This window comes from Manis pentadactyla, chromosome X, assembly GCF_030020395.1.
Source record: "Manis pentadactyla isolate mManPen7 chromosome X, mManPen7.hap1, whole genome shotgun sequence".
Taxonomy (NCBI): Eukaryota; Metazoa; Chordata; class Mammalia; order Pholidota; family Manidae; genus Manis; species Manis pentadactyla.
Window position 1 is genome coordinate 56625671 of NC_080038.1, and position 72089 is coordinate 56697759.

The 72089-nt window shown below is 39.8% G+C and overlaps 1 protein-coding gene across 2 annotated transcripts; it reads right to left on the reverse strand.

Moving 5' to 3' along the window:
- Window positions 1-6005: 6005 nt before the first annotated feature.
- ZC4H2 (zinc finger C4H2-type containing) lies at window positions 6006-46762 on the reverse strand. Of its 2 annotated transcripts, XM_036892748.2 has the most exons (5): window positions 46606-46762; window positions 11236-11407; window positions 9541-9713; window positions 8568-8730; window positions 6006-7449 (listed from the first exon to the last, which is right to left on the reverse strand). In XM_036892748.2, exons 1-5 carry the CDS (start codon window positions 46656-46658, stop codon window positions 7336-7338), a joined length of 675 nt encoding a protein of 224 aa, XP_036748643.1. In that variant the 5' UTR covers window positions 46659-46762; the 3' UTR covers window positions 6006-7335. The 2 variants fall into 2 exon arrangements, with proteins under 2 accessions (XP_036748643.1, XP_036748644.1); XM_036892749.2 differs by lacking the exon at window positions 8568-8730 and having other exon boundaries at window positions 7317-7449.
- Window positions 46763-72089: the final 25327 nt, after the last annotated feature.

Here is a 72089-nt window from a genome sequence, read left to right on the forward strand (position 1 = left end):
CATGGGGTGTCTGGTTTGTGCATTTTTCCAGTTGACTTAAATGGCCAAAGCAAATATGGAGTTCCCTATCTTGAATATATACATACTATTCCCTGGTAGGGGCTGACCCTGGACTTTCCCAGATTTATTTGAAGGAATCTAATAGATTTTAGGGTACTCTTGAAATTGAAAATATCTCTTCACAAACTCTGAACTGGCCCCTAACCCTTTACTGCACTAGAAATTGGGGCTGACTGTGGTACTAGTGGAAGTTCAGACTTTTCCCATTGTTTCCTCCAGTTTTTCATCTCAATGATCTGGGGGTAGACACAAGGCTAGAAGATGGGGGATGTGCTCTAGGCAAGTCAGATGGACAAGTAGCTTTATCAGATAAGTGAATATTTATAGATATTGGCAGCTGGAAACAGAATGCCATGGGTTTTTTTCCTTCGTAATTGTTTCCAGGTTTTTTTTGCAGGGCTGAGGTTGATAAATATGGTCTCTGTAGGGAGATTATCCTCTTTGGTCATCAGGGATGAGTGTTGGTTTTAGGCTATTCCTCTGTAATCTCCACTGGGTCCTATAGGAATTTTTGAGGCTATACTACTCATGCCAGTACTGGTAGGCTGCTAGTGGTGTGCTGTGAGGTGTGGTCATAGCAGGGATTAATGCCACCAGTGGGGCAGAATGAAGAACAATGGACAGTTATACTTACAGATTCAGCAAAGGTGAGGTAGGTATACTATACTTCTTGCCACACCAGTAAGAGTTGAAGTACTCTTTTTCTAGGCTTTGACTATTCCTAGGTTGTGGTTGGATAAGCTAGAAGATAGAGTTGGGAGGGCACTGGACAATTCTCTCCATTATATTATCGATGTCCAATCCTGCTATGACTTTAGGAGGACACTTAAGTCTGTTATGAAGCTCATGGTGATAGTGTCCAGGAGCACTTTCATGGAAAATCAGGTGTGGATGTCTTTGGGAGACTAGTTCTGCATTTGAGCTTTGGTGTCTGTTTTCTTTGGTTCGAGTCAGCTTTGCAACTTACTGTATGACTTTGGGCAAGAAACACATTTGCAAAATGGGGTTAATAATAACATATCTTTTTGGACTGCTATGAGGGTTTAATGTGAATATTACACAAAGTACATAGTTCAGTGCCATAGTAAATGCTCAGTAAAGGGAAGCTATTGTACTTTGCCTCTTTTAAATCTGTTTTCACCCTAGTTCATGTGTCACAGAAGGAAATACATTAGAAGGTATCAGGGTAAATTTCAGAGTCATTAAAATTCCTGGCAATTCATAGTTCTTTAAGGGATATGGTGTCTTGCCAGAACAGCATTAGACAGAAAAAGTGCACTTCTTTGTAGGCTTCTTTCTTGGAAACAGACAAGCCTCCATTTGTTTCTTTGGGGACCCCTAGGCTGGCCCTTCACTTTTTCCAGGTGCTGCCATGTATAGGCATCTTTTCCTTGCTCATTTTGGATTAATATAACCACCTGCCTGCTGTGGAGGAATCCCTTCTGCCTTCTGAGTAGAGCCCAAACACTTCCTGGTAGGCACTGTGGTTACTTGGCCAGGATGTGGAAGAATGTCTGGAATCATTGTTGAAAGTAGGATCCAGAGATCAAGTGCAGTGTCTCAGTGCCTTTGGAGATTTCTGGGTTATAGGGTTTCAAGCTGAAAAGGCTAGGGCTGTGGTGATGTATGGAGGAGAAAGGAACAAGCATAACTGTCACTGCACTGCATGTGCACAGCAATGTGGAGGGGGTGTTCTGTAACAGATATACCCCATTATCAGCAGAAAGCAGCATCTGCCCAGATGGTAGAGTGAGTGGGTCAGGGCCAGATCCAAAACTTTCTGTTCAGGGCTCCTGAGTATGCTATGACATGAATAATAGGTGACAGCTGCCCTAGAACTACCAGGAAAAAAAAGAAGGCTCACAGCATAGCTGGGTGCAAAGGTACAGCAGGTTGTTGTACAGGTATAATAATCTCAGTTTGCCTAGGACCTAAGGGTTTCCCAGGATATAAAATGTTCAATTTTAAATCCATAATGAACCTGGATAAACTGGAACGATTTGGACACCCTGTGAGGGCAGACCTGTCACTCTGTCTCTATTATCATTTATTCCCCCGGTGATCTGTAAATTCTGCTGGGGTCAGTAAAAGGCATGAAAGGTCAAATTATAAAGTGGGAATGCAGGGCAACAAACCAAGGCTTTTAGGCAAAGGAGTAACATTGCCAAATAGATCTTTTATCTCCCCAATATTTTATTATGAAGAAATTTAAATACACAGTAAATTTTATAGCTAACACCCATATGCCCCCACCTAGAGCCTACAATTAGTATTTTACTGGATTTATTACATATCTCTCCTATCCATCAATCCACGTAAATTTTGATGCATTTCAAGATAAACTTCAGACATCAGTACACTGTTCATTTTTGTGGTTTAGTGGAGTAAGACCCAAATTTGAAGGCACTTGACTAGTACCAGCCTCAATTTTCTCATCTCTAGGTTGATATCAACTATCACGAGGAAGATTTATTTACTTTATCAAACACTCAAATAATGTTTTCTACACTCACTTTATACATGTCATCTCATTTAATACTCATAGCAATTCAATGAGGTAAATTCTATTATTATCCCTATTGCATAGATGAAGTTTCAAGAAGTTAATAAGCTCACCAAAGGTCACAGAGCTAACAAATGGTATTGCTGAGAACTGAATCCAGATTCTGTGACTTTCGTATCCATGTTTTAGGCACTACACTATGCTGCCTCCCATATGTGATAAAGTATGTGAAAGTACTTATCACAGTGCCCACCACACACTGTGGGCATTCAGTGAATGGTGATCCTCCCCTTATTCATTTAAAAATTTTCACTGCAACCCCACACAGCAGGCATTATCTCCAGGAAAGGGAAAAGTGGAGGTCATAGAAGTTTGGTAACTTGCTCAAGAATGCACTACTAATAAATAAAGGATTTGGGATTTGAACCCAGGGGTAACTGTCTCCTGGGTCAGTGTCATTTCCCTGTGTTGTGCAGTGTAGGAACTACTGAAGTGCCTGTGAGCCTAGACCACCTAAGGTGAATTCTTGTTTAGAGATGGTCTTTCTTCCACGGCCACAGCAGAAAAGAATGTGTGAAAAGAGGCTTCTGCCTAGTTCCCAGGAGAAGCCTATGTCTTTTACAACCATTAAACAGACTCAATGGTAGGTGGCAGCAGAACCTCAGCATCTCATCAAACTCCAGGAAAGGAACCAGGACTTTCTCTCTGTGGAAGGCCCTACATGAAGGCAATCCCCTCCCTCTTCCTCTTCCTCCTTCTCCTCCTTCTCCTCATCATCTTTGGCCTCTCAGAAAGCCAGTCATAATCATTACCATTTTCTTCTCATAGCTACCATTTACCGAATGCTTCTCAGGTGTTGTTTTAGGCACTTTGCATTTATCAGCTCATTTAATCTTCACAATGCTATGAGGAGAGGACTACTACTTTCTTTGCTCACATATGGCAAAACAGAGGCCCAGAGAGGTTAAGTAAATAACCTAATGGCACCTGGACCTGAGTTAACAGCTTTCCTAGAGTTCACCATGGGAGATGTTGATCATTGCAGATGTTGATAGTTGCTATGGGGAAGTTGAGAGCTTAATAGTAATGGGGAACTGGAGTTTAAGAGCACAACTGCTAATATAGCCTGGCCTTCTCCTGTGGAGTGAGCTCCTATCCTCAGTGTAAAAGCAAAATCTGACCCAAAACATACATATAATTCATCCCCACTGTTTCAAACATGGAAAGAGGGCCCCATATTGGGTTATTCCCAGATTGTAAAGTCTGGGTTCTTGTCATGGCTTTGCTCTTAAACTGATATGTGACCTTGGGTAAGTCAGTTGCCCTCTCTAGATCTCATCTATAAAATGTGGATGATAATAATACATGCTCTACAGGGTTACTAATGAGAGCATCAAATGAGAATACTGAAGGTGCTTTAAGTGTGAAACATTTTACTAATAGAACAAATACTCTCTTCCTTCTTCTCTTCCTCCTTCCCTCTTTTCCATCCTCCCTTGTCTTCTTCTTTCACTCTGTTTTTATTCAATTTCTTCCCTCTTTATTATCCCTTAACCAAGTCTTGAACTTACCTTCAGCACTCCTAGGCAGAACGAACATAGGTTTTAGAGGCAGACAGACCCAGGTCTGACCCCTGGCTTTGACCCTTCCTATTTGTTGGACAAGTACTTTATCCTTTTTGAGCCGCAGTTTTACCACTTTAAAAAAATGGACACATAATAACACCTTCCTTGCAAGGTTATTCTTGAAAGATGTGATAGATTGTCTGCAAATATGGCTAACATTTATCCTCCCATCCTTAACATACATGCAGCTTCTCTGACCAAGTAGACCCTCCTTTCCCCACTCCTTAAGTCTGGGCTGGCTCTGTGACTTGCTTTGACCAATAGAGTACAATAGCAATATGGCTGTATGACTTCTGGTATTACAGTACAAAAGGGCTTGTTGCTTTGGTTTTCAACTTCTTGGAAACCTGCTGTCAGGTAAAAAAAAATTCTGATTACTCTACTTAGGGAGACAGGCCAAATAGAGAGAGTACTGGAGGATAAAATAATGCAAAGGTTGGTTGGGGGTGGTGTTCCCAGAAGGCACTGCTCAAATTGCAGAACTATGAGCAAATAAATGGTGGTTGTTTTAAGCCACTAAGTTTTTAGGTGGCTTGTTTCAGTTAATGAACCAGAAAAACTAAACGAGACTGTAGCACTCCAGCAAGTGGCTGGCAGGTGTAGGTGCTCATGATTGTTCCCTTACAGTTCAAAAGCGTCCCTGATAATGCCTGACCTGGCTAGTTGTGCTGCAACCAAATTGACAGATCTGACCTCCTGTGTGCCAAGGATGCAGAGCAATGACTATGCCTATACTTTACAGGGACTTACTACGGCCTATACAGGTTAAGATATGCTCCCAGTCACACAGCTGAGTTTCCTCCCTTTGCCCAGAGTAAACCCGGGCCACCTCAAAAACAGGCTTGTAGCTGAACAAAATCTGGGGTGATGTCAGGTAAGACAAATAGTATTTCTTTTAACTGGTCATCCAATCTAATGGATACCAGAGGCACAGGGGAAGGAAATTATAATTTGAGTGCTTATTATGTGTCTGGCATAGCTCACAACAGCTCCAGAAGTAGATACTATTATTTTTCCCATTTTCCAGGTGAGGACACTGAGGCACAGAGAAGTTTTTATCACCTGTTGGGTTTCTGGGAAACATTGGGACAGTTTAATGTGTAGGATATTAATTAGGGAACCTTTGGAATTAAAACTTGTAGAAGAGACAGAAGAGGAGGCACGACTGGACAGAAGGAGCTGTTTAACTGCAATGCAATCTTAATGGTAACCTCAGTACACCCTATGGAGAGCTGAAACTTGGATGGCCCTTCAGAGTTCTTCCCTATTGCATCCCTATAGGGGATCAAGCCTTTATGTATCTGCATTACTCACTGGATTCCTAGTTGCTGAATTCTAGTTCAGTTACTTCAACTACTCCTATCATCCCAAGAAGGAAAAAAGCCTAAAGAAAAAAAAAATGATCATAGAGAAAAAGTAGAAAAAAATAGGCTCTGGAACCAGACAAATTTGGATTCAAATCCTGAAACTTCTCTAATTAGCTCTTTGTTTAACTCTAGACAATTTATCTAACTTCTCTGAGATTCAGTTCACTTTTTTTGGAAAATGACAATAAGAATACTTAGCTTGGAAGAATGCTTTGAAAATTAAATATTTATATAAAGCATCTTACATCTTGCATAGAGAGAGACCTGACACAGAGTAGGTAATGAATAAATGGAAATTATTATAAAAATAGGATAAATTATTGTGCAGTGGTGTACCTGGATTCCTCACTTGTAGAGCACAGTAAGAGTGGTGAAGAGCTACCCAGAAAGGAAAAAGATATTACACCTTTTCTATTACCTGATACCTGTAGGCACTGAGTCATCATTCACTCCAATGAACAAATGTTTATTTAAAAGGATTTGTACATATATAATACTCTTACTTTCAAAGAGCAGAGGAAACTTTTATATTATGAACACACAGACACTGTGGCAATTTAAAACTACAGTTAAGAAAAGAAGGAAAAAATATCTACCCCTCCCCAACCAGGAACTGAAACCTGGAGTAAAACTTTTTCAGTCAGCCAACCACCATCCTCATCCCTTAAGTCCAAGAGTGACTTGACTAGAGATCTAACATTGGTAGAAAGGAGAAGAATAGGACTTGGGGAGCCCAGTGCCTTTTCTTTCGGGAGGGAAGGCCACCTGCACAATCTATAGGAAAGAGGGTGGCCAGCAAGTGAACTGAGCTGAGCCTACCTTACAGAAGAGGGGAAGGGATGAGTGGAGGTAAGTCCCACTCACTTGCATGGGTAAAGTAACTGGCACTCACTTGAATCTCAACCCATTCCTCTGACCCTTAAGATATACCACTGCGTAAGAGCCAGAATAATGTTTTTGAATAAAAGGCAACACAGATGTCTGCCTGGGCCCCTCTCAGCATAAGGCTGAGCCCTCAGCTCAATGACTTAGGCAATGAGTTAGGCAGGACTAGTGGAGTGGGTCTGGCTGCCAGATTTCACTGTAGGGAACTTCTATTAACTGATTTGCAAAAACTGGTGTTATAGGAAGAAGATCTGCAAATCTCAGGATTCCGAGACACACAGCCTGGTACCTGAGAATTCTAGTATATCTAGAAGACTGGATTGGGGAAGTTGGTCAACTCTATCATGACAGCCAGGCCTCCTGAATGACTATGAAAAGGAGGGGTTGTCCAAGCTACCTCTGAGCCTTGTGGATGAGATCAAGGTGGGTGTGGGGGTATATGCACCAAGCCTGTTGAAAAGTCCAGCAAGAAGATTATTGCCCCTTCAGAACCTAAGGCAAAAGTACAGGGATTGGATATACTGGAGCTTTCACCTCAAACAGATATGGGCCTCTCTTATCCCTTAGATCTTAGGCCCCAGGCCTCAGACACAAGAGACAGAGAATCACATCTATGCCTTCTGTCCTTCCCTCAGCTTCAAACAAGGGGTTAAAGTATAGGTGAGAGAGAGGGGATCATCAGACATACTGTCATTAGCACCTGAACCACATCTCTTCCTAACCCTGAAACTCCAAGAGCAGAAAGAAGAGCAAAGTGAGAGAGGGGGTTGTGCTTCCATCACATTAAATAGGAGACTTGGTAAAGGTGAGGAAGGGTTGTTTCACATCAGGACATCAAGCACTCTGGCCAGGGGGACAGGTTATGAGTAGCAGAGCTCATGTGTTCTCCATCTTTTCATTCATCCTGCTTCCGTTTTGGCTTTTTGGGGTTCCGGGACCGACTCTTGGCTTTGCACAGAGGGCATATAGGTGCATTCCGGTGAATTTGCTGATGACATGACAAGCAGGCCTGGTGGGGGACACAGGACAAAGAAAGTTTGTGATCAGATTAGTCTAGGCCATGATTCGGCCTTCTGATCCCCAGGGGCCTACAAACCAGTTGTGATTTTCCAATAGGAGGAAGGAGTAATCAGAGAGTGAGACCAAAGTAGAGAGATTAGTGCTGGATGTAAGAGATGTAAAGGATTTAAGGGAGGGAGGATCAAAGAGGGGTACTCAGGAAAAATATCCAAATGTTGGAAATAAGGCAAAATGAGAATTGCATATCTATTTAGCATTTTACTACATATGGTCTAATAGTGCCACTCAAAGAATATTTAATTCCCTAGGATGGACATCAGTAACTTTTTCTGTAAAGGCCAAGACAGTAAATATTTTAGACTTTTCAGGTCACATGGTTTTAGTTGCAACTACTCAACTGTATGTACATGAAAGAAGCTGTAGATAATACATAAACAAATGGGCATGTGTGTGGACCAACAAAACTTTATTTACAAAAACAGGGAGCAGGTCAGACTTGGCCTGTGTACTCTAGTTTGTTGACCTCTGCTCTCAGAGAATGTCCCCTTTGACTAATACTATTGATCAGGGCCCAGACTCTGTAATTTATGCTAATAAACTGTGAATGGTTTTTGCTTCGTAGAGATGTAGATTACTTCTGTTTTGAGGAAAAGATAATCACAAAGGTTAGAGTTGTGTTGCCCTGCAGGACATTAACCAGTTCTGTATTTAACTTTGTAATCTTATTTCAGCATTCCCTTCTTTTCCTGACTATATAACTGTCTGTTCCTTAAATGCTCTTGGAACCAGCTTTGTAATCCTGCTGGCTCCCTCACTAATAATATACGCTCACTATATATTTGTATGAGGCACATTTCTAACTTTTTGAAAATTATACTTTAGCAGAGTCTGCCAGTCTCCCACATTCTAAGTCCTCTGGGAATGTGAAGCAACAAAACCAGCAGGTCCACTGCATCATACATACATACCAGTCCTTCCTTTATGTCCCAAGCATAGGTTATCTAAGGAAGGTCCCAAACAAGTAAGGCCAAATTCCCATACCCAGCCTTCCATAGGGCTGCTTGAGGATACTTAACTTCCTCCACATTCCCTGTCCAGCTCACTCACCTTCATAGGTGGGGGTTGTTGCCTGAAGGTAGCTGTTTGCCGAGTGTCCTGCTTCCTAGCCACCTGGAGTTGTTGGGCAGCCGCAGCTGCAGCGGCCAGGGACTCGGGGATGGGGGGCTCCTGAGGCTCCGTCTGCCATTCAGCTTTCTGCTTCTCAAAGTAACTTTAGAGATGAGAGACATTAGCTGGATCATTCTTAAAGCAAAGAGAGAACCTTGACCCTCTTAAGGATTCCATGCCACAGAACCAAAGGGTTGTAGTTCACCACAGAAATTTTCTGCACCATCCCAAGCACAAGTTTCTTCTCCCTGGGTACCAGGCCCATTGTCTACTAGGAAGGGTAATCCTCCTGCCCCTTGGCTCTGACAGGCCCAGAAAATCAAGAAATTTCAGGGCTAGCAAAATCCTCAAAGGGCATTCATCTACCCTCCATCCCATGTCCCTTTACAGTATTCCATTAAGTATCCTTAGTCCTCTGGTGACAAAACTTTAGGCATAAGAAGCTCACCATTTCCACAAGGAGCTTGTTCTACCTTAAGGAAGTATGCTTTCTTTGACTTTGTCTCTGTAAGGTGAAACTAGTTCTCAGCTCTGGGTCTTAAAATGAAGTCCCAGACTAGAAGCTGAGGCTTCTCTGCTTTCAAATGTTTCTGGACACCCCTTCTAGAACTTGACTTGGGAAGTGACTGCTTAAGCATCATAGACATAGACTTGTATTATTAAAATTACACAAAGAATTTCAAAAACCACCTAGCAATTCTAGTCTAATAGTTCTTTTTGTGGTATAACAGCCCAGCACAGAGACTTGCCCAATGCCATGCAATGAGTCAGCCACTGAAAGACCTGTGGGACAACTAGGTACTGTGACTTTTAGAACAGGCTTTATGTGTGTATATATGCCTCTGTGTGTGTGTGTGTGTGTGTGTGTGTGTGTGTGTGTGTGTGTATTTCAGGAAGGGGGAAGGTAGCTTACTCCAAAGAGAGCTTTTCTTCCTCTTCACATAGGTCAGGGAGCCTCTGCAGGCCCAGAGTCATGCGCAGGGCATCCACATGTTCCTTCAGTGGCTTATACTCATCATGTAGCCGGCGGGTAGATTCTAGCAACTTGTTTAAGTCATTTTCAGACTGTTTGATGGTGTTTTCCATCTGGAAACAGGTAGATATAGAGAAAACATGGCAAGCTGAGTGGATAACAGCACAGGCTTCAGAGCAGACCAATCTATGGTCAGGTCCTCAATCTGACATATGGCTCCTGTTAAGCCTCAGTTTCTTCATCTGTATAATGGTGATAATAATAGTATCTACTTCATATAATCTTGTGATGATTCAATGAACAAATTCATGTAAAGATCTTAGTGCAGGGGCTAATACAGAGTAAATACTCAATAAGTGGTAGTTATAATTCAAATATAGCGTCTTCACTAAATGGCCCTTAGAGCTCTTTTAGTCCACCCAACCACCATTTTACACAGCAGAGAATTAAGACTCAGAAGAAGGAACTTCCTCAGAGAAATATTTATTAGGGGTAAAGCCTAGATAAAGACTCAAGGCTACTGCCTCCCAGACTAGTGGCCTTTCTCCTAGATCAATGGTTCTCAAAAGGTAGTCATCAGATCAGTAGCATCAGCATCACCTAGGAATACATTAGGAGGGAAAATTCTCAGGCTGCACCCAAAATATATGTAATCAGAAATTCTGGAGTGGAGTCCAATAATCTGTGTTTCGACAGGCCCTCCAGGTGACTCTGATGCACATCTGAGATCCACTGGCCTAGATTCTCAGCTCCTCTGTGGCTAATAATCCTGTTCATTTCATTGGCTCTGTACCCTTCATTACCTGGTAGCAGAACTGCCAACTCCTCGTGAGACCCGGGAATCCTGTATTCTTGTGATGCAAAATCCCAAGTACCTACTACCCAAATTGCATTCATATTTCCTTTAAGATCCTAAGCCCAGCAATATCAAGAAATACGTCTTGCCACAGAAATGAATTTCCCAGGTATAGAAATTTAAGTCCTTCAAATGTACTTAAAAAAAATACTTCTCATTGTCATAGGCTCTAAGGGTTGGAAAAAGTACCTTACAAATCAGCACCTTCAACTTCCCTCCTGGTGAAGGAATCATAAATACTGCAGCCCAGACAGGTTAACATTCAAACTCTGCTTGAATAACTCCAAAAAGTGGGGAACTTATCACCTTAGCAAGCAGTTCATTACCCATGTTCCAAGAATCTCCAGAAGAGAGACTCTAATAAGGAAACCCCACTTTGGTAGGCTGGCAGAGATGATTTGTTTGGCCTACTTGGAAGCTTTGGAGCACCTTAAGCTAGACCCCAGGGGCACCTGCCTGCTCTATTTTTTCCCAAGGCTAGCTCTCAACTTCTAGATTCTCAGAATGAGAGCACATCAGAGATAAAAGACACATTAGAGTCTCTCATTGTACAGGGAGGAAAAATGAGGCCCAGAGAGAAGGGAATTATCCAGTCATACATAATTAGTAACAGAGCCAGGGCTGGATATCAGAACTCCTGGATTCTTCCACTCTACCACAGCCTGATGCCTATTCCTGCAAGTTGGCCACATCTACATCTCAAGGAGATGCCAACAGCACTTACTTCAACCTATTCTTCAAAGGGTCTGGAGGTAGGCTTCAGGTAGCCAGCCACATACCACATTGATGTCAGCATGGATCAGTCGGAGTTCCTCTACATGGGCCATCTTCTCCTGTAGTAGGAGGTCCATCTCCTGCTTGTATTCTTTCAGGTGCCTCTCCTCTGATTCAAGGGCCTCAAACTCAACCTTCAAACGGGCCTTGATCTTCTCCATCTGCAGGGTCTTGTTCCTGCGATTACCAAAACACAGAAAACAGACCAGCAGGAGAAGGGCATAAAATGGGAATGGAGTAGTTAGACCCTGAGCCCGAGCTTTCTTTCTAAGCCATCTTTCTAAGCTTCCCTCTCTATAGGCAGAGCCAACCTGAAGCCATCCCCAAAAAGTTAGGAGATCCTTTCTTCTAAAATGGAAGTGCAGTGTTTATATAATGGGGAGTTTCGTTCTCTTATGGGGCACTTACAAACATGAGGCAGGTTTTAGCTGTTAGATCAGCTGAAGAGAGAGTACTACTGGCATTTAGTGGACATGGGCCAGAGATGCTAAACAGCCTCTCTCAATGCACAGGAAAAGTCCCACACTACAAAATAACTCCTACCCAAGATGCCAATTATGACCTCTTGAGAAACACTAGAGCAGCACTGTACAATAAATTTTCTATAATGATGGAATGTTTTGTATCTATGCTTTGCAATACAGTAGCTACAAGGCTCATGTAGTCACTTAGCACTTGAAATGTGGCTAGTGCTATTGAGGAACTGATTTTAAGTTTTATTTTAATTAATAAAACTTTACATTTAAACAGCCCCATGTGGTTAATGGCTCTCATACTAGACAGCACAGCTCTATAGGGTCCACTCATCCATTCCAGAAGAGGAAGGGGAAGGGGAAGGGAAGAACTGTAGCTCATTTCTCTTCCTGGTTGTTAAATTCCAATTGCATACCTTTTGATCAGTAATCCCGTATCTTGGAATTTACTCTAAGGAAATAATTCAAGGAAGCAAAAAGTTATTATATAGGAATGTGCTTTCTGGGCTATGGGCAAAATTGGAATATTTAGCAGCCACTTAAAGAAATCGTGAAGACTTGTGACATGGAAAATGTTGAAGATGTGACACTAAATGAAAAAGTATATTCACTAAGACTGCAATTTCAAAGTGTACATGCATGTGACTAAACAAGAAATGGAACTGGCAGGGGTATACTTTCAAGGATCTTTAAGACCATTTGAAGCCTGCGTAAGTAAAAGAGTCACAAAATTTTTGGAAGAAGGTTCCTCTAGGGCACATTGTTGTCATTCCACTGACTCTCTATTCTCTGCTTCTCAGGTCTTGCCTAGCCATAACCCATTACTCAGATTTGGAGTCTCCTTTCTTCTGCCTCAGTAACTGGCTTTTTTCTCTGACACAGCAGAACTGTATTGTGAAAGGAATATGGGCTAATTTAGATTCAGACCTGATTATAAATCCAGGTTCTGTCCTGACTATTTGCTCTTGGACAATATTAATAACTATATTTACAGTTTAATTATATTTTTTAGCACCAATTATGTATAAATTATAGAGGGTTTAAATAGACATTCATTCAACAAATATTTAAGGAACATCTATCATGTGCCAGGCGCTGTACAAGATGCTAGGGAATAGCAGAGAACAGGGCAGTCTTTGTACAGGAAGCTTCATCTAAAGAGGAAAATAGACCATGAACACAATACACTGCTACATGTAAAATATGTCATAAGCAGTAGGGATGAGATGCAGAATGTACTGGAAGGACACAATAAAGAGATTTAATATAATCTTAGGAGCATTGTAAAGTCAAGGGGACAGTCAGAGGAAGCTTCCCTGAGAAACTGAGGATGTGACATCTAAGCTAAGACCTGGAGAATGAGTAAAAGAGGTAGCTGGTGAGTACAGGTAGCTGGTGAGTACAGGTAGCTGGTGAGTACAGGTAGCTGCAAAGGAGAGCAGTCCTGGCAGAGAGAATAACATGAGCCATGAATGTACCAGGGAGCAGAAAAGAATATCATACATTAGAGGAACTGAACAAAGATCTGTGTGGCTGCAGCACCTACTGCAAGAGGGAGAGGGCCTAAGATGAAATTTAGGAGCTTGCCAGAACACAGCCAGGAGATTGGGATGAAGAATTAGGACTTTTATCCTTAGGGGAAGGGGGAATAATTGTAGAATTTTAAGCAGTAGGAGAATTACAGAGTCTGATTATCTTATTTTACTTCTTTCAACCTTGGCTTCATCAGTATCACAGGAATAATAATAGCACTTACTTTACAGATTACGTAGAGGGTTAAATGAGGTAAGACATGTAAAGTCCCCAAACACAGTATGTGGTACATGGTAGGCAGTCAACAAATGATAGTACTCTTCCCTCCCCAGTCTGCCCAATTTATCTTTGTTTATGTATGTATGTATGTTCACAAGGCTCTCCCCTACCCCAAGTCCCCCCCACAAACCCCATTACAGTCACTGTCCATCAGCATAGTAAGACGTTGTAGAATCACTACTTGTCTTCTCTGAGTTGCAAAGCCCTCCCCTTTCCCCCACCCCCCACACTATACATGCTAATCATAATAACCCCTTTCTTCTTCCCTGCCCTTATCCCTCCCTACCCTCCCATTCTCCCCAGTCCCTTTCCCTCTGGTACCTGTTAGTACATTCTTGGGCCCTGTGATTCTGCTGCTGTTTTGTTCCTTCAGTTTTTCTTTTGTTCTTATACTCCACATATGAGTGAAATCATTTGGTACTTGTCTTTCTCCACTTGGCTTATTTCACTGAGCATAATACCCTCTAGTTACATCCATGTTGTAAATGGTAGGACTTGTTTTCTTCTCATGGCTGAATAATATTCCATTGTGTATATATACCACATCTTCTTTAGTCATTCATCTACTGATGGACATTTAGGTTGCTTCCATTTCTTGGCTATTGTAAATAGTGCTGCGATAAACATAGGGGTGCATCTGTCTTTTTCAAACTGGAGTGCTGCACCCTTAGGGTAAATTCCTAGAAGTGGAATTCCTGGGTCAAATGGTAAGTCTATTTTGAGCATTTTGAGGAACCTCCATATTGCTTTCCACAATGGTTGAACTACTTTACATTCCCACCAGCAGTGTAGGAGGGTTCCCCTTTCTCCACAACCTCACCAACATTTGTTGTTGTTTGTCTTTTGGATGGTGCCATCCTTACTGGTGTGAGGTGATATCTCACTGTGGTTTTAATTTGCATTTCTCTGATAACTAGTGATGAGGAGCATCTTTTCATGTGTCTGTTGGCCATCTGAATTTCTTCTTTGGAGAATTGTCTGTTCAGCTCCTCTGCCCACTTTTTAATTGGATTATTTGCTTTTTGTTTGCTGAAGTGCGTGAGCTCTTTATATATTTTGGATGTCAAGCCTCTATTGGATCTGTCATTTATAAAAATATTCTCCCATACTGTAGGGTACCCTTTTGTTCTATTGATGGTGTCCTTTGCTGTACAGAAGCTTTTCAGCTTGATATAGTCCCACTTGTTCATTTCTGCTTTTGTTTTCCTTGCCCAGGGAGATATATTCATGAAGAATTTGCTAAAGAACACATCCAAGAGATTTTTGCCTAGTTTTTTTCAAAGAGTTTTATGGTTTCATGACTTACATTCAGGTCTTTGATCCATTTTGAATTTACATTTGTGTATGGGGTTAGACAGTGATCCAGTTTCATTCTCTTACATGTAGCTGTCCAGTTCTGCCAGCACCATCTGTTGAAGAGACTGTCATTTCCCCATTGTATGTCCATGGCTCCTTTATCGAATATTAATTGACCATATATATTTGGGTTAATGTCTGGAGTCTCTAATCTGTTCCACTGGTCTGTGGCTCTGTTCTTGTGCCAGTACCAAATTGTCTTGATTACTATGGCTTTGTAGTAGAGCTTGAAATTGGGGAGAGAGATCCCTGCCACTTTATTCTTCTTTCTCAAGATTGCTTTGGCTATTCGGGGTCTTTGGTGTTTCCATATGAATTTTTGAACTATTTGTTCCAGTTCGTTGAAGAATGTTGTTGGTAATTTGATAGGGATTGCATCAAATCTGTATATTGCTTTGGGCAGGTTGGCCAATTTGATGATATTAATTCTTCCTAGCCAAGAGCATGGGATGAGTTTCCATTTGTTAGTGTCCTCTTTAACTTCTATTAAGAGTGTCTTATAGTTTTCAGGGTATTGGTCTTTCATTTCTTTGGTTAGGTTTATTCCTAGATATTTTATTCTTTTTGATGCAATTGTGAATGGAATTGTTTTCCTGATTTCTCTTTCTATTGGCTCATTGTTAGTGTATAGGAAAGCCACAGATTTCTGTGTAATTTTGTATCCTGCAATTTTGCTGTTTTCCGATATCAGTTCTAGTAGTTTTGGAGTGGAGTCCTTAGGGATCTTTATGTACAATATCATGTCATCTGCAAATAGTGACAGTTTGACTTCTTCTTTACCAATCTGAATTCCTTGTATTTCTTTGTTTTGTTTGATTGCCGTGGCTAGGACCTCCAGTACCATGTTGAATAACAGTGGGGAAAGTCTGCATCCCAGTCTTGTTCCCGATCTCAGAGGAAAAGCTTTCAGCCTCTCAGTGTTCAGTATGATATTATCTGTGGGTTTATCATATATGGCCTTTATTATGTTGAGGTACTTGCCCTCTATACCCATTTTGTTGAGAGTTTTTATCATGAATGGATGTTGAATTTTGTCAAATGCTTTTTCAGCATCTATGGAGATGATCATGTGGTTTTTGTCTTTCTTTTTGTTGATGTGGTGGATGATGTTGATGGATTTTCGAATGTTGTACCATCCTTGTATCTCTGGGATGAATCCCACTTGGTCGTGGTGTATGATCCTTTAGATATATTTTTGAATTCGGTTTGCTAATATTTTATTGAGTATTTTTGCATCTATGTTCATCAGGGATATTGGTCTGTAATTTTCTTTTTTCGTGGGGTCTTTGCCTGGTTTTGGTATTAGGGTGATGTTGGCTTCATAGAATGAGTTTGGGAGTATTCCCTCCTCTTCTATTTTTTGGAAAACTTTAAGGAGAATGGGTATTATATCTTCTCTGTATGTCTAATAAAATTCTGAGGTAAATCCATCTGGCCCAGGGGTTTTGTTCTTGGGTAGTTTTTTTTATTACCTCTTCAATTTCTTTGCTGGTAATTGGTTTGTTTAGGTTTTGTGTTTATTCCTTGGTCAGTCTTGGAAGGTCTTATTTTTCTAGGAAGTTGTCCATTTCTTCTAGGTTTTCTAGCTTCTTATCATATAGGTTTTCATAGTAGTTTCTAATAATTCTTTGTATTTCTGTTGGGTCCGTCATGATGTTTCCTTTCTCATTTCTGATTCTTTTTATGTGTGTTGATTCTCTTTTTCTCTTAATAAGTCTGGCTAGAGGCTTATTAATTTTATTTATTTTCTCAAAGAACCAGCTCTAGGTTTCATTGATTTTTTCTATTGTTTTATTCTTCTCAATTTTGTTTATTTATTATCTGATCTTTATTATGTCCCTCGTTCTGCTGACTTTAGGCCTCATTTTTTCTTCTTTTTCCAATTTTGATAACTGTTATGTTAAGACTATTCATTTGGGTTTGTTCTTCTTTCTTTAAATATGCCTGGATTGCTATATACTTTCCTCTTAAGACTGCTTTCGCTGCATCCCACAGAAGTTGGGGCTTTGTGTTGTTGTTGTCATTTATTTCCATATATTGCTGGATCTCCATTTTAATTTGGTTTTGATCCATTGACTATTTAGAAGCATGTTGTTAAGCCTCCATGTGTTTGTGAGCCTTTTTGCTTTCTTGGTACAATTTATTTCTAGTTTTATACCTTTGTGGTCTGAAAAGTTGGTTGGTAGGATTTCAGTCTTTTTGAATTTACTGAGGCTCTTTTTGTGGCCTAGTATGTGGTCTATTCTGGAGAACGTTCCATGTGCACTTGAGAAGAATGTGTATCCTGTTGCTTTTGGGTGTAGAGTTCTATAGATGTCTATTAGTTCCATCTGTTCTAGTGTGTTGTTCAGTGCCTCTGTGTCCTTACTTCTTTTCTGTCTGGTGGATCTGTCCTTTGGAGTGAGTGGTGTGTTGAAGTCTCCTAAAATGAATGCATTGCAGTCTATTTCCTCCTTTAGTTCTGTTAGTATTTGTTTCACATATGCTGGTGCTCCTATTTTGGGTTTATATATATTTATAATGGTTATATCCTCTTGTTGGACTGAGCCCTTTATCATTATGTAATGTCCTTCTTTATCTCTTCTTACTTTCTTTGTTTTGAAGTCTATTTTGTCTGATACTAGTACTGCAACACCTGCTTTTTTCTCCCTATTGTTTGCATGAAATATCTTTTTCCATCCCTTGACTTTTAGTCTGTGCATGTCTTTGGGTTTGAGGTGAGTCTCTTGTAAGCAGCATATAGATAAGTCTTGTTTTTTTATCCATTCAGGGACTCTATGTCTTTTGATTGGTGCATTCAGTCCATTTACATTTAGGGTGATTATCGATAGGTATGTACTTATTGCCATTTCAGGCTTTAGATTCGTGGTTACCAAAGGTTCCAGGTTACTTTCCTTACTATCTAAGAGTCTAACTTAACTCACTTAGTATGCTGTTACAGACACAATCTAAAGGTTCTTTCCTATTTCTCCTCCTTTTTCTTCCTCCTTCATTCTTTATATATTGGGTATCAGATTCTATACTTTTTCTCTATGCCTTGGTTGGCTTTGGGGATAGTCAATTTAATTTTGCATTTGCCTCGCCATCAGCTGCTCCACCCTCCCTACCATGATTTTACTACCTCTGGTGACAGCTATCCAACCCTAGGAACACTTCCATCTACAGTAGTCCCTCCAAAATAGACTACAGGTTTGGGGGAGTAAACTCTCTCAGCTTTTGCTTATCTGGAAATTGTTTAATACCCCCTTCAAATTTAAATAACAATCTCATTGGATAAAGTAATCTTGGTTCCAGGCCCTTCTGCTTCATGGCATTAAATACATCATGCCACTCCCTTCTGGCCTGTATGGTTTCTGCTGAGAAGTCTGTTGTTAGTCTGGTGGGCTTTCCTTTGTATGTGATCTTATTTCTGCCTCTGGCTGCTTTTAACAGTCTGTCCTTATCCTTGATCTTTCCCATTTTAATTACAATGTGTCTTGCTGTTGTCTTCCTTGGGTCCCTTGTGTAAGGGGATCTGTGGATCTCCATGGCCTGAGAGACTATCTCCTTCCCCAGATTGGGGAAGTTTTCAGCAACTACCTCCTCAAAGGCACTTTTTATCCCTTTTTCTCTCTCTTCTTCTTCTGGTATCCCTATAATGCAAATATTGTTTCGCTTGGATTGGTCACACAGTTCCTTCAATATTCTTTCATTTTTAGAGATCCTTTTTTCTCTCTGTGCCTCAGGTTCTTTGTATTCCTCTTCTCTAGTTTCTATTTCATTTATTGTCTCCTCCACCATATTCAATCTGCTTTTAATACCCTCCATCATGTTCTTTTACGATTGGATCTCTGACCTGAATTCATTCCTGAGTCCTTGGATATCTTTCTGTACCTCCATTAGGATGTTGATTATTTTTATTTTGAATTCCCTTTCAGGAAGAGTAACGAGGTCCATATCATTTAAATCTTTCTCCGGAGTTGTATGAACAATTTTACTCTGGACAAGGTTCCTTTGGCGTTTCATGTTTGTATATGGCGCCCTCTAGTGTCCAGAAGCTCTATTCTGGAGCTGCTGAGCCCCTGAAGCAATGTCAGGGGTTGCAGGGGAGCGTTACTGGGGGTAGGAAAGAGCTGTTCCCCGCCTCCTGGCTCCTGTGCTTGTCTCCACTGCCTGAGCCAGTGGGCCGTTCACACAGGTATAAGTTTTTATCCCAGAACAGCCAGATATGGATCCCTTCTTTCCACAAGCAGCCGGAATCCCAGTCTCCCCAAGAACTCTGCCTGTATTAACTTTCCAACCCGGTAGTCATGCGAGTCTCATGAAAGCACCATGAAATGTAGGTTTGTGCTCCCAGCACATATCTCTGGAGCTAGGTATTCGGCAGTCCCAAGTCTTCCACTCCCTCCCTGCTCCGTTTGTCTTCCTCCTGCTGGTGAGCTGGGGTGGGGGAGGGGCTCGGGTCCTGAGGAGCCACAGCTCCGGTAAGTTACCCCGTTCGCTGAGGTCTGCTCTTTTCTCCAGGTGTGTGCAGCCTGACACGTCCTCTTTCCTGTTGCTCTCTCAGGATTAGTTGCACCAATTTAATTTTCTAATTGCATCCAGTTTTAGGAGGAAGCCTCTGTCTCTCCTCTCACGCTGCCATCTTTAATCGCAATTTATCTTTTATGATTATCTCCTTTATCACAGTAGTTTGACCTTTGTCATAAAGAGCCTGCAGTGAGTAGGGTTTGTGTTTGTGTGAATGTGTGTATAGGTACTAGTATGAGCAGCAAGGTATATTACCAATTACTAAGATGATAATGATAATCAGTAGCATAAGCCACCTCTCAATGTCAATATAAATAATGGCATTTTATAGGGATGGGCTAGCCTTCCTAATGTGTAACCAATTCCATTAAGACATCAGCAACTACAACTAAATAAAATTAAGGATGATAGTTCTCTCCCACTGACACTTCATAGATATTGTGAATGTCTTTTATCTAATCCTTCCCCAGCCTCCATGTCTAGTTTTGCTTACAGATCCCCATGTTGTCAGGCAGGAGACACTTTAATCCCAGGTTAAATCAAACTAAACCAAAGCCTTTTCACCTGGTAGGGTCACAGTCAGTGTTGCCTGGAATTGGAGAGGCATAAAGCCTTCCTCAAAGCACCAGTAGTATTTCCTCTCCCTGGAGAGGAGGGCTGTCATCAGAGAAATATCCTTTGGGAATGAGGCCCAGTATAGCCACAATGTCTGCCCCAATCCACGGTATTCTGGAGTATTTTCAATTGTCCACCGAGACAAGAAAAAGCAAGAGTTGGAGATCCTGTCTAATGGTCAGAAGGAATAAGTCTCCTGGATAGGGAAGGGAAACAGTTCTGAAGACAGATTTCAGAAAGTCTGCATTAGCTGCTATTTTTAAAGTCAGTTTCTGGGAGGAGACCCATGCTTTAATGGAGCACCAACAGTGCCACTTCAGGCTTTGATAATACTACTGTTACCTCTCAGCAGTGGTGGATCCAGGACAGAGCAGTAGGAGCAGTCCAACCTGGGTGCAGACAATAATGGCATGCATTGTAGATAATTAAAAAATAATAATAGAACCAACTAAAGTTGGCCTGCTTTTTATTACCACCACGCACTGACAGTCCTAAACGTTGTCTACTGATGGACATCTGGGCTGATTACAGTTTTTGGCAATTATGAAAAAAGCTGCTATGGATATCCATGTACACATTTTAATGTTACCATAAGTTTTCATTTCTCTAGGATAAATGACCAGTAATGAGATTGCTGGGTTGTATTGTAATTGTATATTTAGTTTTTCAAGAAACTGCCAATCTACTTTCCAGAGTGGCTATATCATTTCACATTCCCACAAACAATGTATGAGTGATCCAGTTCCTCCCCCTGGCCAGCCGTTTCACTTGAATTTTTTTAATAAGTACATGATAATACCTCAAAGTCATCTTAATTTGCATTTCCCAAATACTACTGATATTGAACATCTTTTCATGTACTTATTTACCCTCTGTATAACCTTTTCCACAAAATATCTGTGGATGCCTTTGGTCCAATTTCTAATTGGATTGTATTCCCACAGTTGAATTTTAAGAGCTCTTTATATATGCAAGATATGAGTCCTTTGTCTGATATGTGATGTGCAAATATTTTCTCCCAGTCTTTTCATCCTCTTAACCAGATCTTTAGCAAAACATTACGATTTTTTTGATGAAGCACAATTTATCAATTTTTCTTTTATGGATAATACTTTGGTGTTATATCTAAAACTCTTCAAGCTCTAGCTTCCACAGATTTTCTCCTTTGTTATCTTCTAAAAGTTTTATAATTACATTTACATCCATAATCCATTCTGAGTTAATTTTTGCATAAAGTGTGAAGTTCTCTGAGATTCTCTTCCCTCCTTCCTTCCTTCCTTCCTTCCTCCCTCCCTCCCTCCCTCCCTCCCTCCCTCTTATGGATATCCAAATACCCGAGCATCATTTGTTGTAAGATTACTTTTTCAACTCAGTCAAAAACCAGTTGGCTATACTTATGTAGGTCAATTTCTGGGTTATCAATTTGGTCCCACTTATCTGTGTCTGTCCCTTTGCCAATACCATACAGTCTTGATTACTGTAGCTATATAATAAGTTTTGAAATCAGAATGTATGATTTGTCCCATTTTATTTTTATATTTCAAAATTCTTTCCACTCTTCTAGCTCTTTCACTTTGCCATATAAATTTTAGAATAATCTTGTCTATATCTACCAAAAATCTTTCTGGGATTTTAATGGAAATTTCATTAAACTTGTATATCAATGTGGGAGGACTGATATCTTTATTACACTGAGTCTTCCAAACCATGAATACAGTATGTCTCTATTTATTTAGATCTCCTTTGGTTTATTTTATTAGCATTTTGTAGTTTTCAGCATAAAAGTCCTGTACATATTTTGTTAGATTTTGTTACACTTAGGAGGTATTTTATGTTTTTGAGTGATTATAAGTGGTTTTGTATTTTTAGTTGTAGTTTCCACATGCTTGTTGCTGTTTTCCACATTGACCTATCCTACAACTTTGCTGACTCACTTATTACATATAGCAGTTTTTTGGTTTTTGGTTTTTGATTTATTGGAATTTCCTACAAAGACAATCATGTTATCTAAAAACAAGGACAGTTTTATTTCTTCCTTTCTATCTGTATGCCTTTTATTTACTTCATTGCCTAATTGTCCTGCCTAGAACTTCTACTGCTATATTGACTAGCAGTGCTGCAAGTGGACATCCCTGCCTTGCTCCGGAACACAGGAGGAAATCATTCATTATTTCACAATTAAGTGTAATGTTAGTTAGTTGGAGGGTGTTTGCAGATGCACTTTATCAAGTTGAGAAAGTTCCCCCCTGTTCCTGGTTTCCTGAGATTTTATCATAACGTTGTGTTGAATTTTATCAAATGTTTTATCTGTTGACATGATTGTGTAATTTTTCTTCTTTAGTCTGTTAATATGATTTTTGAATAGCAAACCAGTTTTGCACCTCTGGAATAAACTCCCATTGGTAATGGTGTATAATTCCTTTTTATATATTGCTGAATTCTATTTGCTAATATTTTTATCAAGATTCCTACACATATATTCACAATGGATATTAGATTGTAGTTTTCTTGTACTGTCTTTGCCTGGAATTGGTATCAGAGTATTAGGGGCTTCAAAGAATAAACTGGGAACTGTTTTTTCCACTTCTACTTTCAGGAGAGGTTGTTAAGAATTGGAGTTAATTCTTTTTTAACCATTTGGTAGACTTCTCCTGTGAAACCATATGTTTGTGGAGAGCCTGGTTTAGGGAGTTGTTAAATTACAAATACAATTTTCCAAGTATTTACAGGTTTATTAAAATTATCCGTTTCATACTGGGTGAGCTGTGGCATTTTTTTTTTTGAGAATCAGTCTGTTTTGTGTTACTTGTTCAATTTACATGAGAGTTGTTCACAGTATCCTTTTGCTATCATTTCCAAATCTGTGGGGGTCTATAATGATATCCTGTTTCATTCCTTATGTAGTAATTTGTGTCTTTTCTCTTTTCCCTCTGTTAGTGTTGTGAGAGGTTTTACAATTTTTTTATATTTTTCAAATAGTCAGCTTTTAGTTTCATTATTGTTTTTCTGTTTTTAATTTCATTGATTTCTGCCCTTATCTGTATTATTTCTTGTTTTCTAATTGCCATGGTTTATTTTGCTCTTCTTTGTCTAGTTTCTTGAGGTGGGAGACTGCATTATTAATTTGAGGTATTTCCTCTAATACAAGCAATTAGTGCTTTAAATTTCCCTCATACCACTGTGTTTGTAGCATCCCACAAATGTTGATACGCTGTATTTTAATTTTCACTCAGTTCAATGTATTTTTATTTCCCATGAGACTTCATTTTTTAAACATGCATTATTTTAGAAATATGTTGTTTACTGTCCAAATGCTTGTAGATATTTCCTGTCATTTTTTCTCATTTCTTGATTTCTAGTTTGATTATATTAATGTTGGAGAATACACTCTGCATTTCCATTATTTTAAATTCGTTGATGGTTATTCTGTATCCAAGGATATGTTCTATCTATCTAGATATATGTTCCATGATCACTTGAAAAGCATGATTATCCTTTTGGTGGGTGGAATGTTCCATAAATGTTAATCAGGTCCTGTCATTGATGGTGTCATTGGGTTCTGTACCCTTGCTCATTTTCTACTTAATTCTATCAAATGATAGAGACATTTTAAAGTCTCCAACTATAATTGTGGATTTGTCTATATCTTCTTTTGGTTCTATCAGATTCACTTCATGTATTTTTCAGTTCTGTTTGGTATATACCTATTTAGGATTACTATGTCCTCTTAGTGGATTAACACTTGTGTCTTTATGTAATGTACCACTTTGCCTAGTAATTTTCTTTGCTCTGAAGCCCATTTATCTGATATTAATATAACCATTATTGCTTTCCATTAATTAATGTTTCCATGGTATATCTTCTTCCATTCCTGTACTTTCAACATCCCTATATCTTTACATGTGAAGTGAGCTTCTTGTCGACAGCATATGAATGGGTCATGTCTTTCAGTCTTCTTACAGCTAATCAGTATTTAAATTGCAGTATTTAGGCCATTTATATTTAGTGTAATTTGATAAACCATGTCTTAAGAATACTATTTCATTTTTGTTTACTCTATCATTTGATTCTCCACTTTCTTTCTGCAGCCTTTCTGCAGTTAATTGAACATATTTTAGAATAATATTTTATCTATAGTGCTTTTTTGTTATCATTAATCTACAATTACATGAAGAACATAATGTTACTAGACTCCCCCCTTCACCAAGTCCCCCCCACACCCCATTACAGTCACTGTCCATCACTGTAGAAATATGCTGTAGAATTACTACTTGTCTTCACTGTGTTGCACAGTCCTCCCCATGCCACCCCCTACATTATACATGCTAATCGTAATGCCCCCTTTCTTTTTTCCCACCCTTATCCCTCCCTTCCCACCCATCCATCCTAGTCCCCTTTCCTTTGGTAACTGTTGGTCTGTTCTAGGGTTCTGTGATTCTGCTGCTGTTTTGTTCCTTCAGTTTTTCTTTCTTCTTATACTCCACATATGAGTGAAATCATTTGATACTTGTCTTTCTCTGCCTGGTCTGTTTCACTGAGCATAATACCCTCTAGCTCCATCCATGTTGTTGCAAATGGTAGGATTTGTTTTCTTCTTATGACTGAATAATATTCCATTGTGTATATGTACCACATCTTCTTTAGCCATTCATCTACTGATGGACACTTAGGTTGCTTCAATATCTTGGCTACTGCAAAAAGTGCTGCAATAAACATAGGGGTGCATATGTCTTTTTGAATCTTAGTAGTTGTATTCTTTGGGTAAATTCCAAAGAGTGGGATTCCTGGGTCAAATGGTATGTCTATTTTGAGTTTTTGGAGGAACCTCCATACTGCTTTCCACAATGGTTGAACTAATTTACATTCCCACCAACAGTGTAGGAGGGATCCTCTTTCTCCACATCCTCGCCAACATTTCTTGTTTGTCTTTTGGATGGTGGCCATCCTTACTGGTGTGAGGTGATATCTCACTTTGGTTTTAATTTGCATTTCTCTGATGACAAGCGATGTGGAGCATCATTTCATGTGTCTGTTGGCCATCTGAATTTCTTCTTTAGAGAACTGTCTATTCACCTCCTCTGCCCACTTTTTAATTGGATTATTTGCTTTTTGTTTGTTGAAGTGCATGAGCTCTTTATATATTTTGGATGTCAAGCCTCTATTGGATCTGTCATTTACAAAAATATTCTCCCATACTGTAGGGTACCTTTTTGTTCTATTGATGGTGTCCTTTGCTGTACAGAAGGTTTTCACCTTGATATAGTCCCACTTGTTCATTTTTGCTTTTGTTTCCCTTGCCCGGGGAGATATGCTCATGAAGAAGTCGCTCATGTTTATGTCCAAGAGATTGTTGCCTTTATTTTTTTCTAAGAGTTTGATGGTTTCCTGACTTATGTTCAGGTCTTTGAGACATTTCTAATTTACTTTTGTGTATGGGGTTAGACAGTGATCCAGTTTCATTCTCTTACATGTACATGTCCAGTTTTGTCAGCACCATCTGTTGAAGAGACTGTCATTTCCCCATTTTATGTCCACGGCTCCTTAATCGTATATTAATTGACCACATATGTTTGCGTTAATGTCTGGAGTCTCTATTCTGTGACACTGGTCTGTGGCTCTGTTTCTCTGCCAGTACCAAACTGTCTTGATTACTGTGGCTTTGTAGTAGAGTTTGAAGTTGGGGAGCGAGATCCTGCCAACTTTATTATTCCTTCTCAGGGTTGCTTTGGCTATTTGGGGTCTTTGGAGTTTCCATATGAATTTTTGAACTATTTGTTCCAGTACGTTGAAGAATGCTGTTGGTAATTTGATAGGGATTGCATCAAATCTGTATACTGCTTTGGAAAGGATGGCCATTTTGAGGATATTAATTGTTTGTAGCCAAGAGCATGGGATGAGTTTCCATTTGCTAGTGTCCTCTTTAATTTCTCTTAAGTGTGTCTTATAGTTTTCAGGGTATAGGTCTTTCACTTCCTTGGTTAGGTTTGTTCCTAGGTATTTTATACTTTTTGATGCAATTGTGAGTGGAATTGTTTTCCTGATTTCTCTTTCTATTAGTTCATTGTTAGTGTATAGGAAAGCCACAGATTTCTGTATGTTAATTTTGTATCCTGCAGCTTTGCTGTACTCTGATATCATTTCTAGTAGTTTTGGAGTGGAGAATTTAGGGTTTTTTATGTACAATATCATGTCATCTGCAAATAGTGACAGTTTAACTTCTTCTTTACCAATTTGGATTTCTTGAATTTCTTTGTTTTGTCTAATTGCCATGGCAAGGACCTCCAGTACTATGTTGAATAACAGTGGGGAGAGTGGGCATCCCAGTCTTGTTCCCAATCTCAGAGGAAAAGCTTTCACCTTCTCACAGTTCAGTATGATGTTGGCTGTGGGCTTATCATATATGGCCTTCATTATGTTGAGGTACTTGCCTGCGAGTTTTTATCATGAATGGATGTTGAATTTTGTTGAATGATTTTTCAGCATCTATGGAGATGATCATGTGATTTTTGTCTTTCTTTTTGTTTATGTGGTGGATGATATTAATGGATTTTCGAATGTTGTACCATCCTTGCATCCCTGGGATGAATCCCACTTGATCATGCTGTTCGATCCTTTTGATGTATTTTTGAATTCGGTGTGCTAATATTTTGTTGAGTATCTTTCCATCTACGTTCATTCGGGATATTCGTCTGCAAATTTTCTTTTTTGGTGTGGTCTTTGCCTGGTTTCTGTATTAGGGTGATGTTGGCTTCATAGAATGAGTTTGGGAGTATTCCCTCCTCTTCTATTTTTTGGAAAAGTTTAAGGAGAATGGGTATTCTGTCTTCTCTGTATGTCTGATAAAATTCTGAGGTAAATCCATCTGGCTTGGGGGTTTTATTCCTCGGTAGTTTTTGATTACCACTTCAATTTCTTTGCTGGTAATTGGTTTGTTTATATTTTGTGTTTCTTCCTTGGTCAGTCTTGGAAGTTTGTATTTTTCTAAGAAGTTGTCCATTTCTTCTAGGTTTTCCAGCTTGTTAGCATATAGGTTTTCATAGTATTCTCTAATAATTCTTTGTATTTCTCTGGGGTCCGTCATAATTTTTCCTTTCTCGTTTTTGATTCTGTTGATGTGTGTTGATTCCCTTTTTCTCTTAATAAGTCTCGCTAGAGGCTTATGTATTTTGTTTATTTTCTCAAAGAACAAGCTCTTGGCTTCACTGATTTTTTCTATTGTTTTATTCTTCTCAATTTTATTTATTTCTTCTCTGATGTTTATTATGTCCCTCATTCTGCTGACTTTAGGTCTCATTTGTTCTGCTTTTTCCAATATCGATGATTGTGACATTAGACTATTCATTTGGGATTGTTGTTCCTTCTTTAAATATGCCTGGATTGCTATATACTTTCCTCTTAAGACTGCTTTTGCTGCTTCCCACAGAAGTTGGGGCTTTGTGTTGTTATTTGTTTCCATATATTGCTTAATCTCTATTTTAATTTGGTTGTTGATCCATTGATTATTTAGGAGCATGTTTTTAAGCCTCCATGTGTTTGTGGGCCTTTTTGCTTGCTTTGTACAATTTAGTTCTAGTTTTATGCCTTTGTGGTCTGAAAAGTTCGTTGGTAGAATTTCAATCTTTTTGTATTTACTGATGCTCTTTTTGTGGCCTAGTATGAGGTCTGTTCTGTAGAATGTTCCATGTACACTTGAGAAGAATGTGTATCTTGTTGCTCTAGGATGTAGAGTTTTGTAGATGTCTATGAGGTTCATCTGTTTAGTGTGTTGTTCAGTGCCTCTGTGTCCTTACTTATTTTGTTTGGTGGATCTATCCTTTGGAGTAAGTGGTGTGTTGAAGTCTCCTTAAATGAATGCATTGCATTCTATTTCCTCCTTTACTTCTGTTAGTATTTGTTTCATATATGCTGGTGCTCCTGTGTTGGGTGCATATATATTTATAATGGTTATATCCTCTTGTTGGACTGACCCCTTTATCATTATGCAATGTTCTTTCTTATCTTTTGTTACTTTCTTTGTTTTGAAGTCTATTTTGTCTGATACTAGTATTGCAACACCTGCTTTTTTCTCTCTGTTGTTGGCATGGAATATCTTTTTCCATTCCTTGACTTTTCGTCTGTGCATGTCTTTGGGTTTAAGGTGGTTGCAGCATATAGATGGGTCTTGCTTTGTTATCCATTCTATTACTCTGTGTCTTTTGACTGGTGCATTCAGTCCATTTACATTTAGGGTAATTATTGAAAGATATGCACCTATTGCCATTGCAGGCTTTAGATTGTGGTTAGCAAAGGTTCAAGTTTAGCTTCTTTACTATCTTACTGTCTAACTTAACTCACTTGTTGAGCTATTTTAAACATTGTCTGGTGATTCTTTATTTTTTTCCTTTCTTATTCCTCCTCCTCCATTCTTTACATGTTGGGTGTTTTATTCTTTGCTCTTTTATGTTTCCTTTAACTGCTTTTGTGGGTAGTTGATTTTATCTTTTGCTTTTAGTTAGTATTTGGTTGGTCTGCTTTCTTTGCTATGATTTTATTTTCTCTGGTGACATCTGTTTAGCCTTAGGGGTGCTCCCATCTAGAGCAGCCCCTCTAAAATACCCTGTAGAGGTGGTTTGTGGGAGGCAAATTCCCTCAAGTTTTGCTTTTCTGGGAATTGTTTAATTCCTCCTTCATATTTAAATGATAATCACGCTGTATACAGTATTCTTGGTTCAAGGCCCTTCTGTTTCATTGCATTAAATATATCATGCCATTCTCTTCTGGCCTGTAAGGTTTCTGTTGAGAAGTCTGATGATAGCCTCATGGGTTTCCCTTTGTAGGTGACCTTTTTCCTCTCTCTACCTGCCTTTGAAACTCTGTCCTTGTCCTTGATCTTTGCCATTTTAATTATTATGTGTCTTGGTGTTGTCCTCTTTGGGTCCCTTCTGTTGGGATTTCTATGTTCTTCCCTGGTCTGAGCAACTATTTCCTCCCCCAGTTTGGGGAAGTTTTCAGCAATTATTTCTTCAAAGACACTTTGTATCCCTTTTTCTCTCTCTTCTTCTTCTGGTACCCCTATAATGCGAATATTGTTTCATTTGGATTGGCCACACAGTTCTCTTTATATTCTTTCATTCCTGGAGATCCTTTTATCTCTCTCTGCATCAGCTTCTCTGCATTCTTGTTCTCTGATTTCTATTCCATTAACGGCCTCTTACACCTACCTCATCCAGTCTGGTCTTAAGTCCTTCCAGAGATTGTTTTATTTCTGTAATCTCCCTCCGGACTTCATCCCTTAGCTCTTGCATATTTCTCTGAAGATCTGTCAGCATGGTTATGATCTTTATTTTGAATTCTTTTTCAGGGAGATTGGTTAGGTCTATCTCCCCAGATTCCTTCTCAGGGGAGGATGTTTGGGTTAGTCTGGTCTGTATCAAATTCTTCTGCCTTTTTGTGGTGATTGAGGTAGTTGTGGGGAGCTGGTGCATGTGTCTGCTGGGAGAATGTCCCTTCTTGCTGGTTTGTGGCCTTCCTCTCCTGGGAGAACGGCGACCCCTAGTGGCTTGTGCTGGAAAGCTGCATGCAGATGGGGTTTCTAATTCTTGTTCGGCCACTGTGAAGGAAGCTCTGCCCTGCTGCTCTGGGTGTGGCCAGCCTCAGGCTGCTGCTCTGGCGGCGCAGCATCAGAGGGGAAATGGGTGGGAGGCTGCTTATAGCCGTGAGGGGCCTCTGAGCTGCGCTGCCACCCAGGGCGTTAGGGTGCCCAGAGTTCCCTGTGATTCCCAGCTGCTGGACTAAGTGTCCCGGGATGCCTCTGTCCAGCGGAGGGATCCCTGTCCCTTTAAGACTTTCAAAAAGCACTCGCTTTTCTTTGTCCCAGGTTTGCTGGCTGCAGGGACCCGCTCACAGGTCTTAGTGTCCTATTTCCCTACTATCCAGCACACCATGCACTGTCTGTCTGTGCTCTGGTGCAGATGGCTAGGGCTGGGTGTTTAGCAGTCCTGGGCTCCCTCTCCCTCCCTGCTCCAACTCCTCTCCTCCCGCCAGGAGCTGGGGTGAGGGGTGCTTGGGTCCCGCCAGGCTGGGACTTGTATCTTACCCCCTTCACGAGGTGCTGGTTTCGCACAGGTGTGGATGTAGCCTGGCTGTTATACTGTATCTTCTGGTCTCTCTTTTAGGGATAGTTGTATTTGTTGTATTTTCAAAAATATATATGGTTTTGGGAGGAGATTTCTGCTGCTCTACTCGTGCTGCCAACTTGGCTCCTCCCTCTATAGTGTTTTATGTATATCTTTTTCTACAGTTTTTAGTGGTTGCTCTAGGTATTATATTTCATAATTTATCAGTCTACTGTGTCATCATTTTATTAATGTGCATGAAAGGCAGAAATGTTACCTCCCTTTATGCCTCTTTACCCTCTACCATTTCTATTATTATCTGAAATATTTCTTCTAGATACACTGAAAGCCACATTAGATAATACTACATTATTATTTCTACCATCAAAAATGAGTTAGAAAACTAAGCATTAGAAAAATTATATTTTAATCATGTTTTTACTTTTTTGTTGTTTTTTCTTCCCTCCTGATATTCCATATTCTTTTCTTGTATAGTTTCCTTTCTTTTAACAGAAATTCCTTTAGCTATGATTTCAGTGTAGGTATGCTGGAGACAAATTCTCTTAGTTTTCCTTTATCTAAGAATATCTCAATTTCTTCCTTATTCTTGATGGATTATTTTTGCTGTATATAGATTTCTGAGTTGATAGTTCTTTTTTTTTCAGGAGTTGAAAAATCTTGTGCTAATTCTTTCTGGCTTCTATGTTTTTCTGATAAGAAATGTGCTGTCATTCAAATTGTTTACACCTATAGGTAAGGTGACATTTCTGTGGTTAGGTTAAGGATTCCTTGACTCTAGTTTTCATATATTAATGATGAGGTATCTTGGTGTGGATTTCTATGAGTCTATCCTATTTGAGATTCATAAAGGTACTTGAATCAGTGAGTATATATCTTTTGACAAATTTGGGGAACTTTCAGCCATTATTTCAAGAACTTTTTCAGTCTTACCTTCTTTTAATTCTGCAGATAAGGCCTCTCTGTGGTCTTATTCCCCATTCCTTTTCTTCCTTCATTACTTTTTATCCCCATTCCCTACACCTTTTACCCCCTCACCATAGGCAATCAATCAAAAGTATTTAATGTCTTTTCTTTGTGTCACATGTATTCTTAAGTGTATACTGTTTCATATGCAATTATGAATCTATATTAATATAAACTTATATATTATTAACTAACATTAACTAGTTAATATTATGGACAGAGAGAGAATGGGGGAATGTTATAGACTAAATTGTGTCCCTCCAAAATGCATATGTTGAAGCTCTAACCCCCAATATGAATGTATTTGGAGAGATAATTAAGGTTAAAAGAGGTCGTAAATGTGGGATGCTAATCCAATTGGACTGGTGCCCATATAAGAAGAGGTAGAGACACCAGAGATTTATCTTTCTCTGCATGCACAGAGGAAAGGCAATGTGAGGACACAGCAAGAAAGCCAATAAGTCCTCACCAGAAAGTGAATTTGATGGCACTTTGACCATACACTCCTAGTGTCCAAAACTGTAAGAAAATAAATGTCTATTGTTTAAGCCACCCTGTCTGTAGTATTTTGTTGTAGAAGACAGCAGATTAACGCAGCTTTTGATACTGTGAACTTGGGAGTTACTTTAATAAAAACCTAAGAATGTGGAAGTGGATTTTGAGCAAGATGATGAGAAGAGGCTGGAAGAGTTTTGAGGTGCATGCTGTAAAAAGCCTGTATTGCATTGGAAGGACTGTTGGTAGAAATATGGACATTAAAAGTGCTTCTAGTGAGGTCTCATAGAGAGAAGGAACATACTATTGGAAACTGGAGGAAAGGAAATCCTTGTTATAAAGTGGCAAAGAGCAGAGAGAAGATGAAATAAATAAGTTTTTTGAATTATGTGATTTTACAGGACAGAACAATAAACTTTTAGTCTCAAACATGCTTTATCTTTCACATAAAGGAAAGAATGATGCCAAAGCCTATTCAGTGTTAATCAGGGTTGCCACTCTCATCATAGGCCCAGTTCTAACAAGCACAGGGTACAAGGTTGTTTTCACCAGAATTTCAGAGGGTGGGTTCCTCTCCTCAGTTTCAGAGGTCCACGATACTTCTGACATGTACTTCCAAGAAAGATGACTGCTAAGAGCTGCAGGGATGGGACTGCCACAGAAAGTTATAAAGGTAATGCTGCCCAAAGCATCCAGCCAAAGAAGGTTACTCTTGGGTCTTAAAAAGTCTAATGGAACTTGCCTTGCTAGGTTTGTACTTGCTTTGGGTCTGTCATCCCTATCTTTCTCATTTCTCCTTTTTAAAAAGGGAATGTCTATCCTATGCCTGTTCTACCATTATACTTGGGAAGTAGGTAACTTGTCTGGTTTTGCAGCTGGCCAGAGGATTTCTGATGACAGATGAATCATACTTCAAGTCCCACCCAAACCTTATTTAGAAGATATTTAGGAGAGCCTTTCGACTGGGCATTGATGCTGGAATGGGTTAAGACATTTGGGGTTGTTGGGAGGGTATGAATGAATTTTGCATGGGAGAAGGACAGGCATCAACAAGGAACATAGCATAGAATGATAAGAATGCATTGTGCCCAGCTAAAATATATATGCTGAAGCTCTAACCTCCAAAGTGACTATATTTGGAGAGAGGACTTTTAGGGAGGTATAAGGTTAAATGAGGTCATCACAGTGGAACCCTAATCTGATAGTACTGGTGCCCTTATACAGAGAGGAAAGAACATGTGAACTCTTTCTGTCTCTACACAAGAAGAGAAGAAAGGCCATGTGAGGCTACAAGGAAGAGGCAGCCATCTAAAAGACAGAAAGAAAGTCCTTACCAGAAAACAAAATTACTGATACTATTATCATGGACTTCTAACCTCCATAATTTTGAAAAAATAAATGTCTTCTAATTTTATATATATATGTGTATGTGTATGTGTGTGTGTGTAATGATATGATATAGATCTCAATAATCACTTTGATGTTAAGATGCAGGATTCCTTGTTCCTATGTGTGACCATCCACTACATTTTATCTGTCCACTCTTCCAAGAATACTCTCACTTTACGTCCATCTCCCTCCTCCACAAACATTTCAATGTATCCTGGTACCTGTCTGAGTAAATCTAGGGGGATATATCCCAGGAGTGGAGATTCTGGGGTACAGGTAATGCTTATTCTTATTTCATCAAAGCAGAGGCAATTTTCTCTGCAGGATGGCTACACCATTTCACAGTCCTACCAGTAGATATGAGGACTCGTGTATCTGAGTTTGTACTAAGAAATCAGGAGCAATGGAGAAGCTTGGGGCATCCACCCAACTGGAGACCTGTAACATAATGCACCCTGAGTTGGTCTCATTTGCCTTTTAAAAAACCTTTTCCTGATTCACTTGCCAGCTCTACCTCATCACCACCAAGATATGATTATAAGAGTTTTGCCTTAATCAATTATTGCTGCTCTGTCCACACCTCTGCTCCTGCCATCTCTGATCTCTGGGAGTCAAGTGAGAATTTTATCTGAAGTTCTCTGTATTTATAGTGAAGTCAAGCAGAGAACAATGCTGGCAATGACAGTGGTGAAGTGATTTACATACAGAAAGTGGTTCTAGGGACTCCCATACCAATGTGGGTAGGACCTGAGCACATGGGAATCCCAAGGCTGGGAAGGACCTTCAAAGGCATCTATTGGCTTTTCCTCAACCATCACGTAAGTGCCTTCTTAACATCATTGCCAAGTATTCAATTATGTCTTTGAACAATTTAGTCATGGGGCCTTCCTACTTTTGTAAACAATCCATTCCATCTTTTGGCAGCTCCAACAACTTGAAAACCCTAGGGTCACACAGAACACAAATGCTCCTTGTCCCCCAGTATTCATTCTTCCCTCCTTCCATAGTAAAAAAAAACTTCTGACTTTCATCTGAATATGTGATGCTTGGAATAAGGACTATATTTGCAGGTGTTTGTGAACATGTGACAATTTTCTGGCCAATGGGATGAACACACACATAATATGTAGTGGGTTTTGACTCTAAAGGGAAGAAGCACACCACTCACTTCCCCTTTGCCCTCTTCCCTCTGCCTAAAATGTTATACAACATGGAGCCATCTTGAACCATACAGATGAGGACAATACCCTGTACATGGTAAAGCAACAAGATAAAAAGAGACTGAGTCCCCGATACTGAGTAACCACACAAAACCATGGGTAGGGCTTGTTCTCAGACTGACAATGTGTGAGAGAAATGAACTTCTGCCCTATTTCACCTAGGGATATTTTTGTAACCAAATTGGATTAGCTTTACCAATATCCTGGCTAATTGGTTGTTGTATTTCATTTAATCTAAGATACCACTGAACATAAGGTACACATTATATTATGTACTACTTAGAAAAAATGCTACCAATTGTACTATAACAAAATATTTTCTTATAGTTTAAATGTCTATTTCATACTCATTGAAAGAGCTTAAGACTCTATTTTTATCTGATTACCTAGTATGAATCATTCTTCATACACAATAGCTTTCCATTTCAAGGCAGAAGCTTGATGAAATCTTTTTGAAAATATTTTAAATGACCATTAAACTCAACACATACAGTGGTAATCATGCACATAAGTCCATTGAAGGGATGTTGGCAACAACACAATTACCTCTTGACCAGCAGTAATTATAAGGTAGCATCATATTTAAGACATGACCTAACTTTAGATTTGAAAATATAAAATACTTGTGTCTTAAGTGGTAAAATCTTATATTTTAAAACTAAATTTGGGGAATAATCTTGACTTCTACTTCTGGTCAAGATAGAGTAACAGGGACCAGATTTACCCTCCCATGCCAAATAATTAAAACAAAACAAAACAAAAACACAAGCCATAATATATGAAAAAAAAACAGTGCTCAAGTCATTGGACATTAGGCAAGTAACACTAGTGATCTCTGAGAGATGGAAAAGCTTAGTTGAGCCCAAAGATCACCCCACCTTACTGCCTAGAGAAATATTCTAGGCTGAAGAGCAGGGACAGAGAACTCAGACAGAGCCTGGCAGTCTTCCTCAATTGAGGACATGGAGCTCTGAGTCTGGGGAAACCAAGACATCTGGAGTTTGCAGGAAAGAGTTCTGAAAAGGGGAAACCTGCGTAGAGAGAGAATGCTTACATATCTTCAGAGGATCCCTCTCAAGTATTCAGTTAAGTATTGGTCAGCACACATGTGTAAGGAAACTACCTGAGGCCAGGGAAAAAGCCACCCAAAAGGGTTAGAGGGAACAATTATTGTAGTCCACAGAAGGCTAGAGTAGTGACTACACCAAAGAGCCAAGATGGAAAACTTCACAACTCATAAAGCATTAAAGTACATAGAAAAGTTCTGTATCATGAGTGGGGAAAATGAACTCTACACTAAATGATGCAATAGTTCCACTTAGTGAAGCTGAAAACCAAGGCCCAGAAGAAGAGAACTGATTCCAAGTGTCTTAATGACATGCCCGAACAAGGCTCAAGAACATCTATAGGAATGCAAGAAGATGCAGAACCAACAAGGTAAAATTCACAGTCTGGCATCCAATCAAACCTTGCCAGGTGTGCGATTAAGCAGGAAAAATACAACCCATAATGTGGAGAATGGTAAACCAAAACTGATCAAGAAATGACATGGTTGATAGAATTAGTGGCCAAGGACACTAATGGTTATTATGAATGCATTTCATATGATCACAGAGTTTGAGGAAATACTGTTCAAATTAAGTAGAAATTTAGGAGAGATGAAAAAGACCCAAATAAAATATCTAAAGATAAAAACCACAGCATCTAAGATGAAAACTACATTAGTCAGTTTATACAATAAAGGAGGAAAGATAATGAGAATGAAGACATAACCACAGATATTTTCCCAAATGAATATTAGAGTAAAAAGAGTAAAAAAAAAAAAACAGCATCAGCAAACTGTGGGACAGCTTCAAGTGGCTAAAAATACAGGTAACTGGAGATCAAGAAGGTGATAGAAAGGAAAATAGCCAAATAATTAATAGCCAAAAATGTTTCAGATTTTATGAAAACTACACATGGACCAATCCAAAAAGTCCAACAAACCTCAAGCACAGAAAGCATGAAGAAAACTGCACCAAGTTACATCACAAGTTGCTCAAAACCAGTAATAAAGAGAATATCTTGACAGCAGCCAGAGGGGAAAAAAGGCACATTACCTACAGAGGAACAAAGGGCAATGGAAGGAAGATGACAGTGGCACATCATTTTTGAAGTACTGAAGGTAAAAAAGAAACCCTGCAATAATAGAATTCTTTACAAAGTGAAAATAACTTTCTAAAACAAATGCAAAATAAAGACTTTTTCAGACATAGAAAAGCTTGAGTACCATATCACCAGCAAACCTTCTCTACAATAAATTTTAAAGGATGACCTCCAAGGAGAAGGAAAATGATTGTAGAGGAATATAGAGCACTGAACATGGAGAATATGGCTCTTTTATTCACTATTTAAATTCCTTAAAAAGATAACGAACACTTTAAACCAAGAAGTACATCAATATAATAGCACTAAGGCCAGAAAGAGAGAGATAAAAGTAAACTAAATTTCTTACCCTGTATCTGCAGTAGTATAAAATCAATTGAAGATAAACTGTGACAAGTTAAAGATGTATCTTATAGACCCTAAAGCAACCAGTAACATAACAAAACAGGAAAAGATCAAATGGGACCATAAAATATACTTAATCCAAAAAAAAAGCAGGAAGGTAGGGGAAAGGAACAGAAAACAAATGGGATAATTGGAAAACAACAAGGTGACAGATTTAAACCTAAGCATATCAACAAACACATGAAATATATATGATCTAAACATGCCCAGTTAAATAACAGATTGTGAGACTGGATTTTTTAAAAAGCAAAACAAAAAAAATAAGACCAAATTATGGGCTGCCTATATGAATCCCACTTTAAAGACAGAGAAACAAGTAAAAAGATGGAAGATACACCATGCTAACTCTATTCATCTTGGATTATATCTTAAAACAGAGAAAGGACATTATTTGAAACACTGGTGAAATCCAACAAATTAATCTATATGACCAATGTCAATATCTCAGCAGGCTTTTGTGTAGAAATTGATAAGCAGAATCTAAAATTCACATAGAAATGCAAAGAGCCTAGAGTAGCCAAAACAACTCTGCAAAAGAACAAAGTCGGAGAACTTATACTGCCTGATTTCAAGAATTAGTATAAAGCTGCAGTAATCAAAGCAGTAAAGTACTGTCATAAAGATACACAGATAAACCTATGGAACAGAAGAGTCCAAAAGTAAACCTACAAATACATAGACAGCTGATTTTTGACAAAGGTGCAAAGGAAGTGCTGTAGAGAAAGGATCACCTTTTCACCAAATGGTCTTGAAACAACTGGATATCCACATGAAAACAATAAACTTAAACCTATATTTTGCATCATATACAAATATTAAGTGAAAATGGGATGTGAAAAAATAAAACCTAAAACCTAAAAGTAAAATTTCTGGAAGAAAATATAGGAGAACATCTTTGTGACTTCAGTTGAGGCCAATACTTATTTTTTGATACAAAAATCACAATCCATAAAAGAAAACACTGATGAATTGGGACTTCATCCACATGAAAAACTTTTGCAGTTCAAAACACAATGTTAAGAGAATGAAAACACAAGTCACAGACTGGGAGAAGATCTTTGCAAAGCATATATCTGATGAAGGAATTGTATCCTGAGCATATAAAGAACACTCAAAATTCACAGTAAGTAAACAAATAAACCACCTGAAAAAAGGGCAAAAGGTTTGAATTAGACACTTCACCAAAGAAGATAGGTGGAAAATAGACCCATGAAGAAAATGCTCAAAATGCTTAATCATTAGGGAAATGCAAGTTAAAATTAAAGTGAACTACAAAGAACTACCACTTCACACTACTAGGATGGCTATAATGTCCTTTTCAGACACAATAACAAGTGCTGAGGATGTAGAGAAACTGGAACCTTCATACACTGCTTTTGGGAATGGAAATCGACACTACCACTTTGAAAAAACAGTTTTGCAATATCTTAAAAAGTTATATGCCTTCTAATCATGTGAACCAGAAATTTCACTCCTAGAAATCTAACCAGGAGAAATGAAAATGTATTTCCACACAAAGACTTCTTTGCAAATATTCAGGGCAGCATTACTCATAAGAGGTGAAAAGTGGAAACAAACTAAATATTCATTGGCTGGTGAGTGAATAAACAAAATATTGTATACCTATACAATGGAGGACTATTTGTCAATAAAAAGGAATGCAATGCTGATATATGCCACAACATGTGTGAGCCTCAAAAACAATATCTAAGTTATATGCAATGTCCTGAAAAGGCAAACTATAGAGACAGAAAGTGTATTATTGGTTGCCTGGGATTGTGGGTGGGAACAGAGTTTGACTAAAAAGGGCATAAGGGCTCTTTTTGGGATGATGGAAATGTTCTAAGATATATATTGTGGTTGATATATGCACAATTCTGTAAATTTGCTAGAAGTCATTGAATTGTATTAAAGTGGAGGGTTTCTACTGTATGTAAATTACAACTCAATAAAGCTGTTAAAAATATGTCCTCCAATGGCTTCTTACTGCACCCAGAATTAAGTCTTCTTACTGCACCCACAACACCATCTGAACCCATATTCTAAACTGTTTCTATTCCTCTGCTCCTGTTTTCCCAGGAAAACTAATAAATTGTCAAAGTTTCTGTAGAGGAAATAAAATTTTAATGAAGCTGGTTGAATGAGGTACTGAGAAATGGGAAGGAGGTTAATGATGAAAAAACAAAACGAAACGAGGACATGCTACCCTTGTGGTTGATTGCCTCTACTATGCTCTTCAGGTTTAATGTCTAATGCCCAGCCTTCCGTGCTCTGTTCAGTAACTGGGTAGTTTGGGTTAAGATTACATTTATGTAAAAGGTTCTTCCTTTCTCGAATCTCTAGAGTGGGCATTGTACCAGCCATTGACTAAAGGCACACACACACACGCTTCCTTCTCTTCATATTTTCCATTAGTCAAACAGACAAAAAATGTTATTAAGTACCATTTATGCAATAACATGCTGGATCCTGTGGGTGATTAATAAGAAGACCCCTTCCTTCAAATTAAATAACTGATTGTGGCCCAATATAGAAAATAGATCAAATCTTAACTGTTACGGTTGAAGGGGAAGTGAGACGCCCAGAGTCCCACCTCTTCAAATCCAACTCCATCTGACTCTACAAGAGTGGCCCTTGATATACCTCTCTGGAACTCCTAGGGCTCCTGAGAACATTATTTCAAAGTCACCAATTAAATCCATCTTCTTTATTTCAGAAATGAAGAAACAAATTCCCGAAGAGGTAAAGAATTAACCCGAGAGCAATCAGCTATGGTTCTCTGGGTCCTTACATATACAGAGAGAGGGAGGAATGAAATATGATTCTGGACATGGGGATGGGAGATCATTTACTATTGATGGGGAAGACCAGGAAAGGAGAATGTTGGAGGGCATAGAATTGAGAGTTCTCTTGGGACCTGTTTGAGATGTCAGTGAAACATCTAGTTGGGTCAGTTAAGTGGGAAGTTGAACATGTGAGCCTGGAACTGAGGGGAGAGATCGGAGCTTTTTGCCTTGATTCTAAGATCCTTGAGAACAGGTCTAATTCACCTTAGTGGTATCCACAGAATATCCTAGCCCTGCATATGACCCAGAACAGGTATTTGGTAAATGTCACTGAATGAAGAAAAAGAAACCAGGAGCTTTTCCCACCTACTCTAGTCTGGTAAGAGCATTGCCTAAAATACTGAGTATTCTTCCATTAATATTTATTTACTCATCTGGGAAAATAACTACTATCAGAAAAGCAGTTTTCTTAGAACAGTTCACCTTGAAGACTTTTTTATAGCTCACTATCAAATGTCAGCTCCTTTCTATTCTCTCTTCTGTGATCAGCATTTCTTGGCTCAACTTGCCCATCCTAAGTCCCAGGGGTCCCAGCTGTCCTGTGACTTGCAGTTGAGTGAGCACTAGGACTGTGTAAATTATCAATTCAGATGACAGAGGAGCCTGCTGAAGCTGCCACAACAATGACTGATGGATGGAAGGAAGGAAAGAAGGAAGGAAGGTATAAAGGACAGAAGGGAGACACATGTCAATTCAAAACTTTATAAGACAGAGTAACTTGAGTACTATAATAAATCTCCCTGTGGGAATCTAAAGGGGTAGTAATTCATTTGAACTGGGAAATTTGAGGTTTTGGACAAGGGGTACTATTTGTTATGGGTCTTTCCTGAAGAATGAGTGGGATTTACAGGTGTAGAATGAGGAAAGGGCTCTCTAGAATGAAGGATCAGCATTGACAAATGCCTAGAGGAATGGAAAACAGTGAGGAACTTTGGTGTGGATAAAAGATAGGGTGAATGAAAAGTGGCAGTAGCAGGTAAGATTGGAAAAGCAGTTCTGGGCAAGACTTGTGGGTGACAGGGGGATGAATGCAATAGCAGCAACTATAGGCAAATGTCTGTTCAATAGACATACAGTAAGAAATGACCTACAGTGAGGAATGGATTTCACATTATGACACTCTACACACATACACAAAAATAAAACTGAAACAAGTTTCTGCAAAGAATACCTATCATTTCTTATGAAATGTACGCTAATATTTTCTAACTTTCCTCAATTTTTTTTTTACAAATTCTACTGGCAATTGACAATTTGTTTCATAATCTACTAATGGTTCATGACATATGTTTTGAAAAACAGTGCTATAGGCAATGGGAAAATAGTGAATGTGTTTGAGGAATAGCATAACACCAGTACTTTAGGGAGGTAGTTCTCATAGCAGTGTGAAAGGAGTTGAAGATAGGAGGAAGAATGAAGACAGGAATGTAATTCTATAGGTGGAAATAGATGCAACATCAAAAATATGCAGACCGGTAATGATGAAAATCTAATATGAGGCAGTGAGTGTAGAGGGGAAGAGTGGGGCAGGAATTTGAACTAGATGTCAAGGGTAGAAACAGGAGGACTTGCTAAGTAATCAGAGGTGAGTTATAAAAAAAGAAGGAATAATCAACATTGACATTCAGGTTTCAATCTGAGCTAACTGCAGAGAATGATGGCATTAAATCAGAGGTTTAGGGGATGAGCTGGATTGGGGCAGGGAAAAACAAAGTCTTAGGAGTTGAACAACTTGAGCTGTGTCTGTGGAACAACCAGGTGGACAAGCCTAGTAGGCTGTGGGATGTATTTGGTTGAAGCTTAAAAGGAAGGTCATAGATAGAGATTGGGGATTTGGGGATAATATTTGAAGCCATGGGAGTACTAGAGGTTACCTGGGAGGAGAGAAAGAAAAAGAGAGGACACAGGGCAGAAACTCACACTTAAGAGGATCTACATAACACCACAGTATTTACTTCCAGAATGAGTTTTTTCTTTCTTAAATGAGGAAATATTGTTGTGTATGGATATGTATGCTTGGGGGCATGGGTGTCCATAATGTGTGTGTGTGGATGGCATGTGCATATTAAGGACAATTAGTGTGCGTTTAGGGAGCTGGTGAAGAGCTCTGGTACACATAGTTGTGGCTTCACTCATTTTCTCTGCCTCATGGCTTCTTCTCCTTTCCTTCCCTGTTTTCCATCTCTTCTTTTGTTCTATTTTTCTCTTTCCCTTTTGGCATATTCACACACCCCTTCATCACCACTTGAAAACCCAAGGGATGAATGGGCAAAATAAACTAGTGTGAAATTTAGGGGTTGAGGTCTGGAGCATAGTGTTGGAATGTGGTTGGGATTGGGAGGAAAGACAGGGCTGGGCATGTCATCAGAGTCAGGAGTGGAGAATGGTTTGTGGCAGAAGAATCCATTCCTGAGACATTTCCCACTTCAAATTCTGCCATTGGTGTTCATGAGCACTGGGTATGAATGTGTTTATTTGTTTCTGGGCCTGTGCCCGTGGGTGTGTCTGGATCTCAGCTTGACTTAATTGGGTCTTTAGGTGATACTGCCATCATCACTGCTACTTCAGCCCAGAAGTAACTTAAAAAAATAAAAGAGGATCTATGCTTATTCCTTTAAGGGATTGAGGATTAGAGCAGCTGAAGAACTGTAAATAATAATTAATCAAATTATCAGCATTTGTTGAAATGCATTTGCCATGTGAATAGGAGGATGTATTCTCTCTTCCTTTCCTAGCTGCATGACCATAGATAGGTTACATAACCTCTCTGAACCTCAGTATCCTTACCTGTAAAATGGGGATAATAACTCCTATCACAGATTTCCATTAGGAATTAAATATTAAATGAGCCAAGAGCTTTGAAATTAGTAGGTGTGGAACAAATATTAGTTCCTTTCTCCACTTCCTCCTATTTGTCCTTTGCTCTTTCCTTCTCTCCACCTCCCATACATGTTTACTTGTCCAATGTGAAAACTAAGTGTGTATTATAGTTAATTCCCCATTTTAAATTCTTAAACAAGGTTATGTAACCTTTACGTACTACTGTAAAATGGTCAAAAGCAGACTAATTTAAATCACTTTTGGTGCAAACACATCTTAGAATCATTATGTCTTCTTGGTAGATCGACCATGTTTTACTATGTAATGTCATGCTCTGTCCCTGGGAATTTTCTTTGCTGATATCCGCTTTATCTGATATTAATATAGCTGTTCCTGCTTTGTCTTTTTTTCCAAAAAGATAAGGGACTTAATAATTCATGGCACAGAATGTAACATGAGCATCAGCACAATCACTTTGGTTGTCCTATGCCCCATTTCAAAGGGAGCAATGTCATATGTTCCATATGGTTGAATGTAGTTCATTTGCATTACAGCTGAAGAACACTGAGCTTGGGGAGTACACTGCTTTTATAGAAAGCACTAAAAAGGTCTTTTCTTAATCCTGGAAGAGGGAGACACTACTTACTCTGCAAAGTTCCTTCCTGCAAGCACAACCCTGGGACAGGCCTGGGAAGGAGTGGTCAGATCCTTCCATTCTTGGCACACCAAGTAAGAATGTGCAGGGATGCTCAGGCCTACAGCCCTACTTTCTTTTGTTTAATGTTTGGTATGGTATCTTTTTCCATCCTTTTACTCTCAACCTACCTATATCATTATATTTGTGAAGTGTAGACATCATATAGTTGAGTCATGCTTTTTAAATCCATTTTGTCTTTTAATTAGTGTATTTTGACCATTTATATTTACATAATTATTGATATGTTAAGGCCAAGTCTGCTAGTTTATTTTTGTCACTTGTTTGTCCTCTCTGTTTTTAGTGTTTCTTTACCCTGTCTTTCTATGGGTGATTTGTACATTTTTTCAAATTCCATTTTGATTTATCTGTTTTCAAGTGCATCTCTTGGTATGGCTTTTTAGTGTTTGCTCTCAGTATTGTATCTTATATACATAATTTATCAGTCTTCTGATGTCATTTTAACAGTTCAAGTGAAATGAAGAAACCTTAGCTTCATTTTACATCCCTTCATACTCCTCTGTTTATAATACAAATGTTTTAAATACTTCCTCTGCATACACTGAGAATCAAATGAGACAATGTGGTAAATTTTGGTCTAATCATCAAACGTAATTCAGACAACTCAAAAGGAAAAGAAATTCAATTGTATTTACCCATGCTTTTGGTTACTGTGTTCTTTTAAAGTTCCTTCTTTTATGGTTTCTTTTCTGTTTTGAGAACTATTTCGGTCATTTTTATAAGGTAGACTTCCTATTGATAAATTCTGTTTCCTTTCATCTAAGAATGTTTTGATTATCCCTTTATTCCTGAAGGGTATTATCACAGGTCAAAGAAAGGTTGATAATTCCTTTCCTTCAGCACTTGGAAAATGTTGTGTCACCTCATGCTAGGGCCTTGTCAATTTCTGATGAGAAACCTGCTGTCATTCTACTTTTTTTTCCCCTGCAAGTATAAGTAAAGTGTTGTTTCTCTTTGGCTGCTTTCTAAATATTTGTCTTTTGTTTTCAGAAGGTTGACTATGTGTGTCTTGGTGTGAATTTCTTTGGGTTTACCCTGATGGTGCTTGCTTACATTCTTGAATCTAGAGGTTTATATTCTTTGCTCAGTTCAGGAAGTTTTTTAGCCACTATTTTTTCAAATATATTTCTGGTCCTGCCCTTTCTTCTCTCTTTCTGGGACTTTGTTGACACGAATGTTAGGTCTTTTGTTTTAGCCTCACAGGTCAGGAGGTTCTATTCAATTATTCCTTTTTTCTTTTTTTAAAATCTAATTTCCCTGTTATTCAGACTGCATGTTTTCTATTGTTTTGTGTTTAAGTTGCCTGATTCTTTCCTCTGTCTTCTCCAACTTCCTGTTGAACACCTCCATTGAATTTTTAGTTTTTTGGCTATTGTATTTTTTTTCAGGTCTTAAATTTCCATTTGGTTCTTCTTTATGTTTTATATTTCTTTGTGAAATTGCCTATATATATTCTGAGATTTTCTATTTTATCATTGTTTCAAGTGTTTTGCCTTGCTCATTTAAATATTTTTATGTTGGCTACTTTAAACTCCTTGTCAGATAATTCTGATATCTGTGTCATCTCAATGTTGGCATCTGTTTACTTTTTCTGGTCATTTAAGGACAATCTTGGTATGGGTAGTGGGTTTTTTAAATCAATTTTAGACATTCTGGATCTCTTTTAAATCTTTTTTTTTTTGCAGATCTGACATGCTCCTTTTGCAAGAAAGGGGGCAGCAGAAGTCCAGGTTCTTCACTGGTCTCTGGTTGACATCCAAGTTGGGGAGGGCTCATTGTTACTGCTGGTTGTGGCTGGGAGTTTGGTCTTGTCTGTAATCCTCTCATGATCCCACCCCAGCTAGGACTGGTAGACTGCTTTATGACTAGTAAGGTTAAAAGTCATGGCTCCCATGTGTTCTCCACTGGGAAAGGTCACTTTTCCTTGCTCCTAACTGTTCCTTGTCTTGGGATTGGCAGTGGTTCCCTTAATGTCTGGTAAGAGAAATGTCTAGGCTCTCCACCTGAAATCCTAAGCATCATATTAGCTGCACTGTCATTATGACAGCTGGCAGTTTGCTGAATTGATGTATCTCACTCACTATCTCCTGATACTTTTGGAGAAAAAAATCTGCAACGTACCCCCTCGCTTCCACCCTTTCCCACACCGTGGATGAGATAGAACGGGAAAACTATAGCATCTGTACACAGATTGACTGGGTTTCTGCCAAAATGTGGCATTTTCAAGCTGTTTTGGCTCTGGAAAAGTTACTTAAATGTCTGAGCCTTCATTTTCTCAGTTGTAAAGGAAGTGTAGGAAGCTCTCAAGACTCTTGCTGAAATGGGTGATTGGTCAAAGCGCTTATACCATGCATTCAATAAATAGAAGTGTCCTTTTTACTCCCTTGCAGAAGGAGAAATGCAAGTCCTCTAAAGGACAAAAGTGCTAAGGTGCTTCCCCACCATTACCATATGTGAGTGTCACCCAAGGTATTCACTCAACGTGTCAAAATCTTATTTCTTAAAGGAACACTTCAAAAAAAGTTAATTTCTTAAAGGGATGCACTTGAAAAGGGGGATCTTCCCGCGTTTTCTCCAGGTTCCTGGAGAACACTAAAGGGAAAGAGACCGACCCAGGCTACCCTCAGAACGAGGGTAGAAGGAGGGCAGGGGCTTGGAGATGGGGGTCTGGCAGTGGAGGGCAGTTGAAGTAAGATCTGGTGCAGGACCCAGAAGCCCACTTGCCTGGCAATATTGTGTTCGGAGCAATGACAACAGCATCGCCAAGCCACTCAAGGAGTTAAGGGGGTTGAGGATACAAGCAATTCCCACTTTGCCGACCTGCCCTTCACCTCTGACGCCCCAAGAGCAGCTGTTGTGATCCCACCATCCGGAGCCGCTCCCCCAGTCTCCATTGCTCCCATCCCCTTTACCGAGCACCGGGTAGGAGAGCAAAAAAGAGGTTAGTGAAAGGAAAACATACACAAGCATAGCCCCCGCCTGCCGGGATTCCTCCTCACCCCGGGCACCAGAGTTCTTGGCAGCTGCCACCAGCCCAGACGCGATAGACTCGGTTTTTAAAAAAGGATCACCCGAGCTTCAAGTCTTGAAGTTTAACGCGAGACTGAAAAAAAACCTCCACTCATAAAAAGAGTACGATCCAAATACACCCTGGAGCTAAGAAACACTTAAAACATAATGGGTCCAATAATGTTGTCCCCCAACTCCTTCTCCAAGAAGAATAAAACTGTCTTAGGACCAACAATCCCCCTGCTTCTCCCGCTGTGTGTCTCCTTAGTCAGTCTCTATTTTTCTCTCTCCACTAATCTCCGTTCTGACATTCTTCAGCCTCCCTCCCATCCTGGAATATCTAGGTGAAATGGGCTCCTTTCCCCTCCCCCTCCGAAAGTAGCCCAACAATAGACACTTTCCTTAGGTGGGTACCTCAGCCCTCTCCCGCAGCGAGAGATTTTAGGGGCTTCAAGAGGATCTTAGGGGCGCTGCAACGTTACACTTACCTAATCTCTTTAATGCTTTCCAATTTGCACATGATTTCTTGCTCATCTGCCATTCTTTTCACTCTCAGTATCAGGTCCCAAGAAATATACAAACACACCAGCACAGGGATACAATAGACACAAAGTAACCACCTCCTGGGGGCATGGGGTTCTGAGCCTGTGCAGTAAAGACTCCGAGAAGGCCTGGGAATTGTAGTCCTCAGCTCTAAGGCCAACCAGGCAGCCCACATACATGTGAAACTACAACTCCCAGAAGGCCAAGCGAGACATAGCTGTTCCTTCCCGCAGCCGCACTTTAAATCAATTTATCATACATTATGTCAAAGGTTATAAGGAGTACAAGAGAACTGTAATATTTGTCTGGCCCATGCGCGGAAAAATGGGATAAATTACCCCAGAGGGCAAAAGGGAGATGAGAGACATATTCACCAGCACCCTTCTGGGGGCTTTCACGACTACTCACCCCCAAAAAGGTTATCAGGAGTCGCTAATTGGCAGACACTTTAGGGCTAGAGAGAAATCTGAAGGGGAATTCTTTTTGCTACGTTGAATGTTCTGGCTGCTGCTTGGGAACTAGTGGCTTTGTCATTCAGATGGAAATGGGGGCTGGGGAGAAGAGATGGGAGAAAGGAGGGAGCAACTGCTAAAGCTGGGGGATAGAGGGTGGCTTCATTCCTCCCAGCCCTCCATCCATTCTACAAATAGTTACTGAGCTCAGACTTTGCCAGTCAATGAAGGGGACACTGGGTGAGGCAAAGATAAAAGCAAGAGAGACTGTAAGGTAACCCATTAATCACAAGGCAGTGTGTTGCCATAATGTAGAAATGGATAAGGTGTAACCTGAGCAGAGAAGATGCAAACAGATTTCAAAAGGTGACTGAGAATTTGCCAGACCACTGGGAAGGATAGACTTTCCAGGAGAGGACACAACACATATACAAAGGAAAGGACAAGTGGGCCAAGGTGTCTGGAACATAAGGTTCATGTATGGGGTGTGAAACTGGGAACGTGAAGTGGAAAATGTATCTATAAAAGTAAATTGGAGCCAGATTAAGACCTTGGTTGTCACACTAAAGAATTTGGACTTGTATAGGCACACATTCTTCCAATACACATTTATTAAGTGCTTAATGTGTGCCGAAGAATTCCAAGTTATTTTATGCTTTGTTGACTAAAATACATTTAAGAAAAAATTTATTCATAGTTTCACTGAGGACCATGGCCCCAGAACAGCCCATCAGTGTGTTCTGATAAACTGCTCTAAAACCCGTTCCTTTAGAGACATCTTAAATACTTTCTCTGTGGCAGGGGATACATGTAGAAAGGAAGTTACATTTATCAATACATTTATCACTTTATCAAGGAATGTGGTGTGGCTTCATCTAGTTATTTTTCCTAAGAGATCATGCTATAGACATTCTGATGCTATCTATGTGTGTGGGAGGAGGCAAGGATTGAAAGGGTATCTCGCCGGGACCCTCCTTATCCAGAACGACTCAGGAGACACCGGCCCACGCAAGAGACTTTATTATCTGAAAGAGAGAGTGGCTGCCCCAGAGGAAGGGGGGGTGAGAGAGAGAGAGAGAGAGAGAGAGAGAGAGAGAGAGAGAGAGAGAGAGAGAGAGAGAAGCAGAGAGAGCAGAGAGAGAGAGAGAGAGAGAGGGAGGGAGGGAGAGGGGAGAGGGAGAGAGAGTAGGGGGACAGAGAGAAAGAGACAAAAAGAGAGAGAGGGCAGCAGCGTGGTACCTTTTATTGTGGCGGATCCGCTAGGCCTGTTGCCTTGGGGGAGGATCGGAATGTTTAAAGATAAGGCGGGGTAAGCCCAGTCAAGCCCCAGGCATAATTCTCACCTGCTTCTGTGCTTGGGACCATGGGGCAAATGGAGGATAAATTACTATATTCTCACATTCCTCCCTTTTCTGTTTTATAAGTGGTAGAGGATTTGGGAAGGGGTGAAGGTTAGTCTTCAGTAACTGCTTCCTGCTGATTAGGGGCGATGAAGTTCATTTTTGTATTGATGAGGGGTGGTCCTCAGATGAGCCCTTGGTCTGCAGTGGCCATGGCGTGTTGCAGGGTCAATAAGGATCATTGTCTTTGGAGAGGGGTTGGTAATCCTGTAATATAAGCTGGTTAAAGGTTTGGTTAGAAATTTTTTGCATTTGGGCTGATTGCTATGTTTACATAGGGTGGCTGAATTATAGCATTGATGGGGACCTATGTGTAGGCAGAAAAGCAACCTGTAGGGCAAAGGGAATCCTTGATGGTGCAATCTTTTGGACAGTCTGAAAGAGAAGAAAGGGCTGGCATTGGGAAGACGGGTCTGGTGAGAGAGTGAGTGTTGAGACGAGGGTTAATAATCCTGAAGCATGATGCATGGCGGTTGTAAGGGAGGTCTTAGGACTCTGTGCTGGCAGAAACTTCAGTGATGAGTGGAAGCGGAGATGAGCAGTGTGAAATGCGGAGAGTAAGAGGTCCCGTCAGGGTGGAGGAGTAGGAACCTGTGGGAGATTTGGTGGGAGGGGAATAAGCTGAGATAAATGGCTTAAGGTGGGAGTTGTGTATCTAATGGGGAAGGCTCTGGAGTTTAACTGCAGTTGGCTTGGAAAGGATTACTGTGTATGGTCTTTGCCATTTGGGAGTTAGGGATGGTATTGCTTGGTGTTTGGAATGGGAATGGTTTGAAGAGGTTTTTTCCTGTCTATGGTAATGGCTTTGTAGCACAGGGAGAGCTGAACTCCCAGGTACGTGACCTGAGTGGCAGACAGCAGAACTTTGGAGGGCGAAAACCGATAGCTGTGTTCTGAGAGAAAGTTTAAAAGGAGAATAGTATCCTGTTGAGCGGTTTGTAGGGAGGGACTACACAGGAGATCATCTACATATTGAAGGAAGGTGGAGCTCGAGAGAGTAAGGGATTTGGAGTCTAGTGCTAGAGCCTGTCCAAAAAGGTGGGGACTATCTCTAAAGCCTTGGGGAAGGACTTGTTAAGTGTTCTCTGAATATTAAAAATTAACTTAACATAAGGAATCACCTGCCTCGATTTTTCTCTGGGATACCGGCGTTTTGGTCTGGGAGTATATCAAAAGGCTGCCTGCTCAGCTCCCAAGGTGGGCTGAGGTATTGTCTATTTGCTAAAGAATCTTGTCTTTTACTATGCCGTCTACAGCTGGCTCTGCAGTTAGTTGCTCAGTTTACAAAATTACCTCATCAGATCTGAAGGAGGAAAGACAGCACATAGGCCTGGGCCTTTTAGTATGTTAAAGTGAATCTTATACACAATTACAAATGATTAGCATAATAAAACATGTGCTACTCTTCTTTATCTGGGGAACATTAACTGATCTCACTGAAGAATGATTCTAGACCTTAATGTTCAACATAGTTTTAGTAGGGGGGCGGTTTCCTAGCATGTTGTTTTAACATTGCTCTGACTGCAAATATCCTGCCTTGCTTTCTCCAGAGGCTCTCACCTTATTCTGTCTAAGCCTATGGTCCCTGTCTCATTTTCCCCTCTACAGATAGAGACTCTAGCTGCTGCTAGGGAAAAGGGGCGATGACCGCTCTGGCTGCTTCATGCTTAGAGGGGGTGCAGTAAAGGGTGCAGCTAGGTCTCCATCACTGGTCAATTCAGAGGGCCTCAGAAGGTTGGCACTTCTATTCTGGGTTTCATTTCTATTACTATTTGCAGTTTTGTGGCTTCTAGGCAAGATAGAACAAATTGTGTTATTAGGTTAAGTAGCAACATCTGGAGTTGGATTTTCCATTCTGGAAGGACAAACTTGATGAGATTAAGAATGCATGGTTGAATATGAGAACTAGAAATATGAAGAGTCTAATTGAGAATCATAGCCAAGTACCATGGGGAAACTAGAATTCTGGATCGAGTTTACATCTCAATGACTAGTATTAGGATTTAGTATAGATAAGACTGCATATTGAAACGATACTTTTCTCTAAAATCACCCTCATTTTTATTAGAAGTAGCCAGATTAAGAAAATAATTAACAGTTGGCTTGATTATTTGCATAAGTGCAGCAAGAAGAGTAATTGATTACATGGGATCTTTTAAATGTGCTTTGCTGGAACTTTTTGTAAGGAAATTCAGATTGAACTTTTAAGGGCTTCCTGAGGCCAAGAAGCTAAGCCAGACTTGCCATCAGGTTGTACCTGCAGTACCTGTAGATTTGGGTGAATTCCTCTCTTCTTGAGGTTCCCAAGACATTCCTGAGGTTCCTGCACTTGCCAGGAAGTGACCTTCCTTACTCACCTGGTAAGGCTGCTGGGAACTCTGTAAGCAAGGTACAAGGCCACTTCTTCTAAGGGGCTTTGTTGGTGTTATAAAGTCAATCTTAGTTCCTTAAAGCTGTCTGTTCATATCTGAGTTTACACACGTGTCTCTCAGGTATTACATTCCAGTCAAAGCCTTGGTAATATAACCAGTGTTTTTAATACAGGGAAAGCAGATTCTTATTGAACTTGTGCAAATAAACATACTGCCATGAAATATAAAAATAGTCACTGAGAGTTTTTAAATTCTGGAGGGATCAGGTAGAGAGAAAGATAAAGTTTCAATTCTACTTATAAAGGCAGTCATTTACTAAACTGTTGTCAACTTAAGAGAAAAAGCTTAAAACACTTTATCAACAACATTTGAAACAAAAAGCCACAAAATCATCTTCCTTAGTTTACTTAATCTTATGTAACTAATACCTGTTCTGCTGAAATCTAGTTTTTTACTAGTTTAGGAGTAATAAAACAGTGAGTATAGATGACAAAAGACTTACAAATGACAATGGTTAAAGATCTGATGAGAGCTTACTGTAAGACAGTTGTCATAAGGAAATTTGGATATTTTTGTAACACAAAACATTCAGTAACAAAGTTTAACATCATTCTCTGTGATAGTGCCTTCCAGGTAATTAAGCAGGTAATTATATATCAGATAAATAAGCCAAATTAGCCAAATACTATCTCCAATGAGAAAAAATTCCTCTGACATGTTCCAGGGGCAGAGTGAACTAGAGGTAAAAGCACCTTTTTGCATTTAATTTTGGGAAGTTGTTAAAAGTTTTAAGGCACTTGCTTAAATAGTTACTCACATTAGACAAAGCTACACTTCACTTTAAGCATTTTTCTTTGAAAGATTTAACAGATACTATCAACTTAAATTACTTTAGGTAAACTTAGACAGCTGATAACCGTAAGGACATGTCCATTCAGTTCAACTTAAATTAGCATTAATGCTTAATATCTTCTATTAGAATTTTCTGGAAGTTTTAGAATGCCCAATTTTTACAAGCGTTTGTCTTTAAATCAATTTTTAGTAATGCCATCCAGAGGTAGAAAAATATTTTTCATTTACACACTTAGACAGAAACCTACAGATTGAGATGTAATGATACAGTGAGAGGACAGAGCTCCTGGCATGAGCCAGGAAGGGACAAGAGAGCCCATGGTGGTGCATTGTCTAGGGGTTTTATAGGCAGTTGAGGATATTTGGGAATGTGAAAAAACTTAGGGGTGTGAACTTTAAGGCAAGTAGTAGGTGTTTAGGATTGCAGGGGAGACAGAAAGAGAGCTTGGTTTGGAGGTAAGAGAAAGCCTGGATATATGGGATCTCTTTCCATTTGTCCGTATGCTCACAGAAGTTGTATAAGTTGCAGAGAATTTTAGGATCTAAAGAGCCATTGGGGGGTTATTTAGCCTGATTGTCCAAGGGATATTGTGGCCAGATCTCATTACAGTAACAAACAAGCAGAAAAGGTTTGAGGTCTGGAGTGAGGTGGAGGAGCTTTAGATTATTGAGTAAGCACCCTAGCCGTGAATCTGCTGGAACGGAAGGATCAGATCCCATGGTGAGAATGAGACTGTTCAGAAGTTGCTGAGGCATCCCTGAGCGATTGAGAAGGTCACGGAGAAGATCAGACACAGTTAGGGGGTCGTCACCACCTCTAACTGCGGGGTCGAGGCGAAAATGCCGAGGAGGCTCAGTACCTGGGACCAGGAGTTTACGAGTAGAGTAGATACGTAGATAAAGGGAGACCGGGCCTCAGTGGATGAGGATTCTCACCATGGGGAGGCAGAGAAGGGTCAACAATGGGGATCAACTGTGACTCTGAAAGTCGTGGTTGGGGGTGCCCCTGTCCCAGAGGAGCCCTTGGGAGTGCCAGACACTAAGCAGTCACTTCCCAGGTTCCAAAGGGACATTTAAGTCGACCATGAAGGGGAGACTCACCAAATTGAAGGCCGGTGTTGGGCGAGAAGACGAGTGACTGGGTAAATGGACGGTGAGCCCGTGGAGGAGGATCGGGCAGTGAGGGTTCCCAAAGCAGCTCAGTGTTAGGGTCCAGAACTCCAGGTTTTCCCCAGAGAACAAACCACACGGACATGGAGATGTAAATCCAAGCAAAGTCTTCATTCAGCCAGCTAGCTGGGGCTGACAGCACCTCCCCTGACACGCAGGCCGAGTCTGAGCTGCCGACCCCCAGGCAACTTTAGGTAGGGATTATATAGGGTTTTTACAGCCGTTGCACCGAAGCCCACGCATTTCTACAACCAATAATTTTAAAACACATTCTATATTTTAACCAATGGAGTTGAAACGAGAACGCCCCGGTTGCCTAACCGCTCCCCGTAATCTCTAGCTCACACAAGCATGTCTTCGTGACTTATCACGGGTTATGTCCCGAGGCTACTGCCCACCTCTGGTTATCTAACTTAGGGCAGGTGTGTTAGCTTCGGGTAGTTTCTACGAAAACTGGGTGGCTCTTGCTCTAGGGTTTAGCTAGGTTTTATTAGTTCTTTTTCCTGACTTTTGATGCTCTTTGCACTTCTTTACACTCAGGTTCCTGGAGGAAGAGCAAAGTCAATGGGAGAGCCTCATCAGAAGTCACGGCACCAATGAAAGGGTATCTCGCTGCAACCCTCCTTACCCAGAATGACTCAGGAGACACAGGCCCACGTAAGAGATTTTATTATCTGAAGGAGAGAGTGGCTGCCCCAGAGGGGGTTGGAGAGAGAGAGAGAGAGGGAGAGAGAGAGAGTAGGGAGAGCAGGGGGACAGAGAGACAGAGACAAAAAGAGAGAGAGGGCAGCAGTGTGGTGCCTTTTATTGTGGTGGATCAGCTAAGCCTGTTGCCTTGGGGGAGGGTCAGGATGTTTAGAGATAAGGCGGGGTAGGCCCAGTCAAGCCCCAGGCAAGCCCAGGAATATTTCTCACCAGTTTATGTGCTTGGGACCATGGGGCAAATGGAGGATAAATTAGTATATTCTTACAAGGATGAGGGTCTCATTAGGTAGATTACCTCATCTTCCTTTGGGGAAAGGGCATATGTGACATTATCTTATCAAAGCTGACCAGAAAATTCCTAACTACACTTGTAGCAAAGGTTGAAACTACAATCAGGTTAGATATTAAGCCCTGGTTTGGTGAACTTGGCTTAGCGGGAGTGACACCATGTTGGGCCTGTGTCTTTCTTTTTAACAGTTTCAAAGTGAGACAGGGACTGTGGGTGTAGTCAGAGTAGGGTGAGGGCCTCCAGAAAAAAGCAAGGCAGGATATTTACAGTCAAAGCAATGAAAGAATGTAAAGTTCCTATTGAAACTCTGTGTTCAGCATTATGCAAAGTCAAGGTCACATTAATTCTCTAGGGTAAAGATATTAGACTAGGAATATAGACATCTTCAGTGAGATCAGTTAAAGGTCAAAAGGCCAGGAGCAACTTAGCCTGGAATGTTTGAGTGTTCTTCAAGGGTTTCAAGGGTATCACAGTGTAACCCATGACTTCACTGTAAGCAGCCCTAGCAAACAGACAACAACCCAGCCCACCTTGAGGGCAGGGCAGGTGGTACAAGTCCACACCCTGAGCCCTCAATTCCCCAAAATCCTCTACTGCCTATAAATCCCCTAGACAACGCACCACGCTGGGCTCTCTTGTCCCCTCCTGGGGTGAGCCAGGAGCTCTTTCCTCTCACTTTATTTCTAAATAAAAGCCTGTACCTTGCTTTCCTACCTTGAGTGTGAAGCTCATTCTTTGGCTCCGCAAACAAGAACCCCAGCATGAAAAGCACAGTGATAAAGGAGTGATAAAGGTTGGAGATACGTCTTTGGGCGGTGATTATAGAGGCAAAGTGGAGAATGATTTAGAGGATAAAAGAGCAAGTAAGAAGTAGTTGATCAGAGAGCACAAACAGGCTCAGAGAGCTGAGCTTTGGAAAAGAAGGACTGCCTCACTTCCGCCGAAAGGTGAATTTGAGCTCTCTCTGACTGAACCTGTCTTTTCTTTTTGTGGGCCTCGGTTTCCTTGTCTGAAAAATGAACCTACTTAGCCCCACCTCAAAGGTTTGTTGTGAACACTCAGTGAAATCATCCCCAGATGGTGCTGAATATAGGCCTTGATATTTTTTAGGAGCTGGAGAAAACTTAGTGGAACATGAATCTCAGGATATTTTGTATGATTTTAAGAGCTCAGTAAGGAAGGAATTAAAGCCATTCTCTTCCTTGGATCCAAGACACAGTAACTTTCACAAGGAGGAAATTCACCTTGGTGTCTAACCTAACAATTTCCTGATGGTCTTAAAAATCCCTATCTTATAGTGCCACTAGCAATTTAAGAGTATTAGGTTGGTTGGTCACGAAGACTGTGAGTCTGAGTTACCCTACCATAGAGTCCAGAGATAAGAACTGACCTCAGACCTGTCCTTTGTGTGATGAAGGAGGGGGTGGGGACAAGTCTGTGTAAGTGACTGGCATGTATCAACTACTGTGATGAGAGCTGTATGCGCATTCCTTCATTTCACCCTCACAACCACTGTGAAGGGAGTAAATAGATTCATCTCTTTTTAAAAAACTGACTCAGCTAGGGAAAGCAGCTTGGCTAAGGCCACACATTAAGTTACAATGTGAGAGCCTGGGCTCTGGTTGGACAAAGGTACTTTCAGATTAAGGAAAGAAATATGTATGAAAAAAGCATGGAGACCAAAAGCAAAATGGGGTATTAGATGTATAAATTTATGTCAAACTTACATTACTTTACAATATTAGTTAACTGGTTTGAGGAGAAATGGAGGGTATGTATGGGGATGTGTGGGAAGCAATTTAGCCTTTGAGGTTTGAACTCTAATATCTCTCCTTCCTCTTATAATATTTACCTCTCACTATGTTCACATAGCAGGTAAGGAGCTAGATGTGGCTTTGTATCTGTTTAAATTTGTTTTAATAGCTTCATGTTTGATTTTCAAAGTAATTTGGCAAATAACTTGTCTTTCAAGCCTCACCAAAACTCTATTTCACAGATGAGGAAATAGGTTAAGAGAGGCGAAGGACTTATCCAAGGTCACCCAGCCTGTGTGCTCTTCCCATAGTTGCACATAGCCTGTATCGAGCAGCTGCTGCCCCCGTGGAATCTAAAAGCCTATGTTACTTCAGCCAGATGGTATACTCCAAGGAGTCTGCAGAGGGTCAAGTGCGTCTCATGATCCCAATCCACGGACATTGATGGAGATGGTGAATGAGCCTTGGGAGCACCTGGAGTTTAGAGAAAGGTTTGTACTATTTGTAACAATTAAGGTGTCCAATTAACGAAATGTTTCATAAGCCTCTTCCCTTTCATATGTTTGTCTTGGCTTTTTGACCTCTTTAATAAAAAGGGTATCACTTGTTCCTTGCTGAGTTGTAAGAAACCAGGCTAGCAATTACAGGTAGGAAAATGTTACAGATGGAGAGGCACAGAAATAAACCATAGCCTTCTGTCCCTTCTCCTGAGTCAGTACTTAAAATAATATCTTTGAAGCCAAGCTGGTAGCCTTGGTAAATGTTCAATAATTCTCAATAGATTAGAGGTCTGTAATGAATGGAGAATATTTAGGACTTGTACTAGCAGTGAATTCTAAAGCATTATTTTATGAGAAAAAAATGGATTGATTTGAAGTGGTGGGAATAAATATCTTAGTCCTATCAGTATCAACATTGTCAGTTTTACTAAGAAACAGGTAAGGAGGGCAGGGTATATTGGAGTAAATACCATTAAAATGTAAGGAATTATCAAAGGGGAAAGATGCTAGTTAATTTTTTTATTGAAGTATAGTTAATATACAATATTGGTTTCAAGTATACAACACAGTGTGGTTCAACATTTACACACATTATTAAATCCTCACCCCAACCAGCACAGTTACTGTCTGTCAACTTAGAAAAATGTTGCAGAACCATTGACTGTATTCTCCATGCTGCACTTTCATCCCTGTGACCAACTTAAGTTATGACTGAGATTTTTGTAACTCTTATCCTTCTCACACTCCCCACGGTAACCACCAGTCACTTCTCAATGTCTCTTGTTGACATGATACTTTCAGGTAATAGATCAAGATCTAAAAAGGGGAAGCCAGAATGTTTGGATTCATATACCTTTCTGTATACTTTAATAATAAACTGAAAGAAGAGAGGAGGCAACAACAGCTTTCAATATGAATTGCCTTTCAAAACAGTGCTGCAAAATTCTTTCTAAATTTATCAAGTCATATTTCTTAACCAACATTTTTAAGAGAAAAATGAGCCAAAGTATTTAGGTCATTTAGCCAAGAAATATTCATTGTGTACCTATTACATAAAGCACTATGCCAAGCAGCAGAGATCCCATAGTAGATAAGATAGACATAGACCCTGCCTTCACCAAGCTTGCTGTTAAGTTGAAGAGACCAGATATTTCAAAGATCACATACACAAATATATAACCATATCCAGCAGAAGCCTGGGCTCTGTGAGCATGCATAACAGGGACTACCAAATTAGTCCTGGAATATGGACAAGAGAACAGTCAGGAAAAAAGTTTTCTGAGGGAGCAGTCTTAAGGGGAAACTAGGCAGAGAAGAAAGAAAGGAGCAGGGAGCATCAAGGATTCATTCATGCAATTGGTCATCAAATATTTCTTGGGCACCTGCCACATGCAAGACATTCTTACAGGTGTTAGGGATATAGTATTTTGCATGTATTAAGTCATGTATTAAGTCAGTTTAATCCTTACAATGATTCTACTAAGTATTACCATTATTGCCCCACTTCACAAAAGAGGAAGCTGAGGTATAGGGAAGTTAAGTAACTTTCCCAGAGTCACTCAGCTATTAAGTGGCAGAACTGGAATTTGAATTTAGACAATCTAGTTCTGGAAGCCATGCTCTTAACTACTATGCTCTATTGCTTCCCTAAGATTCCTATCCTCATGAAGTTTATATTCCAGTGGGGGAAGCCAGACAATAATCATGTAAAATAAAAACAAATAAATATGATAATTTTAAGTTGGAATAAATCCAATAAACAAACTAAAAGAGATAATGGAATAGAGTGGTAATAGAAGGAAGAATGTTTTAGGTAGGATGGCCAGGGAAGGATTCTCTTCAGAGATGACATTGAAATAGAGACCTGAGAAGTAGTCAACCATGCAATGATCTGGATAAAGAGTATTCCAGGCAGAAGGAATAAATAGCCAATGCAATGGTCGAGGCAGGAATATGCTTAGTCCATGAAAGAATGCAGGCAAAGTTCTGGCTGATTGAGGGGAGCAGTAGAAAATTAAGGAGATAGCCAGAGACAAACAGTATCTTATAAACAATGATGGGAGTTTGGATTTTATTCTAATTACAGTTGGCAGTCATTGAGGGTTTTAAGTGGAAATAACATGACCTAGTTTTTAAAGACCACTCTGACTGCAATGAGAAGAATAGATTGTATTGGGGCAAGAATGGAAGCAGGAAAACCAATGAGGCAGCTATTAAAGTTATTGCAACACAAGTGATGGTGGCTTGGATTGGAGTAGTAACAATGGATATGAAGAAAAATAGACTGATTGGAAACATATTATTGGATGCAGGTGGGATGAGGACATACAGAGGGGAATATAGGACATCTAAAATGACTCCTTGATTTTTGGCCTGGGTAATAGGATAGTGCCATTCCTGAAATAGGAAAGACTGGAAGAGGAACAGAGAATATTATAGTTGGAAGTGCCAGCACAGGTGGCACATGGAAAAACTGAAGATCAGAAATGGTAATTGACCTGCCTGGGATCAACCAGTAAGTTAGGAGTAGAGATAGGCAATCCAATTTTCATACTCCTCCAGAAACGTTAATGTTCTCCATTCCTTTCATTAATATAGTCCAATAATGCTTATAATGCAGGGTGGGAAGGCAGGGAATAAGACTTACCCAAGATTATCCTAGCACATGGGGATTGTGGGTGATTAACATATAATTTTCATCTACCTACATGGATTGTGCTAGATGTTTCAAGGCAATGTTTCAGCTGTGATTCTTGCTATTTTTGATGGCTCGTGTCACTGAATTTTCTTGCTCCTCTATCCTTTCACTTACCCAGTGTCACTGACATAGATACCCCATATGCAAAGTGCATGGTATAAAGAGGAGTTGGCAGAGTAGGGACACCCCAGTCCAAATCTGTACACCCTATTGTGAAAAGCCCTATTATAAAAGTAGCCTCGTGTGCAACTACTGGATATTTTTAATAAACATTCATCAGCTTCCTTCAGAACTCAAAGGAGAAGACACACTGACTGCTGAGTCCAGGATCTTGGATTCAAATCCCATCTCTCAAACTGCCTCTCTGTGTGTCCTTGGGAAAGTCCCTTCCCCTACTAGGCCTCAGTCTTCCCATCTGTAGAATGGTAGGATGAAATTCTAATGTTTCCTGGAACTTAAAAGAAAGTATCTAACGGAGGACACTTGCTTAAAAGCTCCTTTTCCTAAGATCAACAAGAAGGAAACCTAAAGGCACTGTCTGGTTTGTTTTCCTATGTCATTTATTTTCTCAACCCCCAGTAGATGTGAGTCCTTTAACCCATTTGCTCTCTCTCTTTCCAATTATCCTGATCTAAAGAATGCATTCATTCTCTCATTTCCACAAACTTTCTCCTTATGTGTTGTACCCACAGCATTTGCATTCTGACCAGAAGAACCAAGAAATCATGTGAACTGTTTTGCTGTATTTATTTCTTAAATAAATGTATGCAGGTTTTAAAAATATGTATAGCCATGAAAAGTCAGGTGAAGGAAACAGGAGAGCTGAACTGAGGGACTAGCTGCACCATTAGCCAGCCAGGCCCTCTCTGGATCTCAGTTTCCTCATTTGTAAAATAAAATCACATGAGATGATGAATGCTTGGGTCTATTATAGTGCTTACATTCTGAGATTCTATTTTTTACCAGACATGTTCTTAAAAATTCATAAACTTACTGGGAACTTTTGCCACTAATCCTTACCTCATTCATTTCACGTTTACTCAGAATAACTCAAATGGGAAGAAGAAGAGGCAGGAGAACTGGATTCTCCTTCCAGCTTCTCCATGAACTCCCTGTGTGACCTTTTGCAGGTCTATTCCCCTCTCTGGGCTTTTATTCTTGCATTTCTAATAAAGATGGGTTGGATTATCTGGTCTTGTATTCTAGTTCAGTCATTTTGGGCTTCTGTGATACTGTATTTGGGTATCCTTCAGGAGTGCTAAACAGACAAAGGAACTAGATAACTACCTTTGTAAATTTTGCTGACTCTCTGGATATTTCCTTCCCTCCAAACATAAGCTGGTTATGGCCAGAAGGCTTTTCCAAAACATGTGTTCACCTGTATATGAATATGTTTGCTATTCTACCAAATTCTTTCATCTATGTTTTATTTTTGCTGCAACTTGTCTTAGTTCTCACTGGCATCTATAGTAGCAGAGCAGAAGGCTTGATGCTGGGCTCTTTCTGTGTTGCTGCCCGGGAAGATGATCAGAGCCATGTTCTCAGGGTGATGTCTTAATAATATGGGGTTCCTTTCCTTGGTTTCCAACTTCAGCACTGCCCTTACTACCTCTCTTCTGAAGAAAGAGGGTGCATTTCTCTTTAGCTTCTTTTCTTCCTCCTGACCTCAGAATAGAAGCAATCCCCAAGATACTGACATGAAATATTTTCCTCTGGTTTCTCCCTCAGGAAACTGAAAGCACCCCTCTCTCTCTTTCTTCAATTCTTACCTCTCTGAGGATGACCAAACTGTCTGCATAGATCCAATGAGCTTTAGATTCCTCATTTACAAGTGACTATCTTATATTGCCAGGACCAACTATGGAGCTGGTTCTAGAAGAAGGGCTGGATGTTGCCAGGGTTCCCTCACACTTTTTTAAGTCTGGGGCAACTAGGAGGCACTGATAGTTACCTCCTCCCCCTCATAGATCTGTTTAAGGTATAAATTAAAAGAGATAAGGTGTGAAATGGATTATAGATGGCAGCGTGAGAGGTGACACAGAGGCTTCCTCCTAAAACCGCATATAATATGAAAATATAATTAATACAACTAATCCTGAAAGAGCAACAGGAAAAAGGACTCCAACAGACCGCATACACCTGGAGAAAAGAGCAGACCACACGGAACAGGGTAACATACCAAGCTGTGGCCCGGCAGAACCCAAGCCCTTCCCACACCTCAGCTCACCCACGGGAGGAAGAGAAATGGAGTGGGGAGGGAGTGGAGGCCTGGGACTGCTGAATACCTAACTATGGAGATCTGTTCTGGGATCAAAAACCTACATTTAATGGTGCTTGCATAGTACTCTCCTGATTAGGGGGTTGGAAAGCTAAGACAGGCAGAATTCCTGGAGAGACTGAGATTCCAGGTGCTTGCGGAAAGCAGGGATCCATATCCATCTGCTCTGGGACAAAAGAAAGGTGGGCAGTCTGAGAGACTTCCTAACAAGGAAGCCCTTAGCAAGAGGGCTGCTAAAGGGACAAGGATTGCATAGAGCTTACTGCTCATGAGAAAGATCAGGTAGACAAAATTCTCTGGGTGCACTCTACCCAGCAGGTTGGGAGCTTTCAAGATCTTCAGGTACCCCAGCTCCCTGGCTGGCTACACAGCCCCAAGGACCCCCTCCGTGATACACAGTCTACTGTACCTTTCTCCTGGCCAGCCCCACCTGTCTCACAAACCAGCAAACCCTACCCTGGTATTAGGCCAGCAAGAGGGAAGATCTGTGTACAGCAACTAAAACCATAGAGGCTTATACCTGTGTGCTCAGCCCTCTGGTTCAGGTAGTGGAGACAGGCATAGAAGATGGGAAACAGGAAACTTCTCTTTTCTCCCCCCAGGCACCAATATCACTCTGCTGCCACCACTGACACTGCTTCAGGGGCTGAGCAGCCCCAGAGAGTAGAGCTTATGGACACTAGAGGGTGCCATATGCAAATATGAAATACCAAAGGAACATGGTTCAAAGTAAAATTATTAATACAACTCCTGGGAAAGATTTAAATGACAGTGACCTCATTAATCTTCCTGAAAGGGAGTTCAAAATAAAAATCATTAACATGCTCATGGAGGTACAGAAAGATATTCAAGAACTAGAGGAATGAATTCCGGTCAGAGATCTTATCATTGAAGAGCACAATGGAGGATATAAAAAGCAGATTAGATACAGTGGAGGAGACAATAAACAAAATAAAAACTAGAGAAGAGGAATGCAAAGAAGCTGAGGCACAGAGAGAAAAAAGGATCTCTAAGAATGAAGGAATATTGAGAGAACTGTGTGACCAATCCAAAGGGAACAATATTCACATTACAGGGATACCAGAAGAAGAAGAAGAGAGAAAAAGGGATAGAAAGTGTCTTTGAGGAAGTAATTGCTGAAAATTTCCCCAGTCTAGGGAAGGAGATAGTTTCTCAGGCCATGGAGGTGCACAGATCTCCCAACACAAGGGAACCAAGGAAGACAACACCAAGACATATAGAAATTAAAATGGCAAAGATCAACATTAAGGACAGACTATTAAAAGCAGCCCGAGAGAGAAATAAGTTCACATATAAAGGAAAGCCCATCAGGCTATCATCACACTTTTCAGCAGAAACCTTACAGGCCAGAAGGGAGTGGCATGATGTATTTAATGCAATGAAGCAGAAGGGCCTTGGACCAAGATTACGTTATTGGGCAAGATTATCATTTAAATTTGAAGGAGGGATTAAACAATTTCCAGATAAGCAAAAGCTGAGATAATTTACCTCCCACAAACCATCTCTACAGTGTGTATTTAGGAGGGACTGCTATAGATGGAAGTGTTCCTAAGGTTTAATAGCTGTCACCAGAGGTAATAAAAACACAGCAAAGAAAGCAGAAGAGCTAATTACTAAGAAAATGCAAAATTAAATGAACTATCCCTAAAGTAAATCAAGGGATAGACAAAGAGTACAGAATATGATACCTAATATATAAAGAATGGAGGAGGGGGTGGATCCACAATGGTCGTGTGAGTAGAGCAGCAGAAATCTCCTCCCCCAAACATACATATTTTTGAACATACAACAAAAACAACTATCGCTAAAAGAGAGACCAGAATATATACTACTGCAGTCAGGCTACATCTACACCTGTGAGAACCCAGCACCTTACGAAGGCATTAACATACAAGATGTGGCCTGGCGGGACCGAGTGCCCCTCACCTCATCTCCCAGTGGGAGGAGAGGAGTCAGAGTGGGGAGGGAGAAGGAGCCCAGGACTGCTAAATACCCAGCCCTAGCCATCTGCACCAGAGTGCAGACACACACTGCGTGGGGTGCTGGACACTAGGGAAACAGGACAGCAAAGCCTGAGAGTGGGTCCCCACAGCCGGCGCCCCTGGGACAAATAAAAGTGAGTGCCCTTTGGAAGTCTTAAAGGGACAGGGGCCTCGCAGCTGGACGAAGGCGTCCCGGCACAATCAGCTCAGCAGCTGGGAACCTGGGGAACTCTGGGCGCCCTAAGTCCCTGAGCAGCAGCGCAGCTCTGAGGCACCTCATGCAGATAAACAGCCTCCCGCCCGTTCCCACACCAGCGCGACTTCGCCATAGAGGAGCCCACAGCAACTGCGCATGGAGCTTCTTTCACAGCAGCAGGGCAAGAATCAGAGACCCCATCTGTGCACAACTTCCCAGCACAAGCTGCTAGAGGTCTCCATTCTCCTAGGAGAGGAAAGCCAAAAACTAGCAAGAAGGGATGTTCTCCCAGCTGACCCGTGCCAAGTACCCACGACTATTTCTATCACTCTGAAAAGGCAGAAGAACTTGATACAGACCAGATTAACCCAGACAATCTCCCCAGTAAAGGAATCTGGGGAGATAGACCTAACCAATCTTCCTGAAAAAGGTTTTAAAAGTAAGGTCATAACCCTGCTGATGGACTTGCAGAGAAATATGCAAGAGCTAAGGAGGAAGAATAAAGAAATAAAACAATCTCTGGAAGAATTTAAAAGGAGAATGAATTAGATGCAAGAGGACATTGATGGATTAGAAACCAGAGAACAGGAATGCATAGAAGCTGATGCAGAGAGAGGTAAAAGGATCTCCAGGATTGAAACAACATTAAGAGAATGGTGTGACCAATCCAAAAGGAGCAATATCTGCATTACAGGGGTACGAGAAGAAGAGAGAGAAAAAGAGACAAAAAGTGTATTTGAAGAAATAATTGCTGAAAACTTCCCCAAATTGGGGAAGGAAATAGTCGCTCAGACCACAGAAATATACAGAACCCACAACAGAAGGGACCCAAAGAAGACAACACCAAGACACATAATAATTAAAATGGCAAAGATCAAGGACAAGGACAGAATTTTAAAGGCAGCTAGAGAGAAGGAAAAGGTCACCTACAAAGGAAAACCCATCAGGCTTCTCAACAGAAACCTTAATGGCCAGAAGAGAATGGCATGATATATTTAATGCAATTAAACAGAAGGGCCTTGAACAAAGAATACTATATCCAGCACAATTATCATTCAAATATGAAGGAGGAATTAAACAATCCCAAGACAAGCAAAAGCTGAGGGAATTTGCCTCCCACAAACCACTCTACAGGGTATGTTAGAGGGACTGCTATAGATGGGAGCACTCCTAAGACTAAATAGATGTCACCAGAGAAAATAAAATCACAGCAAAGAAAGCAGAATAACCAAATACAAACTAAAGGCAAAAAATAAAATCAACTACCCACAACAGCAGTCAAAGAAAACACAAAAGAGCACAGAATAAAACACCGAACATACAAAGAATGGAGGAGGAAGAATAAGAAGGGAGAGAAAAAAAGAATCATCAGACAGTGTTTACAATAGCTCAATAAGTGAGTAAAGTTAGACAGAAAGATATTAAAAAAGCTAACCGTGAACCATTGGTAACCACGAATCTAAAGCCTGCAATGGCAATAAGTACATATATTTCAATAATCACCCTAAATGTAAATGGACTGAGTGCACCAATCAAAAGTCACGGAGTAATAGAATAGATGAAAAAGCAAGACCCATCCATATGCTGCTTACAAGAGACTCACCTCAAACCCAAAGACATGCACAGACTTAAAGTCAAGGGATGGAAAAAGATATGTCATGCAAACAACAAGGAGAAAAAAGCAGGTATTGCAGTACTAGTATCAGACAAAGTAGACTTCAACACAAGGAAAGTAAGAAGAGATAAAGAAGGACATTACATAATGATAAGGGAATCATTCCAACAAGAGGATATAACCATTATAAATATATGTGCGCCCAACACAGGAGCACCAGCATATGTGAAACAAATAATAACAGAATTAAAGGAGGAAATAGAATGCAATGCACTCATTTTAGTAGACTTCAAAACACCACTCACTCCAAAGAATAGCTCCACCAGACAGAAAATAAGTAAGGACACAGAGGCACTGAACAACACACTAGAACAGATGGACATAATATACATCCATAGAACTCTACATCCAAAAGCAACAGGATACACATTCTTCTCAAGTGCACATGGAACATTCTCCAGAATAGACCACATACTGGGCCACAAAAAGAGCCTCAGTAAATTCAAAAAGATTGAAATTCTACCAACCAACTTTTCAGACCACAAAGGTATAAAAATTGAAAGAAATTGTACAAAGAAAGCAAAAATGCTCACAAACACATAGAGGCTTAGCAACATGCTCCTAAGTAATCAATGGATCAATGACCAAATCAAAATAGAGGTCAAGTAATAAATGGAAACAAATGACAACAACAACACAAAGCCCCAACTTCTGTGGGACGCAGCGAAAGCAGCCATAAGAGGAAAGTATACAGCAATTCAGGCATATTTAAAGAAGGAAGAACAATCCCAAATGAATAGTCTTAATGTAACAATTATTGAAATTGGAAAAAGAAGAACCAATGAGGCCTAAAGTCAGCAGAAAGAGGGACATAGTAAAGATTAGGGAAGAAATAAATAAAATTGGGAAGAATAAAACAATAGAAAAAATCAATGAAACCAAGAGCTGGTTCTTTGAGAAAATAAACAAAATACATAAGCCTCTAGCCAGACTTATTAAGAGAAAAAGGTAATCAACACACATCAACAGAATCAGAAATGAGAAAGGAAAAATCACGATAGAACCCAGAGAAATACAAAGAATTATGAGACAACACTATGAAAACCTATATGCTAACAAGCTGGAAAACCTAAAAGAAATGGACAGCTTCCTAGAAATACAATCTTCCAAGACCGACCAAAGAAGAAACACAAAATCTAAACAAACCTATTACCAGCAAAGAAATTGAATTGGTAATCAAAAAACTACCCAAGAACAAAACCCCTGGAGCAGATAGATTTACCTCGGAATTTTATCTGACATACAGAGAAGATATAATACTCATTCTTCTTAAAGTTTTCCAAAAAATAGAAGAGGAGGAAATACTCCCAAACTCATTCTATGAAGCCAACATCACCCTAATAGCAAAACCAGGTAAAGACCACACCAAAAAAGAAACTTACAGACCAATATCCCTGATGAACGTAGATGCAAAAATACTCAACAAAATATTAGCAAACCGAATACAAAAATACATCAAGAGGATCATACACCATGACAAAGTGGGATTCATCCCAGGGATGCAAGGATGGTACAACATTCGAAAATCCATCAACATCATCCACCACATCAACAAAAATAGGGACATAGGGACAAAAACCACATGATCATCTCTGTAGATGCTGAAAAATCGTAAGACAAAATTCAACATCCATTCATGATAAAAAGTCTGAACAAAATGGGCATAGGGGGCCAGTACCTCAACATAAAAAAGGCCATATATGATAAACCCACAGCCAACATCATACTGAACAGCAAGAAGCTGAAAACTTTTCCTCTGAGATCGGGTACAAGACTGGGATGCCCACTCTCCCCACTGTTATTCAACATAGTAATGGAGGCCCTAGCCATGGCAATTAGACAAATCAAATAAATACAAGGAATCCAGATTGGTAAAGAAGAAGTAAATCTGTCACTATTTGAAGATGACATGATATTTTACATTAAAAAACCCTAAAGACTCCAATCCAAAACTACTAGAACTAATATCGGAATTCAGCAGTTGCAGGATACAAAATTAACCCACAGAAATCTGTGGCTTTCCTTTACACTAACAATGAACTAATAGAAAGAGAAATCAGGAAAACAATTCCATTCACAATTGCATCAAAAAGAATAAAATATCTAGGAATAAACCTAACCAAAGAAATGAAAGACCAATACCCTGAAAACTATAAGACACTCTTAATAGAAGTTAAAGAGGACGCTAACAAATGGAAACTCATCCCATGCTCTTGGCTAGGAAGAATTAATATCATCAAATTGGCCAACCTGCCCAAAGCAATATACAGATTTGATGCAATCCCTATCAAATTACCAACAACATTCTTCAACGAACTGGAACAAATAGTTCAAAAATTCATATGGAAACACCAAAGACCCCGAATAGCCAAAGCAATCTTGAGAAAGAAGAATAAAGTGGCAGGGATCTCTCTCCCCAATTTCAAGCTCTACTACAAAGCCATAGTAATCAAGACAATTTGGTACTGGCACAAGAACAGAGCCACAGACCAGTGGAACAGATTAGAGACTCCAGACATTAACCCAAATATATATGGTCAATTAATATTCGATAAAGGAGCCATGGACATACAATGGGGAAATGACAGTCTCTTCAACAGATGGTGCTGGCAGAACTGGACAGCTACATGTAAGAGAATGAAACTGGATCACTGTCTAACCCCATACACAAATGTAAATTCAAAATGGATCAAAGACCTGAATGTAAGTCATGAAACCATAAAACTCTTTGAAAAAAACTAGGCAAAAATCTCTTGGATGTGTTCTTTAGCAAATTCTTCATGAATATATCTCCCTGGGCAAGGAAAACAAAAGCAGAAATGAACAAGTGGGACTATATCAAGCTGAAAAGCTTCTGTACAGCAAAGGACACCATCAATAGAACAAAAGGGTACCCTACAGTATGGGAGAATATTTTTATAAATGACAGATCCAATAGAGGCTTGACATCCAAAATATATAAAGAGCTCACGCACTTCAGCAAACAAAAAGCAAATAATCCAATTAAAAAGTGGGCAGAGGAGCTGAACAGACAATTCTCCAAAGAAGAAATTCAGATGGCCAACAGACACATGAAAAGATGCTCCACATCGCTAATCATCAGAGAATATGCAAATTAAAACCACAATGAGGTATCACCTCACACCAGTAAGGATGGCTACCATCCAGAAGACAAACAACAACAAATGTTGTTGATGTTGTGGAGAAATGGGAACCAAACTACACTGCTGGTGGTAATGTAAATTAGTTCAACCATTGTGGAAAGCAGTATGGAGATTCCTCAAAATGCTCAAAATAGAAATACCATTTGACCCAGGAATTCCACTTCTATGAATTTACGCTAAGAATGTAGCAGCCCAGTTTGAAAAAGAGATGCACCCCTATGTTTATTGCAGCACTATTTACAATAGCCAAGAAATGGAAGCAACCTAAGTGTCCATCAGTAGATGAATTAATAAAGAAGATGTAGCACATATACACAATGGAATATTATTCAGCCATAAGAAGAAAACAAATCCTACCATTTGCAACAATATGGATGGAGCTAGAGGGTATTATGCTCAGTGAAATAAGCCCGGCGGAGAAAGACAAATACCAAATCATTTCACTCATATGTGGAGTATAAGAACAAAGAAAAACTGAAGGAATAAAACAGCAGCAGAATCACAGAACCCAACAATGGACTAACAGATACCGAATGGAAAGGGACTGAGGAGGATGGGTGGGAAAGGTGGGATAAGGGGTGGGGGGAAGGAAAGGGGCCATTATGATTAGCAAGTGTAATTCGGGTGGGGGTTATGTGCAGGGCTGTACAACAAAGTCAAGATGAGTAGGGAATCTGTAGGATCTTACTACACTGATACACAATGACTATAATGGGGTTTGTTGGGGCGACTTGGTGAAGGGGGGAGCATTGTAAACATAATATTCTTCATATTATTGTTGATTAATGATACCAAAATAAAATAAAATAAAATGAAAAAGAAGTCACCCCAAAAAAAATGAATGGAGGAGGAAGAAAAAGGTGGAGAAAAAAGAAAGAACCTTTAGATTTTGCTTCTCATAGAATATTAAGTGAGTTGAGTTAGAGTCTTAGATAGTAAGAAACTTAACCTTGAACCTTTGGTAATCACAAATCTAAAGCCTGCAATGGCAGTTAGTACATACCTTTAGATAATCACCCTAAATGTAAATTGACTGAATGCACCAATAAAAGACATAGAGTCACTGAATGGATAAAAAAACAAGACCCATCTATATGCTGCCTATAAGAGTTTCACTTTGAACCCAAAGACATACACAGACTAAAAGTGATGGGATGGAAAAAGATATTTAATGCCACTAATAGGGAGAAAAAAGTAGGAGTTACAGTACTTGTATCAGACAAAATAGCCTTCAAAACAAAGAAAGTCACAAGAGACAAAGAAGGGCATTACATAATGATAAATGGGTCAATCCAACAAGAAAATATAACCATTATAAGTATGTATGTGCCCAACACAGGGGCACCTACATATGTGAAATAGATACTAACAGAATTAAAAGGGAAAATAGAATGCAGTGCATTCATTCTAGGAGACTTCAACATTCCACTCACACTGAAGGGCTGATCAACCAGGCAGAAAATAAGTAGGAGACAGAGACACTGAACAACACATTACAACAGATGGACCTAACAGACATCTACAGAACTCTACACCCAAAAGCAGTGGAATAAACATTCTTCTCATGTGCACATGGAAGATTTTCAAGAATTGATCATATACTAGGCCACAAAAAGAACCTCATTAAATTCAAAGAGATTGAAATTGTACCAGTTTTTCAGATCATAAAGGTATGAAAGTAGAAATAAATTACAGAAAGAATATGAAAAATCCCACAAACATATGGAGGCTTCACTACATGCTCCTAAATAACCAATGGATCACTGAGAGAATAAAAACACAGATCAAGCAATATATGGAGACAAATGAAAACGATTATTCAACACTGCAAAATCTGTGGGATGCAGCAAAGGCCAAGCTAAGAGGAAAGTATACTGCAATCCAGGCCTACCTCAGGAAAGAAGAACAATTCGATATGAGTGTCTAAACTCACAATTAAAGAAACTAGGAAAAGAAGAACAAATGAGGCCCAAAGTCACTATAAGGAGGGACATAATAAAGATTAGAGGGGAAATAAATAAAATCGAGAAGAATGAAACAATAGAAAGAATCAATGAAAGCAGGAGCTGGTTCTTTGAGAAAATAAACAAAATGGATAAACACTTAGCCAGACTTATCAAAAAAAAAAAGAGTCTACTCACATAAACAGAATCAGAAAAGAGAAAGAGAAAAATCACTGTGGACACCAAAGAAGTACAAAGACTTATGAGAGAATACTATGAAAAATTATATGCTAAGAAACTGTATAACCTAGAAGAAATGGATAACTGTCTGCAAACATAAAACCTTCCAAGAGTAACCCAGAAAGAAACAGAAAATCTGAGCAGAGCAATTACCAGCAACGAAATTGAACTAGTAATCAAAAACCTACCTAAGAACAAAACTCCTGGACCAGATGGCTTCACCACTGAATTTTATCAAACATTTAGTGAATACCTAATGCCTATCCTCCTTAAAGTATCCAAAGAGTAGAAGAAGAGGAAATACTTCCAAACACATTCTATGAGGCCAGCATTACTCTAAAACCAAAACCAGGCAAAACACCACAAAAAAAGGATATTAAAGACCAGCATCCCTGATGAACGTAGGTGCAAAATACTCAAGAAAATATTAGCAAACCTAATTTAAAAATACATCAAAAAGATTACCCATCGTGATCAAGTAGGATTTACTCCAGGGATGCAAGGATGGTACAACATTCAAAAATCCATCAACATAATCCACCACATCAACAAAAGTAGGACAAAAACCACATGATCATCGCTATAGATGCTGAAAAAGTATTTGAGAAAATTCAACATCCATTCGTGATAAAAACTCTTAACAAGGTGGGTATAGAGGGCAAGTACCTCAACATAATAAGGGCCATATATGACAAACCCACAACCAGCATCTTACTTAACAGTGAGAAGCTGAAAGCTTTTCCTGTAAGATTGGGAACAAGACAAGGATTCCCACTCTCTCCACTTCTATTCAACATAGTACTAGAGATCATAGCCATGGCAAAGAGACAACACAAAGAAATAAAAGGCATCCAGATTGGCAAGGAACAAGTTAAACTGTTTCTGTTGGCAGATAACATGATATTGTACATAAAAAACCTGAAGAATCCACTCAAAAACTACTAGATCTAATATCTGAATTCAGCAAAGTTGCAGGATACAAAATTAATATGCAGAAATCTGTTGCATTCCTGTATACTAAAAATGAACTAGCAGAGAGAGAAATCAGGAAAACAATTCCATTCACAGTTGCATCAAGAAGAATAAAATACCTAGGAATAAATCTAACCAAGGAAGTGAAAGACCTATACTCTGAAAACTACAAGACACTCATGAGAAAAATTAAAGAAGATACCAATAAATAGAAACACATTCCATGCTCATTTATAGGAAGAATGAATATTGTCAAAATGGCCATCCTGCCTAAAGCAATCTACAGATTCAATGCAATTCCTATCAGGACACCAAAAGCATTCTTCAACCAACTAGAGAAAATCGTTGTAAAATTCATATGGAACCAGAAAAGACTCTGAATAGCTAAAGCAATCCTGAGAAGAAAGAACAAAGTAGGGGGGATTATGCTCCCCAACTTCAAGCTCTACTACAAAGCCACAGTAATCAAGATAATTTGGTACCTGCACAAGAACAGACCCATAGACCAATGAAACACACTAGAGAGCCCTGATATAAATTCAAACATACATTGTCAATTAATATTTGATAAAGGAGCCATGGACATACAATGGGGAAATGACAGCCTCTTCAACATCTGGTGTTGGCAAAACTGGACAGCTACATGCAAGAGAATGAAACTGGACTATTGTTTAACACCATACACAAAAGTAAACTTGAAATGGATCAAAGACCTGAATGTAAGTCATGAAACCATAAAACTTAGGAAACTGCATAGCCAAAAGAA

Bases quoted from the DNA above. Each gene is read 5' to 3' on its own strand.
- ZC4H2 (XM_036892748.2), bottom strand. From the start codon at position 46,658: ATGGCAGATGAGCAAGAAATCATGTGCAAATTGGAAAGCATTAAAGAG. The intron at 9,714-11,235 runs GTATGTGGCTGG...ACCTGTTTCCAG, and splicing joins TCCATGCTGACATCAATGTG to ATGGAAAACACCATCAAACA. The intron at 7,450-8,567 runs GTGAGTGAGCTG...GTCCCCCACCAG, and splicing joins AACAACCCCCACCTATGAAG to GCCTGCTTGTCATGTCATCA.